The sequence below is a fragment of the Triticum dicoccoides genome, chromosome 4A (genome assembly GCF_002162155.2).
Source record: "Triticum dicoccoides isolate Atlit2015 ecotype Zavitan chromosome 4A, WEW_v2.0, whole genome shotgun sequence".
Lineage (NCBI taxonomy): Eukaryota > Viridiplantae > Streptophyta > Magnoliopsida > Poales > Poaceae > Triticum > Triticum dicoccoides.
Genome location: NC_041386.1, coordinates 189,381,473 through 189,449,858, shown reverse-complemented (window position 1 = coordinate 189,449,858; position 68,386 = coordinate 189,381,473). Strand labels below are relative to the sequence as shown.

The 68,386-nt window shown below is 47.3% G+C and overlaps 1 protein-coding gene across 1 annotated transcript; it reads left to right on the top strand.

The window, feature by feature from the left end:
• Nucleotides 1-16,574: 16,574 nt before the first annotated feature.
• On the top strand, nucleotides 16,575-19,232 carry LOC119288835 (peroxidase 56-like). The gene is made up of 4 exons (XM_037568366.1): nucleotides 16,575-16,875; nucleotides 16,952-17,140; nucleotides 17,246-17,444; nucleotides 18,635-19,232. The coding sequence occupies exons 1-4, from the start codon at nucleotides 16,642-16,644 to the stop codon at nucleotides 19,039-19,041; spliced, it is 1,029 nt and encodes a 342-aa protein (XP_037424263.1). The 5' UTR covers nucleotides 16,575-16,641; the 3' UTR covers nucleotides 19,042-19,232.
• The last annotated feature ends 49,154 nt before the right edge of the window (nucleotides 19,233-68,386 follow it).

Below are 68,386 nucleotides of genomic sequence, written 5' to 3'. Positions count from 1 at the left end.
GGGTGACGCAGGGCGCGGCGCGGGTGAGAGGCGCGGGGTGAGGCGCGGCTTGGGTGGTGAGGGGCGCGGGGTGGGGCGCGGCTTGGGGAGACGCGGGGTGGTGTGGGGGCTTGGGGTTGATGTGAGGAGAGGGTTTGATTTGATGTGTTGGAGGGGGGGTGCTTGAGTATTTATATTGGGGAGGGGTGAGGAGACTTGGGGTAGGGGACAAGAAAATAAAGTAGGAAAAAGAGTCCTAGAAGAAAAACGAAACAAAGGAAAGAAACTAGCCTAGAATCCTAAAAGGATCCGGCTAAAAGCAAGAGGCGAGGCGGCGGCCTGCGCTCCTGCGCCTGGTGCTGCGCTGCGCGCAGGGAGGCTGTGGCTTGGCTTGGGCCTTTGGCCCGGCTGAGCCTTGGTCCAGTTTTTTTTTTAAACGGTTCTGCGCGCAGAAAACAAAAGAAAAAAAATATAAATGAGCTCCAAAATTAATAAAGTAAATTTTCCCCGACTCCTAAAAATGAGCCGAACAAAATGAACTTTACTCCGGACCTAAAATGCAATTTTCGAAAACGCGCATTTTTCCCTATCCAAATAAAATGCAAATAAACTCCGGCAAACAAAATTTGATCTATTTATTAAATCTTCATTTTTCCTCAATTTTGGGAAAGTCATATTATTCCCTCTCTTATATTTTTGATATCGGAAAAATTATTGAAGATGAAATAAATAAATCAAATGATCCTCTTTTCAATTCGAGAAAACTCTCAAATATGAAAATAACGAAATCTCCAACTCTCTCCGAAGGTCCTTGAGTTGCGTGAAATTTCTAGGATCGACCAAAAGCAAGAAAATACGATATGCATGATGATCTAATGTATAACATTCCAAATTGAAAATTTGGGATGTTACACTAGGCAATACGGATATGTATATCTCCTCCCTTGTAAACAACCTTGTGTAACCCTAGCCCCCTCCGGTGTCTATATAAACCGGAGGGATTTAGTCCGTAGGACAACATACAATCATACCATAGGCTAGCTTCTAGGGTTTAGCCTCTCTGATCTCGTGGTAGATCAACTCTTGTAATACTCATATCATCAAGAACAATCAAGCAGGACGTAGGGTATTACCTCCATCAAGAGGGCCCGAACCTGGGTAAACATCGTGTCCCCTGCCTCCTGTTACCATCCGCCTTAGATGCACAGTTCGGGACCCCCTACCCGAGATCTGCCGGTTTTGACACCGACATTGGTGCTTTCATTGAGAGTTCCACTGTGTTGTCACCGTAAGGCTTGATGGCTCCTTCAACTATCGCTAGCGATGCGGTCCAATGTGAGGTTTTCCTCCCTGGGTAGATTTTTGTATTCGGTTGCTTCACACTGCGGGACAATTTGCTTGGCCATTTGGAGCAGATCGAGAGCTACGCCCCTGGCCATCAGGTCAGATTTGGAAACTTGAACTACACGGCCAACATCCGCGGAGACTTGATCTTCGACGAATTCGAGCCCATGTCAGGTGTGCCGCTCAGTCGCGACGAGCATGACGTAGCTCTACCGTCGGACAATGTTCGGGAGATCCCATCTGCAGCTACTCCGGCCATCAATCCGGAGCAAATTGCGCCATCCGAGAGCGGAGGGATAGACCCCGCCATGGAGGCCGCACTCTCAGTGGCGATAGAGCCGGATACTGACTTCACCCCTTACGAGAGTCGCGTCGCCGAACCACTGGATTCTTCTTCGGCCACGGGCTCCGAGCCGCCTGCATCCACACCCATTGAATCCGATTGGGCGCCGATCATGGAGTTCACCTCCGCGGGTATCTTTCAGCACTCACCTTTCGGCGATGTGCTAAATTCATTAAGGTCTATCTCCCTGTCAGGAGAACCTTGGCCGAACTATGTCCAGCTAGAATGGGATGCGGACAACGAAGAAAATCGCTGCCCACCCACCACCCACTTAGTAGCCACTATCGATGACTTAACCGACATGCTCGACTTTGACTCTGAAGACTTCAACGGCATGGACGACGATGCAGGAGACGAACAGGAACCACCGCCCACAGGGCGCTGGACCGCCACCTCAACATATGATATATACATGGTGGACACCCCCACAGAAGGCAATGGCGACGAGACAGCGGAGGATGACCCCTCCAAGAAGCAACCCAAGCGCCGACGTCAGCGGCGCCGCTCTAAGTCCCACCACAGCAAAAATAGTGATACCGGCACAGGAGATAATAACACTCCGGATAGTGCCGAAGACAACAATAATCCCCTCCAGCACGATGTAGAGCCGGAGGACGAACAAGCTAGCCCTCCGGAGCGGGCAGCAGATGGGGAACCGAAGGAGGACAATTACATGCCTCTCTTCGAAGACGAGTTGAGCCTCGGCGACGAAGAATTTATCATGCCTGAGGACCCCGTCGAGCAAGAGCGCTTCAAGCGCCGGCTTATGGCCACGGCAAATAGCCTGGAGAAAAAGTAGCAACAGCTTCAAGCTGATCAAGACTTGCTAGCAGACAGATGGACCGAAGTCCTTGCGGCCGAGGAGTGCGAACTCGAGCGCCCCTCCAAGAGTTACCCAAAACGTAGGTTTCTACCTCACCTCGAGGAGGAAGCATTGAAACCTCATTCACCAGTGTACGGTGCGGCTGACCGGCCACTACGCGGCTGAGCCAGAGAGGCGTTTCAGCCTGAAGTTCAGCCCGCACCCTGTCGCCACTCAATCAAAAATACTAAGGCCCGGGGCAACACAGAGGACCTGCGAGACATATTGAACAGTAAGGCAAAAATCGCAAGATCAATATACAGGACACGGGCAAGCGCGCCAACACGGGACGATGATCGTCGCGTCGAATACACCAAGAGTAAATCCGGCTGGGCCGAATACAGCAGACAAGACTCATACGAACTGCGTCGGGATATAGCCCGGCACAGAGGCACCGCACACCCCTATACTTCACTGATGAAGTTATGAATCATGAATTCCCGGAGGGTTTCAAACCCGTAAATATCGAATCATACGATGGCACAACAGATCCCACTGTATGGATTGAGGATTTCCTCCTTCACATCCACATGGCTCGCAGTGATGATCTACATGCCATCAAGTACCTCCCACTAAAACTCAAAGGACCAGCTCGGCATTGGCTGAACAACTTGCCAGCAGATTCCGTTGGCAGTTGGGAGGATCTGGAAGACACATTTCTTGACAACTTCCAGGGCACTTATGTGCGGCCACAAGATGCTGATGACTTGAGCCACATAACCAGCAGCCAGGGGAATCGGCTAGACAATTCTGGACACAGTTCCTGACTAAGAAAAATCAAATCGTAGATTGTCCGAACGCAGAGGCCCTAGCGGCATTCAAGCATAACATACGCGATGAGTGGCTCGCCCACCACCTCAGCCAGGAGAAGCTGAAATCTATGGCAGCCCTCACAACACTCATGACCCGCTTTTGCGCGGACGAGGATAACTCGCTGGCTCACAGCAACAGCACATCGAGGAATCCGTATACCTCGGATACCAAAGATGTTAACGGTAGGCAACGTCATAACAGACTAAAGCGCCGCAATAACGGCGATAACACCGAAGATACGGCAGTCAATGCCGGATTCAGAGGCTCTAGATCCGGTCAGCGGAAAATTCATTTAAAAGAAATACTCCGGCTCCGTCCAGTTTGGATCGCATACTGGATCGCTCGAGTCAAATCCATAGCACCCCCGACAAGCCAGCCAATCACACCAACAGAGAATGATGGGTGCTCAAGCAGGTCGGCAAGTTAAATGCCGAAAACAAGGGCAAGGGGCTGCATAGCGATGACGAGGAGGAACCCCAGCCACCGAACACAGGAGGACAGAAGGGGTTTCCCCCACAAGTGAAGACGGTGAACATGATATACGCAACCCACATTCCCAAGAGGGAGCGAAACGTGCACTAAGGGACGTCTATGCAATGGAGCCCGTCGCCGCAAAGTTCAACCCATGGTCTGCTTGCCCGATCACCTTCGATCGCAGGGACCACCCCACTAGCATCCGTCATGGCGGATCCGCCGCACTGGTCCTAGACCCCATCATTGACGGATTTCACCTCACTCGAGTCCTTATGGACTGCGGCAGCAGCCTGAACCTGCTCTATCAGGATACAGTGCGGAAAATGGGTATCGATCCCTCAAGGATCAAACCCATCAAAACCACCTTTAAAGGCATTATCCCAGGTGTAGAGGCCCATTGCACATGCTCAATCACACTGGAAGTGGTCTTTGGATCACCGGACAACTTCCGAAGCGAAGAGTTAACCTTTGATATCGTCCCGTTTCGCAGTGGCTATCACGCACTGCTCGGATGGACAGCATTTGCAAAATTTCATGCAGTGCCGCATTACGCATACCTCAAGATCAAGATGCCAGGACCCAGGGGAGTCATAACAGTAAATGGAAACACAGAACGCTCGCTCCGCACGGAAGAGCACACCGCGGCCCTTGCAGCAGAAGCACAAAGCAGCCTTTTAAGGCAGACCATTCATTCGGCGTCACAGCCCCCGGACACCTTCAGGCGAGTCTGGAACAAGCTGCAACAGGAACGCCTGGCACGATCAGAGCTCGCCTAGCAATTCGGCCCCCGTCCCAGTCCCAGTCAAGCGACGAAATCCGTCCCGCGCGTACATAACTACGCACTGAAAATACCATGGACATAGGCGGGGGCACAATAAGGACACGCCCCGCAATGTGGCTTAACCGCCCTAGGGGCTGTATACCTTTATCATTCCTTTTCTCTTTCAGGGTCTAACTCTCTGGAAGCCCTTTCTGGTAGTATGATTGCCGGACATATTCTGGAAGCAACAACCAAGGCGGCAAGAAGCTAAGATGAACACGGGAACCCCCAGGTGGTCTCTAATAATAATTGATATACCCGTTTTTCACTATCTATGTGCAGCTTGCCCTGGGATAGGATATTTCGAATTGTCCTACTTTCTGCTTATTGCACTACTTGTACCAGTATGCTTCGACGTATTATTTAAATAACAATGCATATCATTAATCTATCATTGCATTATTTAAGCTTTTTTTTCTTTTCTCTCTTATATGTCCATTTACGACAATCCACACACGTACGTTCGGGTATGGTCAGTACGCCAGGAGCTCTCGTTTACCCCATAATACGGCACAAGAAGTCCAAACACTTTTGACAGTGCGGAACCTCGAACTTATAGCATTATATGCATCAGCTCCGAATCATGTCTTTGGTCAAATGTTGGGTTTGCCCAGCTCCCATGCTTTGGTACCTTACGTTCCGCTATATCGGCTAAGGTAGCGGTGGGAGAACTACTGTGATTGTGTCCCGGTTCTTCTGGACGAGCACCTCAATAGAGAAAGCCGAAAACTGACTGTCATGATAAGGCGAGAGACTGGTCGCTGTTCGAGAGGTCTCAAGTCCTTAAAGACTTTTTCCGCTTCGGGCGAGGAGTCGGCCTTGTCCGGATTAGGCGTGTATAGCGCCCCAAATTCGGCCCTCCAAATACCAAGGGCTTCGCCAAAATTCAAAATTATAGACTTCTATGGCTAAGTGAGAGTGATAAAGCATTATAGTCTGATTGCCTAGTTCGTTGCGCTGAACACCTCCCTTGAAGGACCCAAAATTGGGGTAAATAGTGCTCAATTTTATCCCGAAAACCCAAGTACTAGTTACATGGGGGCAGAAGCCGATGACTGGCCAACTCTCAGATGTTATAAACGGCCGCACAGAAGGTAATATTTTAAATTAAGAAAGCGTCGCATGGCGCAACTGAACTTGTTTCATATTACAGGATCACATGAGCATGTTCATTCAAAAATTACATCCTTGGCACACTCATCCGCCACTAGGCGGGAACCCTTCAGGACACTCTCATAATAATTCTCGGGGCAGCGATGCTCCTTGCCCTCTGGCGGCCCCTCCTTCACCAGCTTCACGGCGTCCAGCTTCGCCCAGTGCACCTTTGCCCGGGAAAAAGCCCTGCATGCACCCTCGATGCAGGCGGACCTCTTTACGACTTCAAGCCAGGGGCAGGCTTCCACAAGCTACCTCACCAGACCGAAGTAGCTGCCGGACAGGGGCTCGCCAGGCCACATCCGAACTATAAGGCCCCTCATGGCCTGTTCGGCCGCCTTGTGAAGCTCGACCAACTGCTTCGGCTGGTCGCTCAAAGGCACGGGGTGTTCGGTCACAGTATACTGAGACCAGAACAACTTCTCCGTCGAGCTTCCCTCCTCAGCTCGGTAAAACTCCGCGGCATCCAGTACACTGCGGGGAAGATCTGCAAATGCTCCTGGAGAGCTCCGAACTCGGGTAAGAAAAAGGAAAGTCTCCTTCACGTGCTTGCTTTGCATAATGAATGCCTTACCCGCTGCTATCTTCCTCACCGCGTCAATCTCCTAGAGGGCCTTGTGTGCTTCGGCCTTGGCGCTCCGGACGCTTTCAAGCGCCTGCGCGAGCTTGAACTCTCGCGTCTTAGAGTCAAGCTCCAAGGACTCGTGCTTTTTTGCGAGAGCCTCGAGCTCTTGCTGCACCTCGCCTACTCGGGCTTCTTGCTTCTCCGGTTCAATGCGCTCCTTGGCCGCTTTGTCTTTGGCCTCGGACAACGCCTTCCTCAGGGTCGCCACTTCGGTCGTGGCCCCTGGCAAACCCATGATGATCCTATTACTTTACACCCGAAGTTCTTTTTAAATATATAGACAAAGGTATTGCTTACCTTTGTTCTCCTCGAGCTGCCTCTTGGTAAGGCCGAGCTTGGTCTCGGACCGCTCCAGGTCCTGCTTCAGTGCAGAGACCTCCGCAGTACGTGCGGCAGTGGCCAACAGTGAAGCCTGCACATACACATAGATACATTCTGATTAGACTCCTGAGTCATCATTTGATCCTCTATTCGGCTTTTCTTCTTGAACGTCGAACAGAGCATCAGGGGCTACTATCTATGCAGTAATATTTTCTTATATTTTGATTTCTTACCTCAAAGCCTGTTAGGAGGCTGGCGCAAGCTTCGGTCAGCTCGTTTTTGGTGGACTGAACCTTCTCGACCACCACACTCATGATAGTGCAGTGCTCTTCGTTGATGTAAGTGCTGTGAAGCGCTTCCAGCAAGTTGTCCGGTGCCTATGGATGGACAGAGGACACTGGCACGGATGGTTGGCCCCCCTTAACGGGGGACCGCTTGCCGGAGTCCGGAACCATCGAAGGTTCCGGTGCAGTATTCGGCTGGGGGCCGAACTCGGAGCCCGTAGGAGCCTCGCTCCCTTGGTACTCAGGGTCCGGGAAGTCGCCTCAAGGCGCCCCCAGGACCACCTCCCCTTGGCTCGGTGCCTTTTGATACACCACCTCGGCGTTGTCCGTAGGGCGAGGGGTAGAAGCGGTCGAGAGAGAACCACTGTTCATATCCGACGAGTCCAAAGAGCTGCTCGACGAGGATACGTCGAGATGAGCTCGGGACGGACAGCATAATCATGTTCGGCATGAGGAGAGGCAATGCAATAAAACATACCATGAAGTACTATGGTGTCTGGACACTTATGACTTCGCCAGGGGCTTGACCCTGGGTAGCCACTCATCGCCGCCATCGGCGGCAGTCATGGCGCAGTTCAGAGGGAGGGTCCTTCCCTTCTTGGACCCTTCGGCCTCCCCGGATGGGTCGGCCTTCCTTTTCTTGTCTCCCCCGGCTGGGGGGGAGAACTTTTCTCCTCCTCCTCATTTACGTGGGAGGAGTGCGCGTTGGAGTCATCGGATGATGAGTCCAATACAACCTTGCGTCGGAGACCCTTTCGGGTCCCCGCGGCCTTCTTCTTGGCCTTCTTTGCCAACACCTCATAAGGTTCCGGAGTCAGCATCTTCGTTAGAAGAGCGTCTGCAGGATCTTCGGGCAGAGGGGCTGGGCAATCAATTTGCTCCGCCGTCTTTATCCAGTCCTGTTAATGACATGGAAGCTTAGATCCTGCACATAACTAAACCAGGGCAAATAAATGCCCTGAGAGATATAAAAGCCTACCGGATTGGCGCGGCGCTTTGCGCTGAGCCCGCGGTCCTCGGTGAGGGAGGGAAGAATCTCGGCGCTCTTGAACAGCACCCTCCAGACGTCCTCGTGTGTCATGTCATAGAGCTCTCGCGGCATCTGGTCTTGGCCGAGTCGAACTCCCACAATTCAAATGCCCGTCGTTGACACGGAAGGATCCGGCGGAAGAGCATAACCTGGACCATGTTGACAAGCTTGATTTTCTTGTTCGTCATGTTCTGGATGCAGGTCTGGAGTCCGGTCAGCTCTACCGAAGAACCCCAGGATAGGCCCTTCTCTTTCCAGGAGGTGAGCCACGTGGGGACTCCGGATCGAAATTTGGGGGCTGCCACCCAGTTGGAGTCGCGCGGCTCGGTGATGTAGAACCACCCCGATTGCCACCCCTTTATGGTCTCCACATAGGAGCCTTCGAGCCAGGTGACGTTAGGCATCTTGCCCACCATGGCGCCTCCGCACTCTGCCTGCTGGCCGACCACCACCTTTGGTTTGACATTGAAGGTCTTCAACCACAGGCCGAAATGGGGCTTGATGCAGAGGAAGGCCTCGCACACGATGATAAACACCGAGATGTTGAGGATGAAATTGGGGGCCAGATCATGAAAATCCAGCCCGTAGTAGAACATGAGCCCGCGGATGAACGGGTGGAGGGGAAATCCCAGTCCGCGGATGGGTAAGAAAAACTACCCTCTCATGGGGTTCGGGCGTAGGGATGATCTGCCCCGCATCTGGTAGCTGGTGCACGATATCCGCGGCCGGATATACGGCTTCCCGTAACTTTTTGATGTTCTCCTCCGTGACAGAGGAGACCATCCACTTGCCTCCTACTCCGGACATGCTTGGAGTGGTTTGAGAAGAAGAACGCGAGCTTGGGCGCTAGAGCTCGAGTGTGCGGGAATGTGTAAGCAAGGAGGAAGAAGGTGTGGGTGAAAAGAGTAAATCCTTGTCCCTTTATAAGGGCGGAAGAGGCGATGTGTCTCCCCACTTGCCTGGTAAAACCGCTTATTCCCTGGGCGCCGTAATTGATGGCGTGGTTGGGTTACCCACGTCCGTATTGATGAGAATCCCGTGATAAGGGGAACACGATCTCTGCTTTGACAAGACGTGTCAAGAAAACCGCCTCGCAATATGTGCGGTGCTGGTTGATAAAAACGGTTCGAATAATGACCGGGCCGTGGAGTGATGTCATGTTGTCAAAACGTGTTAGTAGATTAGATTGGTGGAAATATTATTCTCTCTACGGTGGTATGTGGAACTTGTTTTGCAGGGCCGGACACTATCCTTGTGTTCAAACTCTTCCATGGAGTATTCGGAGGAGGAACCCACCTTGCAATGCCGAAGACAATACTGCGCGCCGGACTCATCGTCATTGAAGCCTGGTTTAGGGGCTACTGAGGGAGTCCTGGATTAGGAGGTCTCCGGACAGCCGGACTATATCCTTTGGCCGGACTGTTGGACTATGAAGATACAAGATTGAAGACTTCGTCTCGTGTCCGGATGGGACTCTACTTGGCGTGGAAGGCAAGCTAGGCAATACGGATATGTATATCTCCTCCCTTGTAACCGACCTTGTGTAACCCTAGCCCCCTCCGGTGTCTTTATAAACCGGAGGGTTTTAGTTCGTAGGACAACATACAATCATACCATAGGCTAGCTTCTAGGGTTTAGCCTCTCTGATCTCGTGGTAGATCAACTCTTGTAATACTCATATCATCAAGAACAATCAAGCAGGATGTAGGGTATTACCTCCATCAAGAGGACCCGAACCTGGGTAAAAATCGTGTCCCTTGCCTCCTGTTACCATCCGCCTTAGACGCACAGTTCGGGACCCCCTACCCGAGATCCGCCGGTTTTGACACCGACAATGGACATCTTGAACTTCGAGGTCATGAGTGTGGCAAACTCCTCATTGAAAGCTTTGTTAGGAGAACCAATGATAATATCATCAACATATAGTTGGCATACAAACAACTCCCCTTTGACCTTCTTAGTAAAAAGAGTGGGGTCGATTTTCCCAATTTCAAACCCACGATTTTGCAACAACTCGGTAAGTTGCTCATACCACACACGTGGGGCTTGTTTAAGGCCATAAAGTTCCGAGTTGGTACACATGATTGGGAACTCGGGATCCTCAAACCTCGGGGGTTGTTTGACAGACACTAACTCATTAATAGGACCATTAAGAAAAGCACTCTTCACATCCATTTGTTGCAACTTGAAGTTATGATGAGAAGCATAAGCAATCAACAAACGAATAGATTCAAGGCGAGCAACGGGAGCAAAGGTTTCACCATAGTCGATACCCTCAACTTGGGAGTAGCCTTGTGCTACCAAACGAGCATTGTTGCGAACGATAATCCCATGAGCATCTTGCTTGTTCTTGAATATCCACTTGGTTCCAATAACATTATGGTTCTCCTTTGGCCTTGGCACCAATCTCCACACCTTGTTGTGCTCAAAGTTGTTGAGTTCTTCATGCATGGCATTAAGCAAATCCGGATCCTCGAGCGCCTCATAGACCTTTTGGGGTTCAACACAAGAAACAAACGTGTGATGTTCACAACAGTTTGCTAATTGTCTACGAGTGCTTACCCCTTCCTGAAGCTTCCAAGCACATTCTTCATGAGATGATCTTTGGTTGTGAGCTTGGACGCAATCTTGGCGGCACGACGCTCCAATTCCTCCTCAAGAGAGAGTTTAGGAGCGGTAACTTGATCATCTTGAGCGTCGTCTTGAGATTGTTCTTGATCTTGAGCTTGCTCTTAATCTTGAACTTGCTCGGTGGTGAGAACTTGACCTTGGGCATCACTTGGTGGTTCACCATAATCTTGAGGTTGATCTTGCCCTTGATCATGTTCATTTGGTTGAGGGCCTTCACTTTGTTCTTCGGAAGAGTGTGGGTCTTGGGTTGGTGATGGTTCCACTTGAGTGGAACATTGTCCTTCTTCTTCGGCCACAAGGGGTCCCTCAATGGGTAGGATATGACCAACACCCATTCTTCTTATGGCTTGGGGAGGAATTTCATCACCTACATTACAAGTACCACTTTGCTCCACTTGGGGCCGTTATTCTCATCAAACTCTACATTAAACGTCTCCTCAATGAGTCCCGTGGACTTGTTGAGGACATGGTAAGCATGAGAGTTTGTAGCATAACCCAACAAATATGCCCTCATGAGCTCTAGCGTCAAATTTAGACAAACGAACACCTTTCTTGAGAATGAAACACTTACAAACGAACACCCGGAAGTACTTGAGGTTGGGCTTGTTGCCGGTAAGTATCTCATATGGAGTCTTGTTCAAGCCTTTGCGGAGATAGAGTCGATTGGATGCATGACAAGCAGTGTTGATGGCTTCGGCCCAAAATTTGTACGGAGACTTGAACTCCGCCATCATGGTCCTTGCCGTGTCCATCAACGTCCGGTTCTTCCTCTCCACTACACCATTTTGTTGGGGGTGTAAGGTGTGGAATATTGATGCTTGATCCCCTCATCACTAAGAAACTCATCCAAGGTGTAGTTCTTGAACTCGGTGTCGTTGTCACTTCTTATTGTCAAGATCTTTGCATGGTGTTGACGTTGAGCTTCATTTGCAAAGTCGATGATGGTTTGTTGGGTCTCACTCTTCCTCTTGAAGAAGTATACCCAAGTGTATCTTGAATAATCATCCACAATCACCAAGCAATACTTTCTACCCCCAAGACTATCAAAGGATGGAGGCCCAAATAGATCCAAGTGAAGGAGCTCCAATGGCCTCTTCGAGTAGATAATAGTCATGGGAGGGTGAGGCTTCTCATTTAGCTTTCCTTCAGTACAAGCACTGCAAGCACAATCTTTGGCAAAACTAACATTTGTTAGTCCACGGACATGGTCCCCCTTGAGAAGACTTTGCAAAGATATCATATTGATGTGGGCTAAACAGTGATGCCAAAGCCATTCCATGTTAACTTTAGCCATTAGGCATGTCGCGGTCTTAGTGGGTCGCTCCGAAAAGTTAATCACATAAAGACCGTTCTCGACATAGCCAACAAAGGCTACTTTAAGAGTCTTGCTCCACAAGAGGGCCACGGTATCAATATCAAAGAAAGTGGCAAAGTCCATGAGTGCAAGTTGACGAACAGAAAGTAAATTGTATGCAAGGGACTCAACAAGAATGACTTTCTCGATCGTGAGATCATGAGAAATGACAACCTTGCCAAGACCCAATACCTTAGAAGATGAAGCATCATCCCATTCTACATTGATGGGCATAGATGAAACTTTGTGCACGTCCACCACCAAGTCCTTGCTTCCGGTCATATGATTTGTAGCTCCACTATCGAGCAACCATGATCCCCCACCAGAACCAAACACCTTGTTGGTGGCTTTGGACATGAGGCACTTGGCGGTGATGTTCTCGTTGGGTGAATCAAAGAGGGACACCCGTGGAGTTGTTGCAATGGCAACAGTGGCCATGGCAGCCATCTCACCGTCTTCATCATCCTCATCCTCATTGTACTCTTCTTGTGCCACCAACCCCTTGGGAGGAGTCTTCTTGGTGAAGTTGTTCTTGTTGGGGAAGGACTTGGCCTTGTATTTTCGGATAAGCTTGCCCCCATTGTCTTCCCTCTTCTCGTACGGGCAATCCGCAACAAAGTGGCTCACATTGCCACAATTATAGCATGTCATTACATGTTGCTTGCCCTTGGTGCCACTTGAGTTGTTCTTGTTGAAGTTGGGCCTTGAGTTCTTCTTACTCCAAAATTGTCGTGAAGCGAGAGCCATGTGCTCATGATAGGCATATTTGGTATCTTCGGGGCAACACTCCTCTTCTTCCTCTTCACCCTCTTCCTCCACACTAGCCTTGGCCTTCAAAGCAAGGTTGGGCTTCTTTGCTCGTTGAGAACGCAACATCGCATTGTCGGTGGTCTTGTCCAAGATCCTCATTGCAACAAACTCATCCAACAAGGCGTGAAAGTCTGACCTTTGACAGATGACGGAGGACATGGCCTTATGGTACGGCATCATGGCCTTGAGAAACTTGCGCTTGATCCAATTGTCATCTGTATCCTTTCTCCCATGATCTCGAAGTGAGACCGCGAGAGTGGTTAATCTTCGGTAAAACTCTCGAGGTTCTTCATTTTCAATCATTGCAAACTCGTCGGCTTCATCTTTCACCACTTCAAAGTTTGAGCGTTGAATGCTTGCACTTCCCTTGTAAATGGAAACAACATGTTGTCATGCTTCCTTGGCCACGGTGAAGAGTCGGAGGTGCGCAATATCATCGGGTGGTGGAATTGCTTCTTGGAAAATGAAGAGAGCAGACTCATTGAATTGATGATCCGCGGCTTCTCTAGGAGTGAAGTTGCTTGGGTCGTGCGGGTAGAAACCTTGCTCAATAATTCTCCAAAGATTAGTAGAACTATGATTTAAATGACGTTTAAAGCGATACACCCAAGGGGCAAAATCCTCATTTTTCACAAGCTTAGGAGGAGGACCAACATGATCCATATGAGTGGACGGAACCGGTCCTCCATAAGTAAGAGGAGGTTCAACATGGCCAAAGATGCCATTCCCACTTCTACCACTAGTCAAAGGAACTTGATCACTAGTAGCTTCCCCATTGTTGGAGTTAGCATCCGTCACCTTGTTAGTGGGATCGACCACTTCCAACGATGTCGTGGACAATTTAAGACCATCAAGAAAATTCTTAAGCATGCCTTTGACCTCGGTCATCATGGAGGTTTTCAATGTGTCCAAGGCCAGATTGAACTCCTCGTGAGAGATCGAGGATCCCCCATCGGCCACAGACAAAGTGGGACTCGCACCGGGGTGCTCCTCCACCTCGTCTGTGGTGTCAACCATACTCTTCGAACGGCAAAGTCCTTAATAAAGAGATGAGTCTCTAATACCAATTGAAGGGATCGATATGGTTGACTAGAGGGGGGTGAATAGGCAACTAACAATTTTTAGCTTTCTCTACAAATTAAACTTAGCATCAAAATAGGTTGTCTAGATATGCAACTAGGTGAGCAACCTATATGATGCAACAACAACAAGAACACAAGCAAGCAAGGTTTACAACACAATGTAATTAAGCTTTCACAAGTAAAGGTAAGAGATAACCAAAAGTGGAGCCGGTGGAGACGAGGATGTGTTACCGAAGTTCCTTCCCTTTGAGAGGAAGTATGTCTTCGTTGGAGTGGTGTGGAGGCACAATGCTCCCCAAGAAGCCACTAGGGCCACTGTATTCTCCTCACGCCCTCACACAATGCGAGATGTCGTGATTCCACTATTGGTGCCCTTGGAGGCGGCGACCGAACCTTTACAAACAAGGTTCGGGCTATCTCCACAACTTAATTGGAGGCTCCCAGCAACACCACGAAGCTTCACCACAATGGAATATGGCTCCGCAGTGACCTCAATCATCTAGGGTGCTCAAACACCCAAGAGTAACAAGATCAGCAAGGGATTAGTGGGGGGAATCAAATTTCTCTTGGTGGAAATGTAGATCGGGCCCTTCTCAACCAATCCCTAGAAAATCAACAAATTTGATTGGCTAGGGAGAGAGATCGGGTGAAAATGGAGCTTTGAGCAACAATGGAGTTTGGGGAGGGAAGAGGTGAATCTCATTGGAGAAGAAGACCTCCTTTTATAGGGGGGAACTTATCCAACCGTTACCCCCCTTTCAGCCCGCACGGAGCGGTACTACTGCTTAGTGGAGTAGTACTACTGCTGGTGGCAGTGGTACTACCGCGACCCCCACCGGTACTACCACGGAGACTGAGAGCAGAGGCAACCGAGGGGGAACAGAAGAGGGAGAGAGGGCTGGGCGGCACTAGTAGTGGTGGTAGCAGCGGTAGCCGTGGTACTACCGCTCTACTACCACTGCTACTACTGTCGCACAACCCGACACGAGAGAGACGCCCTCGAATCGAGGCGGTAGCGGTGCCAAACCAGGACGGTACTGTCGCCGATGCACCCGAGCGGTACTACCGCTGTTGGACAGCGGTACTGCCGCTTGAGGACCATAGGCGGCACTACCGCTAGGGCGGCGGTACTACCGCTAGCACCTCACAATTCCCACTTCTGTCGAAACGGTAAACTCCAAGGAGAGGAAAGGAGCTAGGGGTGCAAAAATAAAGTGTACGTGTTGATTCCACCCTAGCCTTTCCAATGCGGAGCCCCTCTTGATAGTACGGTGTCTCCTACGACTCAAGTCCACCAAAACCGAAACGAAGGAGACTACACCGTCTTCACTTAAAGCTCCAAGAGGAAAGAATCGTCTCGTGCCAGTGAATGAATCTCTGAAAAACTCAACGCACACGATTAGTCCGCAAAAGCATTGTTATCAATCACCAAAACTACTTAGAGAGAGACATGCCCTAACAACGGGGAGTCTATAAAATACTTGTATTTTAAGTAACTTTGCCTGACGGTGTGGTACATGGTTAAGGTAGCTTCAAACATTTACCCCTGCATGTTCGACAGATGGTTTAGGGGTATTAATAACAAGGTTTCTTCACATATTCTCGTGGTGGCCACAACCTTATGTCAGGTATTTGGCTTTCCATGAATGATGTGGTTTTAAACAAAAAGTGTGTATCATCTCCTGTCCAGTTTATTCATGCACATACGCCGCGGCTTCGTACTTGGTATATCATGCAGAGGCCGAAGGATAGGACCTCATTAAGATGGCGACTACCTGACGGAAGCATGCAACTAGGAGTTTTTTCCCCATCATTGATGTATAATCTTCGGATGAGACCTCCTTCATCTTATGCTCAACTCTTCTAATTTTCTGTAAAACGATTTTTTTGGTGTGTTTTTTTTGCGATGAAAAAGGAGTTTTATTCCAAATTGATAGAGTTACAGTCAAGAGGCAAAAGATCCTCGATACATGGTGGTCCTAGATGCATCCACACAGCCGTGATACACTCTACGTGTCTTATGCTCGACTCTTCTAATTTTCTGTAAAATGATTTTTTGGCGTATTGATTGTGTGCGTCGTGTTATGAAGAGACGGGAGCACAATTGCACGATACGGTTGTATCATCCGGATATGTGGATTGAATTGAATGGAAATGTCATTTATCTAAAATTAATTCATTTTTTAGGGTAAAAAATTAATTACGTATTACCTTAAGCATAGGTAAGCACATACGTAAACAAAGCAGGATATATATCACTGGGGTGTGCATGCATCCTCGGTACAGGTCATTGGCGGCAACTAACCGGCGCGCGCGATTATGATATTGTACATGTTGAGTTAATTACTTCAATTCATGTGTAACAGTGCTGTCACTAGCGAAGTTATTCGATAACCGAAGTAGCAGTGGAGTAACATATATACGTATATATATATGCACCACAATGTGCTGACCGAGGCCGGTAAGATCCCGGAAACCCATGGCTAATCACATGGCATCATGCCCATGACGGCCGGAAAAACGACGCTCTTAATAATTAGTCAATGCTCCTTTTAGATCTCGGAGACGGCATCCACACTCCGCCTTTATCGCCGGCAACTCATGAAAACGAGGACTTTTCACATGTGGTTGCCTTGGCAAATGGCAATGCAGCTCTGCAAGCTTTAGCTAGCTAGAGGGCAGACTTGCACTAGTTCTAGTGTTGGTGTTGTACCATGACAAAGTGGGTGCCTCCTCTCGGTCTCAGGTTCTCACTTCCTCCTCTGCTGCTGCTGGCGGCAGTGATTGCTCCCGTCCATGCCTATGGCAAGCTTAAGGTCGGGTTCTACAGGCAATCATGCCCCGACGCCGAGGCCATTGTTCGCAGGATCGTCACCATGGCTGTGGAAGATGACCTAACGGTCACCGCGCCGCTGCTAAGGCTCCACTTCCATGATTGCTTCGTCAGGGTAAAATGCTTTGCCTTAGCTTGGGTCTTTAACTGCTAAGTGGCAGTCCCTCACTTTGTGACATGATGAGGTGCAGGGTTGCGATGGATCGGTGCTGCTCAACTCAACCAAGACCAACATCGCGGAGAGGGACGCCAAGCCGAACCTCACCCTGGACGCCTTCAACGTGATCGACGCCATCAAGGAGAAGCTGGAGAAGAAGTGCCCGGGCACCGTCTCCTGCGCAGACATCCTCGCCGTCGCCGCCAGAGACGCGGTCTCGCTGGTATACAATTAAGCCTCTTTTCCTCCATTCAGATTGCATCAAATCTGCAAGTCCAAAAAAAGGAATGCGTCAATCAAAGCTAGCGTTGACTTGGGGATTAACCAGGCAACCAAGGTGGTGACCAAGGGAGAATGGCGCGAGGGCGGCAACTTGTACGAGGTGGAGACCGGCCGGCGAGACGGCCGCGTGTCGAGCGCCAAGGAGGCGGCGGAGGAGTTGCCTGATTCCTTTGATGAAATCCAGAAGCTCATCAAGAGGTTTAAGTCCAAGGGCCTTGGAATCAAGGATCTTGTTGTTCTGTCAGGTAGTAATTCTTGACCACTAGGCAGTTTCTATTTTCGAATCTTGCGAGTATTCTATTCTAGGACGAGTTGCATTACCCGTGTACTCAAAAGTTCTTTACGGTTGCCCCAATTGTATGTAGTACTACTCACGGCCCCACTACATTGTTAACTTGAGTGAATTAGACAATGCCCGCGTTGCTGCGAAAACATTTTCTGGTACAATATATTTCGATGAGCTTTGGTTATATAGAATGAATATTTAGATTAATAATATGAGAATTGGAACTGAAAATACATATGATTCATTGTTTTGTTAGCGAGTAGTTGCATGGTCGCCTTGCCGATTATGGATGGGCCACCTCTTCACGTGTGTGCCCATACACTTGTAACAATTGTATGAACCGATTCTTCTCTCTTAATGAAAAGACACGGAAACCTCATGAGTGTTCTTGCAAAAAAAAAACTTTAAAATATATCTATGTAATAGAAGTAGCATAACAGAATGTCAATGGATGAGCCTTTTCCATGCATGATAGACTTTTGAGATGGTTTGATCTTTGATGTTGAGGGGACATGCTAGATGATATCTTGTGTTTTACTGCGGGAAGTGGTTGCACCGTATTCTATGAGATTTGTTTGTATGGAGCATGATAATTTAGAAATAATATGAAAACTGAAAATGAAAATACATACTACATCTGTACCAAAATATATGATGTTTTTGCAGTTCAATTTGAACTACAAAAGCGACTTATATTTTGATTCAGAGGGAGTATGATTTATGGAATTTCATCATGGTGAATATAAGTGGCATGATAACTTGGAAATAATACGAAAAATAAAAATAAAAAATACATATGATTTATGGAATTTGGTCATGATGAATATAGGTAGCATGATAATTTGGAAATAATATGGAACATAGAAATGAAAACACATATGATTTATGGAATTTGATCATGGTGAATATAAGTACCGTGATTATTTGGAAATAATATGAAAACCGAAAATGAAAATATATATGATTTATAGAGTTTGATCATGGTGAGTATAAGTAGCATAATACAATCGAAATTCTTTCTCATGCATGGTTGCATATTGATGCGATATGGTTCAATAGTGAGAGACTTAATTTAGTGGAAACCATCAGTTTAGTTATATACTCCTAGTATATTATTTGTTTCAGTTAATTAAACTCGTGTATGATCAGGTGCCCACGCGCTAGGGAATTCACACTGCCCATCTTTAGAGAAGAGGCTACGTAATTTCACGGCTGAAGATGACATGGACCCTACCCTGGACAAGACGTACGCGGCAACACTAAAGCAACAGTGCACGAGTCCCGATGACAACGTGACCGAGGTGCAAATGGTGCCCGGTCGCTCGTCGACTTTCGACTCGACTTACTACCGCCTCGTCAAAGAGAACAAGGGCCTTTTCCACTCTGACGAGGCCTTGCTGAGTAATGGTGCTACAAAAATGCTCGTGTACGGTTACATGAGCTCAGAGAAGAGATTCCTTAAGGACTTTGGGGTATCTATGGTGAACATGGGGAGGGCTGACGTGCTCGCCGGTAGCGAGGGGGAGATCAGGAGGACATGTGCCGTTCTCAACTAATATAATCTACCTAGTGGTTCTACTGTGTATGTGGTGTTCAATGTTGCCAATTTGCTTTTCTTCAATAGATGTGTAGGAACTAAAGTTTTGACTTCAGAATTGCCAGCTTTACTTTTTGTTGGCATTTATAGTTCTAATGTTTATGGAATATCATAACATCTCCCATAATTTTTTATCATCTTCGTTACGGATCTATCGTGAATAATATTATTATTCTTGAAATTGATTGAGTACCTAGTATTTGCATCGAGTGATACATATAACCATCCTTATTGCATGCCATCAATCCTTCTAAGAAATGTAAAAAAGAAGTATCAAGGAACTAAAAAACGCAATAGAAATTACATGTTGTAAATTTATGCATCACAAACCCTATTGCTAGACAACAATACAAACTACCTAAACATATCACATGTACCATCTCTAAGTGCCTGGACCTAGATACCAGAATATCCCGTATCTCCATAGTACACTGCAGTAAGCACCACTTACAAATCAAGTGATTAGTATTGACAATCTGCTGAAAATTGGAAACTTTATTTTACAAAAAAGATATCCCTCTCATAATCCCACTTGATCCTCTACTTATGCCTGAGAGCAATTTTTTATTTTTTTAAACGAGGCAAAGACTTGCCATTTATATTGACTAAGAATACAAAAGTTGCCCAATAAAACCGAGCAAAACTCATCACGACCCTCTGATGATACACAAAAAAAGTATAAATCACTCACACCACTACGATAAAACATCGTCGAGGTTGCATGTTGGCGTCATCACCGCCACTTCTCCACGAGCAAGTGACTCTGCTTCACCTTGTGACCGCCGACATAGCTCGAACCGCAAAGGCCACGAGAAGTCACATGCAGATCAATCAGCCACACGTCAGTAACAGGGCCTCTCTGGATCCGGGATTGATCTACGAGGGAGAACTATGAAAGACTAGAGCCGCCAAGGATCACCTAGGTGTTGGGAAACATAGTAGGAAAAAAATCACGATCACAATTGTTACCGTCACCGAGTTGCAGCGGAAGAAGAACGTCTTGGTGTAGATCATACTTGAAGTCCCTCGAACCGTCGATGAATGATCCCTCGTACCGCACATGAACAGTCCTTCAAACCGAAGACTGGAAGCACATCTCTCTACTTGGTTGCAAGCGTGCAACCTTCACTATCTGGCAGCGCTTCGCCGTACAGAGCTAATCGTCACCGCGGAATTAAACAAAGGAGATTAGAACCACACAGAGTTTCTAATTATGAGGACAAGAGAATTAGCCTAACTCTAATTAGTCAACTAGGACCGACTAAAACTAGAACTATAGCTAGAAGAACTACAGGGGGCTCCAAAACTTGTATGTCAATAAAGCACAAATCCCCAAAGATATACAGGTTAGAGAGGAGAGGGAGGGCTGCCACCAAGGAGGGAAAGCCTCCTTGGGGCGCCGGCCAAGGGGGAGGACGAGTTGGACTCCTCCCCCACTCCTATTCGGTCTCCTTCCTTAGGGAAGGGAAGCGCCTTCCCACTTGGACTTGTGTGGCCCAAGTTGCCTTCCACCTCTTGGCCTATTTAGGCCCATTGATATTAATTTCAATATAAAATTCTTCTAAATACTTTCAAACCATTATATATAATTTAACATCCCGGGAACATTTTTCACCTATATATATTTATCGGTAATACCTGATATTCATCGAAACCCTTCTGGTGACCCTGAAACGCTTCCAGGTTCTCTTAAAACTGTTCTGAATATTAATGTAACAATTCACAAATATATTCTCATCACTCCCATCCTACTAACACTCAGCAGATCGTGATTGCCCTAAGCTTATGACCTTGTAGGTTCGGCAACTCATAGACATGAACGAAACCGTTCGTTCAATGACCGACAGCGGGACCGTGGACGTCCATATTGGTCCATGTGAGCACACGAATGATATTCAAGTGAACCTATGGTTATCATGTGATGTTCCCTTTGCTTCACGATACTTCACAAAACCCGGGATGCATCGGTATCCTCCTAAGTCGTCACTATGCTCACTATACCGAAATCCATGTTACCGGTTTTGTTCTTCTTTCTCATCATTGTATTCTGGCATCCTAGTGACGTAATCACCTATATCTGGCCAGATGATGATGGATTCCGTCATATCGAGAGGGCCCTAAGAATATCTCTCCATCGTCGAAGGAGCAAATCCCACTCTTGAGCTATTGAGCCACTTGTCAAACTTTCTGATGAGCCTGTAAGTTGTAGTTATGATCATCGTGACATTTGAGCAACCCCAAAATCCACTTTTAACACTCTGTGTTGTTAGAATTTATTACAGACGATATTATCTCAATTCATAACAATCAAGTTTGGGTCAATTCAATATGATCATTCTTCCAATGTCATAATCTCAGTGTTGTTTTAGGACTATCGTTATACCGATATCCTAAGATCCCGAAAATGTGATCGCCAACAACACTTGAGCTTGTTTTAGAAGTGAGACTAGGAACCTTTATTTTATCCATTTATCATTTCACACGTGCATATGAGTTTTCCACTAAATCGAATATTCCAGGTTCATAACAGTTATAGCATGAAATAGAAACACTTAATTATGAATATGGAAATATAATAATACAATATTATTGTCTCTAGGGCATTCTTCTGAGTCAATAATCAAGTTAGCACTTTTGTTTTTTACACCAATAGCAATCCAGTGTCGGTCCATGCTTTGCTTGTGGTATAGGCTTCGTCCTATCGAATCTGACAATCTTCAGATCCATGTGTATCTTTTGCATTTCAATGCATATGTCATGTTTTCATGAGAATTCATAATTTATGTGAAACAAGCTTTGTATGTATTGAATCACTAGTAGAACCTTTAGTTCCTTAGATTGAGCTACATAACCACTATTGAGAATAGTGTTCCATTTGCACGATCATCTAGAAACCATACCAAGTTCATAAAAGAACCTTTTATTCATCACCCTTTATTGTTACTTCTAAAGTGACAATCTACTCAACCTTCTGTTGAATTCAACACAATAAATTTCTTGGACCAATTCCACCTTACTATGCCACCATTAGTCATTTAATTGAAACCGAGAATCGCTTGGAGCACTGATGAAGATTTTATCTATGTACTACTTACAACGAGCATGTATTGATGTAACTCCTTACAACAATCTCTTCATATTTTCCGTATGCAAGAAACATGTCGTTAGTACTTAACGACATTTTCACTGTTGTCCTATGATCAACAATTTGGTCATTCTAATAATTTTACTCGCAGCTTACTAGAGTACTAGACATATCTGGTTGTTTACATACCAAGGAACATATTTAATACAAGTGTGTATTAGTATTTCAGGGATATCGATTCTTGCTTAAAACTCCTTTCATGTGACTTTGTAAAAACTCTTTTTGCATATTTCATACTATACTATTTTAGTATTATGTCAATATGTATTTTGGTTAAGCCTGCTTAGACACTGCTATCTCCATAGATCATTATGCCTAATAGCAGGATTATATATTGTTTTTTTCTCGAATGCGCACGAGCATGCACACTATATATTAAAGAAGGGAAAGGGGAAGAGCCCCTCCACGTTGGGTGTTACACAATGTTACATTACAAGAGACCGAACTCCAACACAAAGACACTACACTTCTACTCTCACATACTCTCCCACCTAGCCACAGCCCTAAAAAGAGCTTCCACGTCTCCCTTGATAAGTCTCGCTGCCTTCCAAGCCCGACCTTCCCTCTCAATGGTTTGAAACAAGACTCGCAAGGATGGTGTGGCAACATAAAAAATGATGGCATTCTGGTGCTTCCGTAACTCCCATAAGACAAGGAGGAGGATCGCCCTCATTGTCTTCATGCTCTTGCTAGTGTCGTTCTTCTCCGTACACCACTCCACCAATGTTGTTTTGCTTGTTGGCACCCATCCCGGCTTGTTCAGAGCCGCACAGAAAACAGTCCAAACCTCCCTTGCCATGACACAGTTCAGAAGAATATGCCCAATGGTCTCCTCGTGCTGGGCGTAGAAAGGGCAAGCGTCATGGTGATCGAGGCCATGGTGGGCTAGCCGGTCCGCCATCTGGTATCTACCTTGGACCGCAAGCCAGGTGAAGAATCGATAGTGTAGCGGAGCCCTGGATGACTGATGTCTACTACACAACCTTCTTCTTGTAGACGTTGTTGGGCCTCCAAGTACAGAGGTTTGTAGGACAGTAGCAAATTTCCCTCAAGTGGATGACCTAAGGTTTATCAATCCGTAGGAGGCGTAGGATGAAGATGGTCTCTCTCAAGCAACCCTGCAACCAAATAACAAAGAGTCTCTTGTGTCCCCAACACACCCAATACAATGGTAAATTGTATAGGTGCACTAGTTCAGCGAAGAGATGGTGATACAAGTGGTATATGGATAGTAGATAATAGTTTTTGTAATCTGAAAATATAAAAACAGCAAGGTAACTAATGATAAAAGAGAGCGTAAATGGTATGGCAATGTGTTGAAACAAGGCCTAGGGTTCATACTTTCACTAGTGCAAGTTCCCTCAACAATGATAACATAATTGGATCACATAACTATCCCTCAACATGCAACAAAGAGTCACTCCAAAGTCACTAAAAGTGGAGAACAAACAAAGAGATTATGGTAGGGTACGAAACCACCTCAAAGTTATTCTTTCCAATCAATCCGTTGGGCTATTCCTATAAGTGTCACAAACAGCCCTAGAGTTCATACTAGAATAACACCTTAAGATACAAATCAACCAAAACCCTAATGTCACCTAGATACTCCAATGTCACCTCAAGTATCCGTGGGTATGATTATACGATGTGCATCACACAATCTCAGATTCGTCTATTCAACTAACACATAGGACCTCAAAGAGTGCCCCAAAGTTTCTACCGGAGAATCACGACGAAAACGTGTGCCAACCCCTATGCATAGGTTCATGGGCAAAACCCGCAAGTTGATCACCAAAACATACATCAAGTGAATCACTGATATCCCATTGTCACCACAAATACACACGGCAAGACATACATCAAGTGTTCTCAAATCTTTAAAGACTCAATCCAATAAGACAACTTCAAAGGGAAAACTCAATTCATTACAAGAGAGAGAGAGAGAGGAGAAACATCATAGGATCCAAATATAATAGCAAAGCTCGCGATACATCAAGATCGTATCACCTCAAGAACACGAAAGAGAGAGAGAGAAAGAGATCAAACACATAGCTACCGGTACATACCCTCAGCCCCGAGGGAGAACTACTCCCTCCTCGTCATGGAGAGCACCGGGATGATGAAGAAGGCCACCGGAGATGGATTCCCCCTCCGGCAGGGTGCCGGAACGGGTCTAGATTGGCTTTTGGTGGCTACGGAGGCTTCTGGTAGTGGAACTCCCGATCTATTGTGCTCCCTGATCGTTTTAGGGTATATGGAGATATATAGGCGGAAGAAGTACGTCAGGGGGGCCACGAGGGTGGAGGGCGTGCCCCCCTACCTCGTGACCTCCTCGAAGCTTCCTTGACGTGGACTCCAAGTCTCTCGGGTTGCTTTCCTTCCAAAAAAATAGGTTCCGTGAAGTTTCAGGTCAATTGGACTCTGTTTGATTTTCCATTTCTGTGATATTCTAAAACAAGGTAAAAACAGAAACTGGCACTGGGCTCTAGATTAATAGGTTAGTCCCAAAAATGATATAAAAGTGTATAATAAAGCCCATAAACATCCAAAACAGTAGATAATATAGCATGGAGCAATCAAAAAATATAGATAAGTTGAAGACGTATCGGCATCCCCAAGCTTAATTCTTGCTCGTCCTCGAGTAGGTAAATGATAAAAACAGAATTTTTGATGCGGAGTGCTACTTGGCATAATTTCAATGTAATTCTTCTTAATTGTGGCATGAATATTCAGATCCAAAAGATTCAAGATAAAAGTTCATATTGACATAAAAATAATAATACTTCAAGCATACTAACTAAGCAATTATGTCCTCTCAAAATAACATGGCCAAAAAAGTTCATCCCTACAAAATCATATAGTTTGGTCATGCTCCATTTTCGTCACACAAGAATGCTCTCATCATGGACAACCCCGATGACAAGCCAAGCAATTGTTTCATACTTTAGTAATCTCAAACTCATAAACCTTCACGCAATACATGAGCGCGAGCCATGGACATAGCACTATGGGTGGAATAGAATATGATGATGGGGGTTATGTAAGAAGACAAAAAGGAGAAAGTCTCACATCAACGAGGTTAATCAATGGGCTATGGAGATGCCCATCAATTGATGTTAATGCAAGGAGTAGGGATTGCCATGCAACAGATGCACTAGAGCTATAAATGTATGAAAGCTCAACAAAAGAAACTAAGTGGGTGTGCATCCAACTTGCTTGCTCACGAAGACCTAGGGCACTTGAGGAGGCCCATTGTTGGAATATACAAGACAAGTTCTATAATGAAAATTTCCCACTAGTATATGAAAGTGACAAAACAAGAGACTCTCTATCATGAGGATTATGGTGTTACTTTGAAGCACAAGTGTGGCAAAGGATAGTAGCATTGTCCCTTCTCTCTTTTTCTCTCTTTTTTGGGCCTTCTCTTTTTTTATGGCCTTTCTCTTTTTTTAGGGGGGGGCTTCTTTTTTATGGCCTTTCTCTTTTTTTATTCTTTTTTTATTCCTCACTTGGGACAATCCTCTAGAAAATGATGATCATCACACTTCTATTTATTTACAACTCAATGATTACAACTCGATACTAGAACAAAGTATGACTCTATATGAATGCCTCCGGCGGTGTACCGGGATGTGCAATGACTCATGAGTGACATGTATGAAAGAATTATGAACGGTGGCTTTGCCACAAATACAATGTCAACTACATGATCATGCAAAGCAATATGATAATGATGAAACGTGTCATGATAAACGGAATGGTAGAAAAGTTGAATGGCAATATATCTCGGAATGGCTATGGAAATGCCATAATAGTAGGTATGGTGGCTGTTTTGAGGAAGATATAAGGAGGTTTATGTGTGATAGAGCGTATCATATCACGGGGTTTGGATGCACCGGCGAAGTTTGCACCAACTCTCAGTGTGAGAAAGGGCAATGCACGGTACCGAAGAGGCTAGCAAGGATGGAAGGGTGAGAGTGCGTATAATCCATGGACTCAACATTAGTCATAAAGAACTCACATACTTATTGCAAAAATGTACAAGTCATCAAAAATCTACGCGCATGCTCCTAGGGGGATAGATTGATAGGAAAAGACCATCGCTCGTCCCCGGCCGCCACTCATAAGGAGGACAATCAAATAACACCTCATGTTTCAAATTTGTTACACAACGTTTACCATACGTGCATGCTACGGGACTTGCAAACTTCAACACAAGCATTTCTCAAATTCACAACTACTCAACTAGCACGACTTTGATATTATTACCTCCATATCTCAAAACAATAATCAAGCATCAAACTTCTCTTAGTATTCAATACTCTATATGGAAGTTTTTACTATTCTTGGGTGCCTAGCATTTTAGGATTATTTAAGAAAATTACCATGCTATTTAAGACTCTCAAAATAATATGAGTGAAGCATGGGATTTCATCTATTTCTTCAAAATAAAACCACCATTGTGCTCTAAAAGATATAAGTGAAGCACTAGAGCAAACGACAAACTACTCCGAAAGATATAAGTGAAGATCAATGAGTAGTCGAATAATTATGCAACTATGTGAAGACTCTCTAACATTTAAGAATTTCAGATCTTGGATTTTATTCAAGCACCAAGCAAAGAAAAATAAAATGACATTCTAAGAATGGCAGACATCATGTGAAGAAGCAAAAACTTAGGATCGACCGAAACTAACCGATAGTTGTTGAAAAAGAAAGGTGGGATGCCAACCGGGGCATCCCCAAGCTTAGATGCTTGAGACTTCTTGAAATATTATCTTGGGGTGCCTTGGGCATCCCCAAGATTGAGCTTTTGTGTCTCCTTAATTCCTCTCATATCACGGTCTCCCTAAATCTCAAAAGCTTCATCCACACAAAACTCAAAAAGGACTCGTGAGGTAAGTTAGTATAAATCAATTGAAAAACCTTATCATTCTCTACTGTAGAAAATCACAAAAAATATTATTCAACATTGCATACTAAATGCCTCTTAATATTTAATAGTCATATCCTCAAATAGAATTATTAAAGAAACAAACATATGCAAACAATGCAAGCATAACAGCAATCTGCCTAAACAGGACAGTCTTTAAAGAATGCAGCTAGATCCATACTTCCCCAACTCCAAAAATTATGAAAGAAAATTCCCACTGTAGTAAATTTATCATATCTTAATATGCAAAAGGTTTCAACATTTTATCATATTCTGACTTTTCTAGGGAATTATTGCAACATCGGTAAACTTTCTGTTTTCAAACAGCAACATGAAGACTTGTAAAATAGGCATAGTAAAGGCTATCAATGCCACTTTTATTGAAATAAAAGATACAAAACATTGTTCTAAATAACATAAAGCAAATCCTAACAAAATAAATTGACGCTCCAAGCAAAACACATATCATGTGGCGAATAAAATATAGCTCCAAGTAAAGTTACCGATGAACGAGGACGAAAGAGGGGATGCCTTCCGAGGCATCCCCAAGCTTAGGCTCTTGGCTATCCTTGAATATTATCTTGGGGTGCATTGGGCATCCCCAAGCTTAGGCTCTTGCCACTCCTTATTCCAAAGTCCATCGAATCCTTACGCAAAACTTGAAAACTTCACAACACAAAACTTAACAGAAAACTCGTAAGCTCCGTTAGTATGAGAAAATAAATCACCACTTCAAGGTACAGTAATGAACTCATTATTTATTTATATTGGTGTTGAACCTACTGTATTCCAACTTCTCTATGGTTTATAAACTCTTTTACTAGCCATAGATTCATAAAAATAAGTAAGCAACACATAGAAAACAGAATCTGTCAAAAACAGAACAGTCTGTAGTAATCTGGATCAAACGTATACTTATGTAACTCATAAAATTCTAAAATAAATTGCTGGACGTGAGGATTTTATCTATTAATCATCTGAAAAAAGAATTAACTAAATATCACTCTCCAAATAAAAATGGCAGCAATTCTCGTGAGCGCTAAAGTTTCTGTTTTTGACAGCATGATCAACAAGACTTTTCCCATGTCTTCCCAAAGGTTCTACTTGGCACAAACACTAATTAAATGCATAAAACCACATATAAACAGAGACAAATGAATTATTTATTACTAAACAAGAACAAAAGTAAATAACAATAATAGGATTGGTTTGTCTCCCAACAAGCGCTATCGTTTAACGCCCCTAGCTAGGCATGATGAATTCAATGATGCTCACATAAAGGATAAGAATTGAAACATAAAGAGAGCATCATGAAGAATATGACTAGCACATTTAAGTCTAACTCACTTCCTATGCATAGGGATTTTGTGAGCAAACAACTTGTGGGAACAAGAATCAACTTGCATAGAAAGGTAAAACAAGCATAACTTCAAGACTTTAAGCACATAGAGAGGAAACATGATATTATTGCAATTCCTACAAGCATAAGTTCCTCCCTCATAATAATTTTCAGTAGCATCATGAATGAATTCAACAATATAACCAACATCTAAATCATTCTTTTCATGATCTGCAAGCATAGAAAATTTACTACTCTCCACACAAGCAAAATTCTTGTCATGAATAATAGTGGGAGCAAACTCAACAAAATAACTATCATGTGATTGAAAATTAAGATCAAGATGACAAGTTTCATGGTTATCATTATTCTTTAAAGCATACATGTCATCACAATAATCATCATACATAGGAGGCATGCTTTCATCATAATAAATTTGCTCATCAAAACTTGGGGGACAAAAAATATCGTCTTCATCAAACATAGCTTCCCCAAGCTTGTGGCTTTGCATATCATTAGCATCATGGATATTCAAGGAATTCATACTAACAACATTGAAATCATGCTCATCATTCAAATATTTAGTGCCAAACATTTTATAGATTTCTTCTTCTAGCACTTGAGCACAATTATCCTTTCCATCATACTCACGAAAGATATTAAAAAGGTGAAGCGTATGAGACAAACTCAATTCCATTTTTTATAGTTTTATTTTATAAACTAAACTAGTGATAAAACAAGAAACTAAAAGACTCGATTGCAAGATCTAAAGATATACCTTCAAGCGCTAACCCCCTGCCCCGGCAACGGCGCCAAAAAAGAGCTTGATGTCTACTACACAACCTTCTTCTTGTAGACGTTGTTGGGCCTCCAAGTGCAGAGGTTTGTAGGACAGTAGCAAATTTCCCTCAAGTGGATGACCTAAGGTTTATCAATCCGTAGGAGGCGTAGGATGAAGATGGTCTCTCTCAAGCAACCCTGCAAACAAATAACAAAGAGTCTCTTGTGTCTCCAACACACCCAATACAATGGTAAATTGTATAGGTGCACTAGTTCGGCGAAGAGATGGTGATACAAGTGGTATATGGATAGTAGATAATAGTTTTTGTAATCTGAAAATATAAAAACAGCAAGGTAACTAATGATAAAAGAGAGCGTAAACGGTATGGCAATGTGTTGAAACAAGGCCTAGGGTTCATACTTTCACTAGTGCAAGTTCCCTCAACAATGATAACATAATTGGATCACATAACTATCCCTCAACATGCAACAAAGAGTCACTCCAAAGTCACTAAAAGAGGAGAACAAACGAAGAGATTATGGTAGGGTACGAAACCACCTCAAAGTTATTCTTTCCAATCAATCCGTTGGGATATTCCTATAAGTGTCACAAACAGCCCTAGAGTTCGTACTAGAATAACACCTTAAGATACAAATCAACCAAAACCCTAATGTCACCTAGATACTCCAATGTCACCTCAAGTATCCGTGGGTATGATTATACGATATGCATCACACAATCTCAGATTCATCTATTCAACCAACACATAGGACCTCAAAGAGTGCCCCAAAGTTTCTACCGGAGAATCAGAACGAAAACGTGTGCCAACCCCTATGCATAGGTTCATGGGCGGAACCCGCAAGTTGATCACCAAAACATACATCAAGTGAATCACGTGGTATCCCATTGTCACCACAGATATGCACGGCAAGACATACATCAAGTGTTCTCAAATCTTTAAAGACTCAATCCGATAAGATAACTTCAAAGGGAAAACTCAATTCATTACAAGAGAGAGAGGGGGAGGAGAAACATCATAGGATCCAAATATAATAGCAAAGCTCGCGATACATCAAGATCGTATCACCTCAAGAACACGAGAGAGAGAGAGAGAGAGAGAGAGATCAAACACATAGCTACTGGTACATACCCTCAGCCCCGAGGGAGAACTACTCCCTCCTCGTCATGGAGAGCACCGGGATGATGAAGATGGCCACCGAAGATGGATTCCCCCTCCGACAGGGTGCCGGAACGGGTCTAGATTGGCTTTCGGTGGCTACGGAGGCTTCTCGCGGCGGAACTCCCGATCTATTGTGATCCCCGATCGTTTTAGGGTATATGGAGATATATAGGCAGAAGAAGTACGTAAGGGGGGCCACGAGGGGCCCACGAGGGTGGAGGGCGCGCCCCCCTACCTCGTGGCCTCCTCGAAGCTTCCTTGACGTGGACTCCAAGTCTCCCGGGTTGCTTTCCTTCCAAAAATAGGTTCCGTGAAGTTTCAGGTCAATTGGAATCCTTTTGATTTTCCTTTTCTGCGATATTCTAAAACAAGGTAAAAAACAGAAATTGGCACTGGGCTCTAGGTTAATAGGTTAGTCCCAAAAATGATATAAAAGTGTATAATAAATCCCATAAACATCCAAAACAATAGATAATATAGCATGGAGCAATCAAAAATAATAGATACGTTGAAGACGTATCAATGACCACGTGAAGACAGTAGTCGGCGAGATTTCACGTCCCCTATAATTAGCCTGATAGGCAAATCTGCATGAGTATGCACCATCCGGCTCCCAGGCCTAGTTGATCTCATCGTTGGCCTTCGGAATCAGAGTCCCCCGAGTGACATGTGCCCATAGCTGTAGGTATTCCTGCAATGACTCTGTAGAAAGTTCAGGACCGACATCCCTAGCCCATCCCGTGGTCGTTGGTGTCGGCGTTCTGGGAATGGGGGTCCCCAGACTTGCCTGCCTGTGGCCCGCGGCGTGGCTAAGCTAGCAAGCCGTATGACCCATCTTCATCAACAAGGCATCCAAGACCGTCGCGAGGGGCCAAGCCTCGCGAGGCGAACGGCACAAGACCTCCTCTGGAGCGGCCTAGTCGGGCAGGCTCACGAGGAGCGGAGATATCAAGGCGAGGCGAACCTCGCGGGGCTCTCGTGACGTGAGTCATGACGATCAACACCAGGCAGACGCCAGGCGGGCGCCAGCGCGCGCAGCGTCCTTATTTCCTCTTTGGTGCTAAGGAAACCAACGCAGGCGAGGAGTACCGAGGCATCAGGCAAAGGTTGCCATTTTCGTGCAAAAAGACCAAGACCAGAAGGACGGCAAGACGGAGGTCATCGTGGAGCCCAAGACGACATCACCACCAAAGCCTTTCGCAGGCGTAGACCACCTTTTGTCAGGATAGCTTGTACTAGTTGTCCCCCTTCAAATTTGCCCGCCATTGTTGGCTCCCTTCTCGCTCAGTATTTGGGAAGAGGACCAGGGCCTCTATAAGTAGGACTAGCCACCACCATAGGCAGGGAGAGGACATCTTAGATCACTCTCACCCACACAAGTTAGCCTAGCACAAGAGCACCTCAACCTCAGGAGGCTGTTCTTTCCATTGTATTGTTCATCATCAGCCCAAGAGGCAATCCACCATCACCACACTAGAGTAGGTTATTACACCACAACGGTGGCCCGAACTAGTATAAATCTTTTGTCTTTCTGTGTTGCGAGTGCATCGAGTTCACCCGCGAGATCTTAGCGAGTTAGGGCATAGATCGGTGGGAGAAAAAGACTTCGCGCGCACCCCAGTATTCGAACCTTAAGGGTTTGCCAGAACCCCGCATCCGACATTTTGCGCTCCAGGTAGGGGTGCGCCGTAGCTTTCCCTCCATCAGGTCGTCGCTCCATCTCTCCATCGTCTCCATGGCGGACGCTCGCCGCGCTCGAGCTGAGCGTCGGGCTGCCCTCACCGCCCGCGCTGCTCAGACGGCTCCCATCAGCGGGCCACCATGTCGTTCTCCGTCTCCCGTCACCAACGCTCCCACCGGCCCGGTGGGGAACGAGCAGCAAGCGTCTTCACGGCATCCTTCGGTGCGGCAGGACGGCTGCACCGCCACTCCATTGCTGGCCCCATCCGATTCTTCGTCTCATGCACACCGCGCTCCCATGGAGGCGTGGGCCGCACTCCTCGCCGCAAACGAGCTCCTGCTCTACCGCCCAATCGACGACCTCTATGAGGAGTGGCTTGACCGCGTCGCCAAGATCATCCGTGCCGCAGGGGGCTCCCTGGCGCCGTCCCTCTCTCGGCCTCACCCTCAGCCAGCCACGGGCGACGAGGCCCGAGGCGCGCCTCCACCACCCCAGCCCAAAGACGGCGCCTTGGCACCAAGGCGTGCGGCCCCGCGGTGAGATCCACCACGCCCGGTGCCCGCGCGCGAAGAGAGAAGCTGCCAAGAAATCCCACGGTCGCGAGAAGCTGCACCCGTACTTCCCGCGCCGCCTCGTCAAGACCGTGCGCCGCTTGCGGCGGCGCCGCGCGGACCTCGACAAGACCAAGCTCCACCTCCAAGGCGGGCCCCAGTAACCATGGCCGGCTGCCGCGCCTTCACCCCCGAGCTGCGCAGTGTCGCCTGGCCAGGCAAGTTCAAGCCGGATCTGCCTCCTCGCTACGACGGCACCGCCGACCCCGCGGAGTTCCTGCAGCTCTACGAGCTGAGCATCGAAGTAGCCAACGGCGACGAGAAAGTCATGGCGAACTGGTTTCCAATGGCTCTCAAGGATGGGGCCCGCACCTGGCTCCTAAACCTGCAGCACAGCTCGATCTCCTCCTAGGGCGAGATGCGCGACCGCTTCGTCACCAACTTCCAGGACACTCGCGACTGCCCGCCGGCCGCGACCGACCCATGCCACATCAAGAAACAACCAGGGGAGACCCTCCAGAAGTACATCCAGCGCTTCAACAGCACCTGCCTCAAGATCCCCAAGGTCGCGGATGAGGCCATCATCTCCGCGTTCTCCGACGGCGTCCGTGACGTTAAGATGAAGGAAGAGCTCGCTATCCACGAGGAGCTCTGCACGTCTCAGGAGCTGTTCAACCTGGTGACTAAGTGCACAAGAGCTGAGGAGGGGCGCCTTTGTCTCCTGGAGCTGCCAGCAGCAGGCACAGAGGAGAAGAAAGCCAAGGCCAAGGACATGAAGCGCAAGGAAGCGGTAGTGCTAGGCGCGGAGCCCGACACCAAACAGGGCAGAGATCAGCCCAAGTCGTCCAAGAACAGCCGACCGTTCTGCACCTTCCACAATCTGAACACCCACAACACCAACGACTGCCAAGAGCTCCGAGCCCTACGCGAGGGACGCTATGGTCAATGCCCCGAGCGCAACGACCGAGGCTACGACCGTGGAGGAGGACGAGGAGGCAGACGCTGGGACGACAGTGGCCCGCGCCAGGAATGGCGCGAAAGGCCTCATGAGGACCGCTGGCAGGACCATCCTCGCAAGGGGCCCTGGAGGGACCAGCCTCATGAGGATCGCCCCCAAGGCAACACCGGTCTTCCTCCACTGCCGCCACCAAGAAGGAACGACGACCATCATCAGGACGAGGGGGCTGGGGGCTTCCAGGAGCCGCGTGCAATCGCCTGCATCTTGGGCAGCGCCCAGACCCCAGCCTCTCAGCGCATCTTCAAACGGTTCGCTCGCGAGGTGAACGCGGCGCTCCCCAAGCTTGAGGCCGCGTGCCCGCTCAAGTGGTCTCAATGCGCCATCACTTTCGACTCGGTAGATCAGCTCAAGTGCGTGGCCATCGCCGGCGTCCTCTCGATGTTGTGTTCCCCAGTCATCAGCAATGTGCAGGTTACCAAGACCCTCATCGACGGCGGCGCAGGGATCAACGTCATGTCTATCGACACCTTCGACAACCTCCAAGTGCCATATGAGCAGCTCCAGCCTACCAAACCTTTCTCAGGAGTGACCGACGGCTCCACCACACCGATGGGGCAGGTCCGCCTGCGTGTCACCTTCAGCACGCGCGACAACTACCGCACCGAGCTCATCGACTTCGACATCGCGCACATCCGCCTGCCGTACAACACCATCCTCAGGTATCTGGCCCTGGCAAAGTTCATGGCAGTCACCCACCACGGCTACAACGTCCTCAAGATGCCTGGAAGTGGTGGGGTCATCACGGTCCCGTGTGAAGAAAGGGATGCGATGTGCTCCCTCGAGCGCGCCTTCCAAGCTGCAGCAATCAATGACCCCGACAGCAGAAGTGAGGACCCTCCGGGGGCCATCCCCAAGAAGAAGCAACTGTGTCGCATGATACGTCTCCAACATATATATATTTTTTGATTGCTCCATGCTATATTATCTACTGTTTTGGATGTTTATGGGCTTTATTATACACTTTTATATCATTTTTTGGGACTAACCTATTAATCTAGAGCCCAGTGCTAGTTTATGTTTTTACCTTGTTTGGGAATATCGTAGAAAAGGAAAATCAAACGGAGTCCAATTGACCTGAAACTTCACGGAACCTATTTTTGGAAGGAAAGCAACCCGGGAGACTTGGAGTCCACGTCAAGGAAGCTTCGAGGAGGCCACGAGGTAGGGGGCGCCCACCCCCCTAGGGCGCGCCCTCCACCCTTGTGGGCCCCTCGTGGCCCCCCTGACGTACTTCTTCCGCCTATATATCTCCATATACCCTAAAACGACCGGGGAGCACAATAGATCGGGAGTTCCGCCGCCAGAAGCCTCCATAGCCACCGAAAGCCAATCTAGACTCGTTCTGGCACCCTACCGGAGGGGGAATCCATCTCCGGTGGCCATCTTCATCATCCCGGTGCTCTCCATGACGAGGAGGGAGTAGTTCTCCCTCGAGGCTGAGGGTATGTACCAGTAGCTATGTGTTTGATCTCTCTCTCTCGTTTTCTTGGTTTGGCACGATCTTGATGTATCGCGAGCTTTGCTATTATAGTTGGGTCTTATGTTTCTCCTCCCCCTCTACTCTCTTGTCATGGATTGAGTTTTCCCTTTGAAGTTATCTTATCGGATTGAGTCTTTAAAGATTTGAGAACACTTGATGTATGTCTTGCCGTGCGTATCTGTGGTGACAATGGGATATCACGTGATTCACTTGATGTATGTTTTGGTGATCAACTTGCGGGTTCCGCCCATGAACTTATGCATAGGGGTTGGCACACATTTTCGTCGTGATTCTCCGGTAGAAACTTTGGGGCACTCTTTGAGGTCCTATGTGTTGAATAGATGAATCTGAGGTTGTGTGATGCATATCGTATAATCATACCCATGGATACTTGAGGTGACATTGGAGTATCTAGGTGACATTAGGGTTTTGGTTGATTTGTGTCTTAAGGTGTTACTCTAGTACGAACTCTAGGGATGTTTGTGACACTTATAGGAATAGCCCAACGGATTGATTGGAAAGAATAACTTTGAGGTGGTTTCATACCCTACCATAATCTCTTCGTTTGTTCTCCGCTATTAGTGACTTTGGGGTGACTCTTTGTTGCATGTTGAGGGATAGTTATGTGATCCAATTATGTTATTATTGTTGAGAGAACTTGCACTAATGAAAGTATGAACCCTAGGCCTTGTTTCAACGCATTGCAATACCGTTTACGCTCACTTTTATCATTAGTTACCTTGCTGTTTTTATATTTTCATATTACAAAAACATTTATCTACTATCCATATACCACTTGTATCACCATCTCTTCGCCAAACTAGTGCACCTATACAATTTACCATTGTATTGGGTGTGTTGGTGACACAAGAGACTCTTTGTTATTTGGTTGCAGGGTTGCTTGAGAGACCATCTTCATCCTATGCCTCCTACGGATTGATAAACCTTAGGTCATCCACTTGAGGGAAATTTGCTACTGTCCTACAAACCTCTACACTTGGAGGTCCAACAATGTCTATAAGAAGAAGGTTGTGTAGTATATATCACCGCGTAGGACCTCAGGAGGATGGCGTCATGGCAGGAGCATCGTCAGGATCAGCGTCCGTCCCAGGGGCGCCTCCCTCCACTGCATAGGAAGGCGCGCCCAGCGCCCTTCTCGGGCAGGGCTCGGGGGCTCTCTTCTGGAGGGCCTCAGGCCTTGCCAACCTCATGAGGGAGGCACTTGGGCGCCACTTGGAGGCATGCCACGCGGCACATTTTCCTCAGGAGAACGCAGGGCAAGGGGTGCCCACCACTCAGGAGTTCATCGCCAAGACCACACATGAACAGCAAGACGCAAGAGCCATGCGCGGCGACAGCCGCTCACAGGGTGTGGCTCACCACCCAGGCAAGGGTGCTGAGCTGCGTGTCTGCATCGACGTCTCAGGGCTCAACAGGGCCGCGTCTCAGGAGCGCTTCTGGCCTTCGCGTGTGGGCCGTTGCGAGGGCCCACCACACAGCTTCGTTCGCATGCCCCTTGGTTTGCCGAGCGTGGCGTCGGCCTATCAGCGCGCCGTTCAGCATGACCTGGCGTCTCAAGAGGACAGGTACTGCATCATCTTGGAGGGAATGGAGACGGTCTTCAGGAAGCCTCCTGAGCCCCCAGAGCCTCCCGAGGCTCAGGGCTCCGGTGGCTCATGAGGAATCCTTTCTTCGACGCATGCCTTCAGCTGCACTAACTCTGCTTCGTCTACAGAACCAGGTGACATCGTCCAAGCTCGTTAAGCTGGGAGCGCCCCTTGGGCTGCATTATTCCCAGGCCGTGTGGGTCCGTCCCTACGGCATGTATCTCATTTTCTTATGTCTTTAGCTTACCTTGCTGGGGCGCCCCTCGGGCTGCATCATCCCCAAGCTGCTCGGGCCGGACCCAGTGGCATGTATCTTCCTGCATTTACCCAAGCTGATTTGCCTTCCCTGCTTAACCTGCCTACGGTTATCGCCTGCTCGGTTGCCACCCGCCGCAGATACATTCACCCCGTGCAACTCGCTTGCACGTTAAAAGGGGGGCTCCTAAGCATCGCGACTCAGGAGCTCTTACTGGTTCTCCATCCCTCACCCCCTAGCCTTGACCACGGCATCACGACCTGGCATACCAGCGGCGGCTGAGCTCGCTCGAGGGCCGGGACCTGAGGACGTAGAGTGCTTGCACCTGACCGCCTTGCAGGAACACACAGTCACCAAGACTCAAGACCAGGCGCAACCCGCCTTGAGGTAGGGCCTCGTGAGTCCCGCGCTGGCTCATGAGTGCCCAGATACACCTCGCAACCCTGCTGTGCAAGCCACGTGTCAGGGCGGGGTTGTACACGCCCCGGGGGCTCCTCCCGGAGGGGGCCCCATCCCACGTACAAGTGGAAGCACCATGCTCCGTGCTGGCCGTCGGCACTGCCGAGGAGCGGCTATGCCCGTGCACAAGCGGAAGCACTATGCTCCGCGCTGGTGATAAACAACTAAGGGCAGCCCCACAGCCATACCAACCTCAGGGAGCCTAGAGCTCAGTGTCCGGCCTCACCGCAACGCCTCCCTTTGAGAGAGCCGCGCGAGGGGGTTGGGCACGGAGGCTGCGCTCGGGCCACACCCAAGCGCACGCCACCCAACCAGGTCTCCCGGACCTGGGCGTCGCACGCCCCTCCCAAGGCCTCGGCGAGGGCGGGTATGGAAATTGTTTGCACGTCAAGGGGGACTCCTGAGCATCGCGACTCAGGAGCCTAACTGGTCACGTAGCCCCTCACTCCTTGGTTCGTCCTGGTCTCCGGTCGGCCTAATGGCGGTTGAGGTATGCGCGGGGCCGGGCCCTGCCGACGTAGAACATCAGTCTATCCTCGCGAACTCTCCCTATAAGCTGTTTGCGCATCAAGGGGGACTCCTGAGCATCGCGACTCAGGAGCCTAACTAGTTACGTAGCCCCTCACTCCTTGGTCCATCCTGATTTTCGGTCGGCCCAATGGCGGTTGAGGTATGCGCGGGGCTGGGCTCTGCCAATGCAGAACGCAAAGCAAATAGGAAGGAAACGACAAAATCTCAAAGCAAATATTACAAACATATTGTCCTCACACGTTGTCTTCATGATACCAAATGAAAAGTCTAAATGCCTCCCCAAGGCCTAATGCATGTTGCAGGAACAAAACAGGAGAGTAGCCGCAGGTCACCCCTGGACGCCGCCATCACCTGCGGAAGGCGCCACTTCATGAGCAACGTTGTCTTCGCCTTCACCACCAGCTGCAGGATCAGCGACATCGCCGGACAGAGGAGCGGAGACAAAGCCACAAAACTTCTCCAACAAGGCCTCCACCTGACCTTGCACAGCTACGCGCGGCAGCCTCGTATTGGTCTTCAGCCACAGGCTCTAGCAACTCGTCAAGGCAAGCGTCGGGGTCGCGAAGGTGCAGGTGGCTGAAGACGCGAGTCAATGCAGGTGAAGACAGGACGCGAGCCTCCGCCTCCGCCATAGGACCAACACCATCGACGACTTCCTCGAGTGCCTGCACCAAGAGAGGAAGCAGCTGGGCGGGGCCGTCCTTGTCGGTGGCCAGCGACCTCTCCAGGCCGTGCTTGTAAAGCATCTTCAGCGCCTTGCGGGACCTCTTCTCGAGATCGGCAAAGGTGAAAGTGCAACTATCCCTAGGTGGTTTTGGTAATTCCTAACAACATATAGCTCATTGAGCTAATGCTATTCCAAGATTAATATTTCACGAAAAGCTCAATGAATGGCATGGCATGGATGAGGAAAGTGGACCCCTCAAAATATTAAGGACAAAAAGATTAGCTCAAGCTCAAAGCTCAAGACTCTACATTTTATATTTTAGTGATCCAAGATCACATTGAGTCTATAGGAAAAGCCAATACTATCAAGGAGGGATGAGGTGTTGCTTGATGAGGTTCTTGCTTCATAGTGCTTAGTGATATGCTCCAAAACCCTCAACTACCTTCCCACATCCACATATGACCTAAACCAAAAGTCAAACTCGGCCCCACCGATTCTTTCTATCCGGCGCCACCGAGTTCAGATGTCATAGCCACTGCCACAAACCCTAGGCAAATCGGTCTCACCGATAGGGATCTCGGTCACACCGAGATGGGGTTGTAATCTCTCTGTTTACCTTCGTAACATTTCGGTCCTACCGAGATGAGTGATCGGTCCCACCGAGATTGCAATGTAAATTCTCTGTTTCCCTTTAGTAACATTTTGGTCCCATCGAAATGAGCGATCGGGCCCACCGAGTTTACCTGACCAACTCTCTGGTTAGCTTATTACCAAAATCGGTCCCACCGAGTTTGTGTAATCGGTCACACCGAGATTACGTTATGCCCTAACCCTAACCATATCGGTCCTATCGAGTTGCATCTCAGTCCCATCGAAAATCCTAACGGTCACTAAGTTTGCTAAATCGGTCTGACCGAGTTTCTTATTTCGGTCTCACCGAGATTGGTAAATTGTGTGTAACGGTTAGTTTTTGTGTGGAGGCTATATATACCCCTCCACCCACTTTTCATTCGTGGAGAGAACCATCAGAACGTACCTACACTTCCAATACAGATTTTCTGAGAGAGAACCACCTACTCATGTGTTGAGGCCAGGATATTCCATTCCCACCATATGAATCTTGATCTCTAGCTTTCCCCAAGTTGCTTTCCACTCAAATCTTCTTTCCACCAAATCCATATCCTGTGAGAGAGAGTTGAGTGTTGGGGAGACTAGCATTTGAAGCACAAGAGCAAGGAGTTCATCATCAACACACCATTTGTTACTTCTTGGAGAGTGGTGTCTCCTAGATTGGCTAGGTGTCACTTGGGAGCCTCCGACAAGATTGTGGAGTTAAACCAAGGAGTTTGTAAGGGCAAGGAGATCGCCTACTTCGTGAAGATCTACTGCTAGTGAGGCAAGTCCTTCGTGGGCGATGGCCATGATGGGATAGACAAGGTTGCTTCTTCGTGGACCCTTCGTGGGTGGAGCCCTCCGTGGACTCGCGCAACTGTTACCCTTCGTGGGTTGAAGTCTCCATCAACGTGGATGTACGATAGCACCATCTATCGGAACCACGACAAAAACATCCGTGTCTCCAATTGCGTTTGAATTCTCCAAACCTTTCCCTTTACATTCTTGCAAGTTGCATGCTTTACTTTCCGCTGCTCATAGACTCTTTGCATGCTTGCTTGAATTGTGTTAAGATTGCTTGACTTGTGGTAAGATAGCTAAAATCTTCCAAACACTAAAATTGGAAAAGGATAGATTTTTAATTGGTCAAGTAGTCTAATCACCCCCTCTAGACATACTTTCGATCCTACAAGTGGTATCAGAGCTTTGGTCTCCATTTGCTTTGATTTCCATAGCTTTTGGTGGTCATAGCCTTGGTTTCACAACCTAGGAGAGTATGGCGTCTAGCAACAGAAATTAGCACCGTAGAGGTCCTTACTTTGATTGTACTAATTTTGCTAGTTGGAAGCATAAGATGAAAATGCATATTCTTGGACATAACCCCGCTATTTGGGCTATTGTGTGTGTTGGCTTGCAAGGTGAATTCTTTGATGGGAGAGAACCGAATCGTGAAGCTACCGCGGAAGAGTTGAAAATGCTGCAATACAACGCTTAAGCTTGTGATATCCTCTTCAATAGATTGTGCCCCGAAAAATTCAACAAAAATCAGCCGTCTTGAGAATGCAAAGGAAATTTGGGATACTTGATTGACATGCATGAAGGTACCGACTCCGTTAAGAAATCCAAGTTGGATGTGCTTCAAAGTCAACTTGACAAGTTCAAAATGAAGGATGGTGAAGGTGTCGCTGAAATGTACTCTAGGCTTGCTCTTATCACAAATGAGATTGCCGACTTAGGAAGTGAAGAGATGACCGACAAATTCATCATCAAGAAGATCCTAAGAGCCTTGGATGGAAAATATGATACCGTATGCACATTGATCCAAATGATGCCAAATTACAAAGATCTCAAGCCAACAGAAGTCATTGGAAGAATTGTTGCTCATGAGATGTCATTCAAGGATAAGTAGGAGCTCCATAACAAGTCAAGTGGTGCTTACAAAGCCTCATGTGAAGCTCCCACATCATCAAGTGAGAAACAAACCTTCAATGAAGAATTGAGCCTAATGGTGAAGAACTTCAACAAGTACTACAAGAATAGAAGCAAAGAGAGAAGTTCCAAATCAAGGTTCTACAATGACAAAAGATCTTCTAGTCGAGAGCGAAACTGCTACAATTGTGGAAGACCCGGACACTACTCCAATGAGTGTACAACTCCCCATAAGAGAAGAGAATATTCTCCCAAAAGAAGAAGTAGAAGAGAAGAATCACCATCAAGGGAGAGAAGGAGTAGGGATGATCAATATGAACGAAGACCCTCTCGAGAAGCAAGGATTCGGAAAGGAAGGACAAGTCATCAAGGAGCTACACAAAACGAAGACATCAAGCTCATGTTGGTTAATGGGTATCCAGCTCCGACTCCGACAATGACTCCGAGAGAAGCTATCACTCCAACTCCGAATATACTCAAGATGAAGGTGTTGCCGGTCTAGCACTTGTGTCAACCAACTCCTACGACATATTTGATTCACCAAATGAAGGAATTGGAAGATGCTTCATGGCCAAAGGTCCAAAGGTATCACACCCCGAGTATGTTGATTTCAGTAGTGATGAAGATGACTTGTTAGGTGATGATGATTTACTTGTTGACAACTATAGTGATGAATACTATGATGAAAGGTCAATTAATCATGCTAATCAAGATGAAACGAATGACAATGATAAGGAGAGGATTGAGTCTCTAGCTAAAGAACTAAACACTCTTAAGTTAGCTCATGAAACTATCTTAGGAGATCATCGAGAACTTTTAAGGACTCATGAGAAATTACGTTTTGAAAAGCTCAACCTTGAGAAAGAGCATGAGTTCTTAAAGGAAATCAATGATGATCTTTGCAAGAAAAGTTCTTCTTACATTGCCAAGCGTTTACTCTTATCCACTTACATGCCTCAAGTCAAGTCTAGTAATAAGAACAAGAAAGATTCTTCCTCTAGTAGTAACAATAATCATGCTAAATCCAATGTTGTTGCTTCTAGTAGTTCTCTTGATTCCACTAATGATTCTCTTAGCCAAGTTACACTTGAGCAAGAAAATAGCTTATTGAAGGGAATTATAGAGAAAGGTGTTTACAAGAGCCTTGCCGGGAGTAAGCAATTCGAGGAAATTGTACGCAAGCAAGGAAGGCACCGGAAGAATCAAGGTATTGGTTTTAAACGAAAGTTCAATGCCAATGGAGTTGAGTGGGAAGAAGATCAATACCCCAAGATGAAGTTTGTTCCTCAACAAGAGAAGTATGATCCTACTTCTTTCAAAGGGACACAAGCTCAAGATGATCTTCCACCACAAGACCACAAGCAAAAAGGCAAGGACAAGCTTCAAGAGGAAATTGATGCATTTTAAGAAGCTCCTAAGGCCTTGGTCAAGTGGGTTCCCAAGACTACATCAAGTTCCACTTCATCAAGTACAACTACAACTCCGAGGATTCCCATCAAGATGGTGTGGATCCCAAAGAAGAAGAACTAGAGAGTTCTTGAGGGTGACTCCGCCAACATATTTCACTCTTATCATTTTGGCAAGAACAAGTGCAATCAACTTCCACATCTTTCACTAGTTCAAGGAGTCACAAACCCTCTTGTTGGTAAGACAAGGGACAAGGTAACCTAAAGCTTTCATAGACATCATCTTGTGTGTGCATCACTCTATGCCTATGGATATCCTTGTTTGTTCCTTGTGGGACTAACCCATGTAGGTATTGAAAGTGCAACTCACTCCAAAGGATAGCTCCAAATGATCTACATCAACATTGAGCATCCACATCTTCAACATCTACATGAAGTCATCATCGACAAAACCCAAGGTTAGTTCATCCCTCTTAGGGGGGATCTCACATCTAGGGGGAGCTTTACTCTAACAATTGAGTTAAAGCAACTCTAATGGTGTGAACACAACAACGCTTTATGTAAAAGTGGTAACCCCACTTGTGCTTAAACGATGAGTATGACCTATGATCAAATGTTCTCATTTGACTCCTAAGTCAATATACTCATATATAGATGACCTAGTCATCGCCAATTGCTTGATAGATGCTAGAATTGTTTGTGCATGTTTTGCCACATATTTCATTTGTCATTTTATTGCGTGAGCGTGTTGGTTGCATAATTTCCTCATTCGAGGACATCCACTTGTTGTTTTGATTGATTGGTTTCCTTTTCTTTTGGCCAAGTGGATGGACAAGAATGCCTAAGAACCTTCTCTAGCTATCTATGCTTTTCTCGTCTCAAACTCTATTCATGCTGCATCACAAAGTTTGATCAAGTCAGATTCGAACCACTCTATGTGAGGAGCACTCGGAGTCCCCGATTCGTCATAGACTTAAACTTCCAAAACTTCTTTGTGTGTTTCGGTCTGACCGATTCATCCATTTCGGTCATACCGAGATCACTAAGTCAATCTAGGTTTTCAATCTCGGTGCAACCGATTCAAACTTTTTGGTCAGACCGAGTTTCAGTAACTGCTTGCAGTTATGAATCTCGGTGCCACCGAGTTGTTCCACTCGGTCACACCGACAGGGTCAGGCTATATATATCCACGGGTCAAATTTTGGAAAACTTTCCGAACCTCCTCGCTCGCGCTTAGCATGCTCTGCCTCCCTGGGTCTCCGGATCATCCTCCTCGTCGCCAGCCGCCTCCTGTCGCCGGTCTCCGCCGCCGTCAACGGGATCATCTTCGCCGTTGCCGCCGTAGCAAGTTCATCGCCGAACTAGGGTATGGACTTGAACTTTGTGCTATTCTAACTCCGATTCCCCAGCACATTGCTTTGCCATGTATCTTGCCACGATTGAGATCATTCTATCCATCGAAAACACTCCGTAGTTTAGTCGTGAATTGAAAATTTAGGGTTAGGTTTCCGCCGAAACCATCTCGGACCGACCGAGTTGATGAAATCGGTTCCACCGATTTGGCTCAGGCCATTGCACATGTGATTCTCGGTCTGACCGAGAATTGCAAATCGGTGTGACCGAGTTCAGCACTTTGTGAAACCCTAGCAGTCTCGGTGCCACCGAACTGTGACTCGGTCTGGCCGAGTTCACTAGTTTAGGTTCCAAAAGCTGCTTCGGTATCACCGAGTTTACAAATCGGTTTATCCGAAATGCTTTCTGAGGAAAACTAAAACTAAGTTTTTGATTCATTCTTTTGCAAAAACCTCTGTACTTTGTGATGCTCATCCACTCTACCTCATCTATAATCTATTCACGGGGCCAGCTGTCAGAGATTGCATTATGTCTGATCAAAGTGACAGTCAGAACAAGTCAAAGGAGCAGGTTCACTTGAGTGAGGGCACTAGTCCCTCTAGCAGCTCAGATGATGGCAGCAGGAGCACACCAAGCAATCTGCCAAAGGCTGCCACCAGGGCCAGCAAGAAAAGAACCTCAGAGTCAAAGGATGAGGACTATGTGGCCGAGGAAGAAGAAACCACCTCAAAGAGGAAAGTCCTCAAGAAGGAATATGGCACAGCTGCTGCCACCAGGCCAGGAATGAAGCAAAAGGTTCCTGCCAAGAGAGCTCCAATGTCTAAAGCCAGAGCATCTACTCAAGAGACTTTGGGATCTGCACCCAAAGAGCAGGTTGTGGCAGAAAAGAAAAGGAAGGAAAGGGTCAAAAAGACCACTGCCAGAGTGCTTGGAAGATCTTCAATCATGAAAGACTCTGAAGAAGAGGAAGAGGAAGAGGATGCAACACCAGCACCCAAAGCTCAGAAGCTTATGGGAGATGCCATAATATCCGGGGCTGCTCAATCTAAGCCCAAAGGAACTTCCAAGCCAGCTGCTCCAAAACCCAAAATTGCACCAAAGAGGAGTACCAGGAACATTCCAGCTGCTGAGAAAAACAAGGCCCCAGTGCCTGAAACTGTTGCTGAAGAAGAAGATGATGAGACACATGTTTTGAGGAAGTTAAAGCCAAAAATTCTAGATCATAGTGATGCTCATCCTGTAGCAGAAAACATGAAGATCAGGAAGGACTCAAGATTGAGGCTATGGAGAGAGTCAAATCCATATGCCACCAGAAGGAGAACTGCTGTGGACTACAGATTCCATACCAAAGAACAGCAGGATTTTTATGAGACAGTGTTGCTTGACAAGAAACCAATAGTATGTGACATGAGATGGGTCAACTGGGAGTACATCAAGGAGAATGAAGAACATTATCCAGGAGTATATGACAGTTTCAAGGCTTGTGGAGTTGATGAGTTTGTGGCTCAGAAGCTCACAAAGTGGAATGATGAGCTTATCATGTAGTTCTACTCCACAGCTCACTTCTATCCAGATGGCAAGATAGTCTGGATGTCTGAAGGCACTAGATACCAGACAATAGTAGCAGAATGGGCTCAATTGATCAATTCTCCTAAGGACCAACGCCATCAACGACTTCCTCGAGTGCCTGCACCAAGAGAGGAAGCAGCTGGGCGGGGCCGTCCTCGTCAGTGGCCAGCGACCTCTCCAGGCTGTGCTCGTAAAGCATCTTCAGCGCCTTGCGGGACCTCTTCTCGGGATCGGCAAAGGTGAAAGTGCAACTATCCCTAGGTGGTTTTGGTAATTCCTAACAACATATAGCTCATTGAGCTAATGCTATTCCAAGATTAATATTTCAGGAAAAGCTCAATGAATGGCATGGCATGGGTGAGGAAAGTGGACCCCTCAAAATACTAAGGACAAAAAGATTGGCTCAAGCTCAAAGCTCAAGACTCTACATTTTATATTTTAGTGATCCAAGATCACATTGAGTCTATAGGAAAAGCCAATACTATCAAGGAGGGATGAGGTGTTGCTTGATGAGGTTCTTGCTTCATAGTGCTTAGTGATATGCTCCAAAACCCTCAACTACCTTCCCACATCCACATATGACCTAAACCAAAAGTCAAACTCGGCCCCACCAATTCTTTCTATTCGGCACCACCGAGTTCAGATGTCATAGCCACTGCCACAAACCCTAGGCAAATCGGTCTCACCGATAGGGATCTCCGTCACACCGAGATGGGGTTGTAATCTCTTTGTTTCCCTTCGTAACGTTTCGGTCCTACCGAGATGAGCGATCAGTCCCACCGAGATTCCAATGTAAACTCTCGGTTCCCCTTTTGTAACATTTCGGTCCATCGAAATGAGCGATCGGTCCCACCGAGTTTACCTGACCAACTCTCTGGTTAGCTTATTACCAAAATCGGTCCCACTGAGTTTGTGTAATCGGTCACATCGAGATTACGTTATGCCCTAACCCTAACCATATCGGTCCTACCGAGTTGCATCTCAGTCCCATAAAAAATCCTAACGGTCACTAAGTTTGCTAAATCGGTCCGACTGAGTTTCTTAATTCGGTCTCACCGAGATTGGTAAATTGTGTGTAACAGTTAGTTTTTGTGTGGAGGCTATATATACCCCTCCACCCACTCTTCATTCGTGGATAGAGCCATCAGAACATACCTACACTTCCAATACACATTTTCTGAGAGATACTCATGTGTTGAGACCAAGATATTCCATTCCCACCATATGAATCTTGATCTATAGCCTTCCCCAAGTTGCTTTCCACTCAAATCTTCTTTCCACCAAATCCATATCCTGTGAGAGAGAGTTGAGTGCTGGGGAGACTATCATTTGAAGCACAAGAGCAAGGAGTTCATCATCAACACACCATTTGTTACTTCTTGGAGAGTGGTGTCTCCTAGATTGGCTAGGTGTCACTTGGGAGCCTCCGACAAGATTGTGGAGTTGAACCAAGGAGTTTGTAAGGGCAAGGAGATCGCCTACTTCATGAAGATCTACCGCTAGTGAGGCAAGTCCTTCGTGGGCGATGGCCATGATGGGATAGACAAGGTTGCTTCTTCGTGGACCCTTCGTGGGTGGAGCCCTCCGTGGACTCGCGCAACCATTACCCTTCGTGGGTTGAAGTCTACATCAACGTGGATGTATGATAGCACCACCTACCGGAACCACGACAAAAACATCCGTGTCTCCAATTGCGTTTAAATTCTCCAAACCTTTCCCTTTACATTCTTGCAAGTTGCATGCTTTACTTTCCGCTGCTCATAGACTCTTTGCATGCTTGCTTGAATTGTGTTAAGATTGCTTGACTTGTGCTAAGATAGCTAAAATCTGCCAAAGACTGAAATTGGAAAAGGATAGATTTTTAATTGGTCAAGTAGTCTAATCACCCCCCTCTAGACATACTTACGATCCTACAAAAGGCCGCACGGTCTTCCGTCAGGACTCGTGCCTTGGCGTCGAGCTCAGCCTCCCTTGCCTTCGCCTCCTGCTCCAGCTCTTCCAACCGGTTGCGCTCGGCGGCCTGCGTCTACCCCAACTCCGCCAGCTCGGCATCACGGTTCTTGACGGCGTCCTCCCGGGCCTTCATTTCCCCCTCCTTCGCTTGGTGGCAGTGTGATTCTTCGGCGAGCTTGGTGCGTAGGCCATGCAATTCGTCCTCCAGCGCCTGGCAGCGGTCACGGGTGACCTCGGCGTCTTTCAATGCCATCTCATGACCGGCTGCGGCGTTGGCGGCACTCTGCTTCTCCTTCGCAGAAGCCGCGGCGGCCTGGCCCAGCGCTGCGCGAACCGCCAAGTCGGAATGGAGCCAGCCTAAAGCCAGCTCCAGGCGCCCGGCCACAAGGCATGGGTCCGCGCCCAGGAGATCCGCCTGCAGCTGGGTCATCCCCGAGAGAGCATGTTCCAGAGTAGCACCCGGAGCAGAAGAACCTGGAAGTGGAGGTGCAGCAGTGGGAGGAGGCGACATCATCACCAGGGCCTGGGAGACCGCGACCTCCAGAGCAAATGGGACCTCGTCAGCCGCACCAGGCACCGGCACTTCTAGAGCTAGCAGGGCCATGGGGGCTGGTTCCACGTGGCGATGCTCTTCTTGGCCCTGCGAGGACGACCGGGCCGGGGAGATGCGGGCGCTGCTCCCACCTTTCCCCGAGGAAGGAGGCACGGACGCCGCATCCTCCTTCATCTTCTTCCTAGAAGACGTCGACCTGACCAACCAAGGGCCAACATCAAGAAATGAAGAGTACAAACAGGGACAAGGCAAAGCTTGAAACACTTACTGATCCACCGCGACATACTTCCACTTAGGAAGCCTGAAGCCTGACAGCATCGGGGCGGAGGCGGCATCGGGAGGCACCAACGACGACCTACCCCTCGTCGGGATGGGGGCTGCTCCCTCTCCCTTTGGCGGGCGTCGGCCTCGGCATCGTCAGGAAGGGCACGGAGGATCTTGGCCTTGCTCAGAGGGGAAGTCTCCCCCACCTCTTCCAGAGTCTTCTCTGGGTCCACCTCCTCTCCCCCCTCCCCGCGGGGCTCGCTAGAAGACACCTCCACCGGTTTCGGTGTCGCGGGGGCTCCCAGGTGTTGGGGAACGTTGCAAAAAACAAAAAAAATTCTCTACGTTTCACCAAGATCTATCTATGGAGTCATCTAGCAACGAGAGGGGAGTGCATCTACATACCCTTGTAGATTGCGCGCGGAAGCGTTCAAGAGAACGGGGATGAGGGAGTCATACTCGACGTGATCCAACTCACCGGAGATCCTAGCGCCGAACGGACGGCACCTCCGCGTTCAACACACGTACGGTCAGCGTGACGTCTCCTCCTTCTTGATCCAGCAAGGGGGAAGGAGAGGTTGATGAAGATCCAGCAGCACGACGGCGTGGTGGTGGATGCAGCAGTCACCGCAGCAGGGCTTCGCCGTTCTTCTGCGAGAGGGGGAGGTGTAGCAGGGGAGAGGGAGGCGCCAAGACTTCAGGGTGCGGCTGCCCTCCCTCCCCCCCATTTATATAGGCCCCCTAGGGGTGCGCCGTCCCTAGGAGATGGGATCTCCTAGGGGGGCGGCGGCCAAGGCGGTGGAGTGCCCCCCAAGGCAACTGGAGGCGCCCCCTCCCCTAGGGTTCCCAACCCTAGGCGCATGGGGGGGCCAAAGGGGGGGCGCACCAGCCCACTATGGGCTGGTTCCCTCCCCACTTCATCCCATGGGGCCCTTCGGGATGGGTGGCCCCACCTGGTGGACCCCCGGGACCCTTCCGGTGGTCCCGGTACAATACCGTTGACCCCTGAAACTCCCCCGATGGCCGAAACTGCACTTCCTATATATAATTCTTCACCTCCGGACCATTCCGGAACTCCTCGTGACATCCTGGATCTCATCCAGGACTCCGAACAACTTTCGGGTTACTGCATACTCATATCTCTACAACCCTAGCGTCACCGAACCTTAAGTGTGTAGACCCTACGGGTTCGGGAGACATGTAGACATGACCGAGACGGCTCTCCGGTCAATAACCAACAGCGGGATATGGATACCCATGTTGGATCCCACATGCTCCTCGATGATCTCATCGGATGAACCACGATGTCGAGGATTCAAGCAACCCCGTATACAATTCCCTTTCTCAATCGGTACGTTACTTGCCCGAGAGTCGATCGTCGGTATCCCAATACCTTGTTCAGTCTCGTTACTGGCAAGTCACTTTACTCGTACCGTAATGCATGATCATGTGACCAGACACTTGGTCACTTTGAGCTCATTATGATGATGCATTACCGAGTGGGCCCAGAGATACCTCTCTGTCATACGGAGTGACAAATCCTAGTCTTGATCCGTGTCAACCCAACAGATACTTTCGGAGATACCCGTAGTATACCTTTATAGTCACCCAGTTACGTTGTGACGTTTGGTACACCCAAAGCACTCCTACGGTATCCGGGAGTTGCACGATCTCATGGTCTAAGGAAAAGATACTTGACATTGGAAAAACTCTAGCAAACGAACTATACGATCTTGTGCTATGTTTAGGATTGGGTCTTGTCCATCACATCATTCTCCTAATGATGTGATCCCGTTATCAATGACATCCAATGTCCATAGTCAGGAAACCATGACTATCTGTTGATCAACGAGCTAGTCAACTAGAGGCTTACTAGGGACATGTTTGGTGTCTATGTATTCACACATGTATTACGATTTCCGGATAACACAATTAAAGCATGAATAAAAGACAATTATCATGAACAAGGAAATATAATAATAATCTTTTATTATTGCCTCTAGGGCATATTTCCAATAGTCTCCCACTTGCACTAGAGTCAATAATCTAGTTACATTGTGATGAATCGAACACCCATGGAATTCTGGTGTTGATCATGTTTTTCTCTAGGGAGAGGTTTAGTCAACGGATCTGCTACATTCAGGTCCGTATGTACTTTACAAATATCTATGTCTCCATCTTGAACATTTTCATGAATGGAGTTGAAGCGACGCTTGATGTGCCTGGTCTTCTTGTGAAACCTGGGCTCCTTGGCAAGTGCAATAGCTCCAGTGTTGTCACAGAAGAGTTTGATCGGCCCCGACGCATTGGGTATGACTCCTAGGTCAGTGATGAACTCCTTCACCCAAATTGCTTCATGTGCTGCCTCCGAGGCTGCCATGTACTCCGCTTCACATGTAGATCCCGCCACGACGCTCTGCTTGCAACTGCACCAACTTACTGCCCCACCATTCAAAATATACGCGTATCCAGTTTGTGACTTAGAGTCATCCAGATCTGTGTCAAAGCTAGCATCGATGTAACCCTTTACGACGAGCTCTTAGTCACCTCCATAAACGAGAAACATTTCCTTAGTCCTTTTCAGGTACTTCAGGATATTCTTGACCGATGTCCAGTGTTCCTTGTCGGGATTACTTTGGTACCTACCTACCAAACTTGTGCCAAGGTTTACATCAGGTCTGGTACACAGCATGGCATACATAATAGACCCTATGGCTGAGGCAAAGGGGATGACACTCATCTCTTCTATATCTTCTGCCGTGGTCGGACATTGAGCTGAGCTCAATTTCACACCTTGCAACACAGGCAAGAACCCCTTCTTAGACTGATCCATATTGAACTTCTTCAATATCTTATCAAGGTATGTGCTTTTTGAAAGACCTATGAGGCGTCTTGATCTATCTCTATAGATCTTGATGCCTAATATATAAGCAGCTTCTCCAAGGTCCTTCATTAAAAAACTCTTATTCAAGTAGGCCTTAATGCTGTCCAAAAGCTCTATATCATTTCCCATCAAAAGTATGTCATCTACATATAATATGAGAAATGCTACAGAGCTCCCACTCACTTTCTTGTAAACGCAGGCTTCTCCATAAGTCTGCATAAACCCAAATGCTTTGATCATCTCATCAAAGCGAATATTCCAACTCCGAGATGCTTGCACTAGCCCATAAATCGAGCGTTGGAGCTTGCACACCTTGTCAGCATTCTTAGGATCGGCAAAACCTTCCGGCTGCATCATATACAATTCTTCCTTAAGGAAACCATTAAGGAATGCCGTTTTGACGTCCATTTGCCATATCTCATAATCATAGAATGCGGCAATTGCTAACATGATTCGGACGGACTTCAGCTTCGCTACAGGTGAGAAGGTCTCATCGTAGTCAACCCCTTGAACTTGTCGATAACCCTTAGCGACAAGCCGAGCTTTATAGATGGTCACATTACCATCCGCGTCTGTCTTCTTCTTAAAGATCCATTTATTTTCTATGGCTCGCCGATCATCGAGCAAGTCAGTCAAAGTCCATACTTCGTTTTCATACATGGATCCTATCTCGGATTTCATGGCTTCCAGCCATTTGTCGGAATCCGGGCCCGCCATCGCTTCTTCATAGTTCGAAGGTTCACCGTTGTCTAACAACATGATTTCCAAGACAGGGTTGCCGTACCACTCTGGTGAGGAACGTGTCCTTGTGGACCTACGAAGTTCAGTAGCAACTTGATCTGAAGTTTCATGATCATCATCATTAACTTCCTCTCTAGTCGGTACAGGCACCTCAGGAACATTTTCTTGAGTTGTGCCACTTTCCGGTTCAAGAGGTAATACTTCATCAAGTTCTACTTTCCTCCCACTTACTTCTTTCGAGAGAAACTCTTTCTCTAGAAAGGATCCATTCTTGGCAACAAAGATCTTGCCTTCGGATCTGAGGTAGAAGGTATACCCAATAGTTTCTTTAGGGTACCCTATGAAGACACATTTTTCCGACTTGGGTTCGAGCTTTTCAGGTTGAAGTTTCTTGACATAAGCATCGCATCCCCAAACTTTTAGAAACGACAGCTTAGGTTTCTTCCCAAACCATAATTCATACGGTGTCGTCTCAACGGATTTCGACGGAGCCCTATTTAAAGTGAATGCGACAGTCTCTAAAGCATAGCCCCAAAATGATAGCGGTAAATCATTAAGAGACATCATAGATCGCACCATATCTAACAGAGTGCGATTACGACGTTCGGACACACCATTACGCTGAGGTGTTCCAGGCGGCGTGAGTTGTGAAACTATTCCACATTTTCTTAAGTGTGTGCCAAATTCGTGACTCAAGTATTCTCCCCCATGATCTAATCGCAAGAACTTGATTTTCCTGTCACGTTGATTCTCAACCTCACTCTGAAATTCCTTGAACTTTTCAAAGGTCTCAGACTTGTGTTTCATTAAATAGACATACCCATATCTACTCAAGTCATCAGTGAGGGTGAGAACATAACGATAGCCACCGCGAGCCTCAACACTCATTGGACCGCACACATCAGTATGTATGATTTCCAATAAGTTGGTTGCTCGCTCCATTGTTCCTGAGAATGGAGTCTTGGTCATTTTACCCATGAGGCATGGTTCGCACGTGTCAAATGATTCGTAATCAAGAGACTCTAAAAGTCCATCTACATGGAGCTTCTTCATGCGTTTGACACCTATGTGACCAAGGCGGCAGTGCCACAAGTATGTGGGACTATCATTATCAACCTTACATCTTTTGGTATTCACACTATGAATATGTGTAGCATTACGCTCGAGATTCATTAAGAATAAACCATTCACCATCGCAGCATGACCATAAAACATATCTCTCATATAAATAGAACAACCATTATTCTCGGATTTAAATGAGTAGCCATCTCGAATTAAACGAGATCCTGATACAATGTTCATGCTCAAAGCTGGCACTAAATAACAATTATTGAGGTTTAAAACTAATCCCGTAGGTAAATGTAGAGGTAGTGTGCCGACGGCGATCACATCGACCTTGGAACCATTCCCGACGCGCATCGTCACCTCGTCCTTCGCCAGTCTCCGCTTATTCTGCAGCTCCTGCTTTGAGTTACAAATGTGAGCAACTGCACCGATATCAAATACCCATGAGCTACTACGAGTACTGGTAAGGTACACATCAATTACATGTATATCACATATACCTTTCGTGATGCCGGCCTTCTTGTCCGCTAAGTATTTGGGGCAGTTCCGCTTCCAGTGACCACTTCCCTTGCAATAAAAGCACTCAGTCTCAGGCTTGGGTCCATTCTTTGGCTTCTTCCCGGCAGCTTGCTTGCCGGGCGCGGCAACTCCCTTGCCGTCCTTCTTGAAGTTCTTCTTACCCTTGCCTTTCTTGAACTTAGTGGTTTTATTCACCATCAACACTTGATGTTCCTTTTTGACTTCTACCTCTGCTGATTTCAGCATTGCAAATACTTCAGGAATGGTCTTTTCCATCCCTTGCATATTGAAGTTCATCACAAAGCTCTTGTAGCTCGGTGGAAGCGACTAAAGGATTTTGTCAATGACCGCGTCATCCGGGAGATTAACTCCCAGCTGAGTCAAGCAGTTATGTAACCCAGACATAGTGAGTATGTGCTCACTGACAGAACTGTTTTCCTCCATCTTAGAACTGAAGAACTTGTCGGAGACTTCATATCTTTCGACCCGGGCATGAGCTTGAAAAACCATTTTCAGCTCTTCGAACATCTCATATGCTCTGTGTCTCTCAAAACGCTTTTGGAGCCCCGGCTCTAAGCTGTAAAGCATGCCGCACTGAACGAGGGAGTAATCATCGGTACGTGTCGGCCAAGCGTTCATAACGTCTTGTTCTGCAGGGAGAGCAGGTGCTTCACCTAGCGGTGCTTGTAGGACATAATCTTTCTTGGCAGCTATGAGGATGATCCTCAGGTTCCGAACCCAGTCCGTATAGTTGCTGCCATCGTCTTTCAGCTTGGTTTTCTCTAGGAACGCGTTGAAGTTTTCTCTAGGAACGCGTTGAAGTTGAGTAAAGATTTCAGACTAAGTTCATGATAATTAAGTTCATCTAATCAAATTATTCAATGAACTCCCACTTAGATAGACATCCCTCCAGTAATCTAAGTATAACATGATCCGAGTTAACTAGGCCATGTCCGATCATCACGTGAGACGGACTAGTCAGCATCGGTGAACATCTTCATGTTGATTTTATCTTCTATACGACTCATGCTCGACCTTTCGGTCTTCTGTGTTCTGAGGCCATGTCTGTACATGCTAGGCTCGTCAAGTCAACCTAAGTGTTTGCATGTGTAAATCTGTCTTACACCCGTTGTATGTGAACGTTAGAATCTATCACACCCGATCATCACGTGGTGCTTCAAAACAACAAACTGTCGCAACGGTGCACAGTTAGGGGGAACACTTTCTTGAAATTATTATGAGGGATCATCTTATTTACTACCGTCATTCTAAGTAAACAAGATGCAAAAACATGATAAACATCTCATGCAATCAAATAATAGTGACATGATATGGCCAATATCATATAGCTCCTGTGATCTCCATCTTGGGGCTCCATGATCATCTTGTCACCGGCATGACACCATGATCTCCATCATCATGATCTCCATCATCGTGTCTCCATGAAGTTGCTCGCCAACTATTACTTCTACTACTATGGCTAACACGTTTAGCAATAAAGTAAAGTAATTTACATGGCGTTTCTCAATGACACGCAGGTCATACAAAAAATAAAGACAACTCCTATGGCTCCTGCCGGTTGTCATACTCATCGACATGCAAGTCGTGATTCCTATTACAAGAACACGATCTCATACATCACATATATATTCATCATTCATCACAACTTTGGCCATATCACATCACAAAACACTTGCTGCAAAAACAAGTTAGACGTCCTCTAATTGTTGTTGCAAGTTTTACGTGGCTGCAAGAGGGTTCTAGCAAGAACGTTTTCTTACGTACGTTAAAGCCACAACGTGATTTGTCAACTTCTATTTACCCTTCATAAGGACCCTTTTCATCAAATCCGCTCCAACTAAAGTGGGAGAGACAGACACCCGCCAGCCACCTTATGCAACTAGTGCATGTCAGTCGGTGGAACCGGTCTCACGTAAGCGTACGTGTAAGGTTGGTCCGGGCCGCTTCATCCCACAATACCGCTGAAGCAAAATAAGACTAGTAGCGGCAAGAAAGTTGACAACATCTACGGCCACAACAAATTGTGTTCTACTCGTGCAAAGAGAACTACGCATAAACCTAGCTCTGATACCACTGTTGGGGAACGTTGCAGAAAACAAAAAAAATTCTCTACGTTTCACCAAGATCTATCTATAGAGTCATCTAGCAACAAGAGGGGAGTGCATCTACATACCCTTGTAGATTGCGCGTGGAAGCGTTCAAGAGAACGGGAATGAGGGAGTCGTACTCGACGTGATCCAAATCACCGGAGATCCTAGCGCCGAACGGACGGCACCTCCGCGTTCAACACATGTACGATCAGTGTGACGTCTCCTCCTTCTTGATCCAGCAAGGGGGAAGGAGAGGTTGATGAAGATCCAGCAGCACGATGGCGTGGTGGTGGATGCAGCAGTCACCGCAGCAGGGCTTCGCCGTTCTTCTGCGAGAGGGAGAGGTGTAGCAGGGGAGAGGGAGGCGCCAAGACTTCAGGGTGCGGCTGCCCTCCCTCCCCCCCCCTTTATATAGGCCCCCTAGGGGTGCGCCGGCCCTAGGAGATGGGATCTCCTAGGGGGCGGCGGCCAAGGGGGTGGAGTGCCCCCCAAGGCAAGTGGAGGCGCCCCCTTCCCTAGGGTTCCCAACCCTAGGCGCATGGGGGGCCCAAAGGGGGGGTGCACCAGCCCACTATGGGCTGGTTCCCTCCCCACTTCAGCCCATGGGGCCCTCCGGGATGGGTGGCCCCACCCGGTGGACCCCCGGGACCCTTCCGGTGGTCCCGGTACAATACCGTTGACCCCTGAAACTCCCCCGATGGCCGAAACTGCACTTCCTATATATAATTCTTCACCTCCGGACCATTCCGGAACTCCTCGTGACGTTTGGGATCTCATCCGGGACTCCGAACAACTTTCGGGTTACTGCATACTCATATCTCTACAACCCTAGCGTCACCGAACCTTAAGTGTGTAGACCCTACGGGTTCGGGAGACATGTAGACATGACCGAGACGGCTCTCCGGTCAATAACCAACAGCGGGATCTGGATACCCATGTTGGCTCCCACATGCTCCTCGATGATCTCATCGGATGAACCACGATGTCAAGGATTCAAGCAACCCCGTATACAATTCCCTTTCTCAATTGGTACGTTACTTGCCCGAGACTCGATCGTCGGTATCCCAATACCTTGTTCAGTCTCGTTACCGGCAAGTCACTTTACTCGTACCATAATGCATGATCCCGTGACCAGAAACTTGGTCACTTTGAGCTCATTATGATGATGCATTACCGAGTGGGCCCAGAGATACCTCTCTGTCATACGGAGTGACAAATCCCAGTCTTGATCCGTGTCAACCCAACAGATACTTTCGGAGATACCCGTAGTATACCTTTATAGTCACCCAGTTACGTTGTGACGTTTGATACACCCAAAGCACTCCTACGGTATCCGGGAGTTGCACGATCTCATGGTCTAAGGAAAAGATACTTGACATTGGAAAAACTCTAGCAAACGAACTATACGATCTTGTGCTATGTTTAGGATTAGGTCTTGTCCATCACATCATTCTCCTAATGATGTGGTTCCGTTATCAATGACATCCAATGTCCATAGTCAGGAAACCATGACTATCTGTTGATCAACGAGCTAGTCAACTAGAGGCTTACTAGGGACATGTTTGGTGTCTATGTATTCACACATGTATTATGATTTTCGGATAACACAATTAAAGCATGAATAAAAGACAATTATCATGAACAAGGAAATATAATAATAATCCTTTTATTATTGCCTCTAGGGCATATTTCCAACACCAGGAGCATCGGCGGCACCAACCCACGCGCATCAAAGGTCGGCCTGGAGGCGACGAATTCCTCCCGATCCTTGCGCTGGAACAGGGGGGACGAAGGCGCGTGGTGGGTACTCCTGGTTGTCCCCAACTATGAGGCGCAGGACAGCGGCCAATTCATCGTCAGGCAGGGCCCCCGGCCTCAGGCGGGTCATGTTCCCCTCTTCTTCAAGCTCCCACAGGGGGGGTGCACGCGCCTGGAGTGGAGCTACTCGCAGGGTCAAGAACTCCCTCAGAAGCATGACCCCCATCACCTTTGCCGCCCTCGCGTTGCCCGGTTTCAGGTTGGTCACCATCTGCCCCAACACTGACGAGGCCCGCTCATCAGCAAGCTCTGCCCTGGGCCATCCCCCGTGGAAAGAGGGCGCCGCCGCGGGCAACGCCTGACGCGGATCGGCGCACTTGACGTCCATCATGACCCATTTGGACCGAATGTTGTCGGACCTCTTCCCGGTGCTCGAGATCGAGTTGGCCTTGCCGGATGCAACGAAGTTAGCGCATCCAGAGATGTTACCCTCGCTGACGCGGAGGAAGAAGAAATGGCGCAGGAGCGCCACGGACGGCATCACGCCCATGTACGCCTCACAGTAGTAGGCGAAGATGGAAAGGAGGAGGACATAGTTGGGATGGAGATGCAACGCCTGCAGCCCATAGTGGTCGAGGACTTCGTAAAAGAAATCGGAGAAGGGAGGAACCAACCCGACGACGACGCTGCTCGAGAAGAAGGGGAAGAAGGTGCTTTCCTCGGGCTCCGGCGCATCAGAGGCAAGCCGGAGCTCGGTCTTCCCCCACTCATTGCTCTCGCCTGCCGTCAACAGTCGCACGGAGGCGAGGCTCTTCTCCGTGACGGTGGGCGCCTCAAGGGCCGGCTCATACCAAGCCGGTGCTGAGGAAGCCTTGGCCTTGCACGACACCATGGATCGCAGCTACGGGATGAGATTGGAGCAGATCTGGAGATAGTGGTGGCAGAGAGCAAGGAAGGGGATCTGGAGCAAGGCAAGGAAGAAGCAATGAAGGCAAGTGCTGCCTGCGCCAGCCTTTCGTTAGGTCGAGCAGTTGTCGAGGCAGCGTGGGGAAGCGGAGACGCCCACGTCCAATCAACCGCCATGCGTCAATCGAGGTCGCAGGCTTTTGGGCCCTGCGGTGCTCCGTACTTGGCCCTTGGCTTCGCCGCGAAGCTAAGCCCGAGCGCACCTTGGGCCCGGGGGCTACTGTCGGTGTTCTGGGAACGGGGGTCCCCAGACTTGCCTGCCTGCGGCCCGTGGCGTGGCTAAGCTAGCAGGTCGTACGACCCATCTTCATCAATAAGGCATCCAAGACCCTCGCGTGGGGCCAAGCCTCGCAAGGCGGACGACACAAGACCTCCTCTGGAGTGGCCCAGTCGGGCAGGCTCACAAGGAGCGGAGATACCAAGGCAAGGTGAACCTCACGAGGCTCTCATGACGTGAGCCATGACGATCGACACCAGGCGGGCGCCAGCGCGCGCAGCGTCCTTGTTTCCTCTTTGGTGCTAAGGAAACTAGCGTAGGCGAGGAGTACCGAGGATCAGGCAAAGGTTGCCATTTTGGTGCAACAAGACCAAGACCAGAAGGATGGCAAGGCGGAGGTCATTGTGGAGCCCAAGACGGTGTCACCACCAGAGCCTTTCGCAGGCGCAGACCACCTTTTGTCAGGATAGCTTGTACTAACTGTCCCCCTTCAAATTTGCCCACCATTGTTGGCTCCCTTCCCGATCAGTATTTGGGAAGAGAACCAGGGCCTCTATAAGTAGGACTAGCCACCACCATAGGCAGGGAGAGGACATCTTAGATCACTCTCACCCACACAAGTTAGCCTAGCACAAGAACACATCAACCTCAGGAGGATGTTCTTCCCATTGTATTGTTCATCATCAGCCCAAGAGGCAATCCACCACCACCATACTGGAGTAGGGTTTTACACCACAACGGTGGCCCAAACCAGTATAAATCTTGTGTCTTTCTGTGTTGCGAGTGCGTCGAGTTCGTCCGCGAGATCTTAGCGAGCTAGGGCATAGATCGGTGAGAGGAAAAGACTTCGCACGCCCCCCAGTGTTCGAACCTTAAGGGTTTGCCAGAACCCCACATCCGACAGTCGGGGCTTGCTGCACCGTCCTAGAACACCTGACAGTTCGGCTTACTGACGCGTAGACGTGTGGCGCGATCTCCTGCAGCCGGAAGCCACCGAGCCACCGGTCTTACCATAATAGGGTGTGCATTCCGTTCCCGACGATGGAGCACATGGCCGCCGCACAGAGCGCCCTTGCTTTCTTCGGGACTTGGATGTCGAATTCTGCCCATGGCCTGGTGGCATCAATTCGCTGCAGTCATGGCCATTGTGCTTGCATAGCGACGTTGAGCCAACTCAGGTTCGGAACACCTAAGCCCCCTGCCCACTTTGGTGTGCATAGCTTGTCCCACGTGACCATGCACTGTCCCCCATTGGCTATGTCCTTGGCGCACCACAAGAAGCTGAAGGAAATATGCCCTAGAGGCAATAATAAAGCTATTATTTATTTCCTTATATCATGATAAATGTTTATTATTCATGCTAGAATTGTATTAACCGGAAACATAATACATGTGTGAATACATAGACAAACAGAGTGTCACTAGTATGCCTCTACTTGACTAGCTCGTTGATCAAAGATGGTTATGTTTCCTAACCATAGACATGAGTTGTCATTTGATTAACGGGATCACATCATTAGGAGAATGATGTGATTGACTTGACAATTCCTTTAGTATAGCACTTGATCGTTTAGTTTGTTGCTATTGTTTTGTTCATGACTTATACATGTTCCTATGACTATGAGATTATGCAACTCTCGTTTACCGGAGGAACACTTTGTGTGCCACCAAACGTCACAACGTAACTGGGTGATTATAAAGGTGCTCTACAGGTGTCTCTAAAGGTACTTGTTGGGTTGGCGTATTTCGAGATTAGGATTTGTCACTCCGATTGTCGGAGAGGTATCTCTGGGCCCTCTCGGTAATGCACATCACTTAAGCCTTGCAAGCATTGCAACTAATGAGTTAGTTGCAGTATGATGTATTACGGAACGAGTAAAGAGACTTGCCGGTAACGAGATTGAACTAGGTATTGAGATACCGACGATCGAATCTCGGGCAAGTAACATACCGATGACAAAGGGAACAACGTATGTTGTTATGCGGTCTGACCGATAAAGATCTTCGTAGAATATGTGGGAGCCAATATGAGCATCCAGGTTCCGCTATTGGTTATTCACCAGAGACGTGTCTCGGTCATGTCTACATTGTTCTCGAACCCGTAGGGTCCGCACACTTAAGGTTTCGATGACAGTTATATTATGAGTTTATGAGTTTTAATGTACCGAAGGAGTTCGGAGGAGTCCCAGATGAGATCCGGGACATGACGAGGAGTCTCGAAATGGTCGAGACGTAAAGATCGATATATTGGGCAACTATATTCGGACATCGGAAAGGTTCCGAGTGATTCGGGTATTTTTCAAAGTACCGCAGAGTTACGGGAATATGTATTGGGCCTTATTGGGCCATACGGGAAAGAAGGAAAAGGGCCTCAAGGGTGGCCGCACCCCTCCCCTTGGTCTGGTCCGAATTGGACTAGGGAAGGGGGGCGCACCCTTCCTTCCTTCTCCTTTTCCCTTCCTATTTTCCTATTTCATATGGGAGGTGGAATCCTACTAGGACTAGGGAGTCCTAGTAGGACTCCACACTTGGCGCGCCCCCTCCTAGGGCCGGCCTCCTCCTCCCTTGCTCCTTTATATACGGGTACAGGGGGCACCCCAAAGACACAACAAGATGATCTTCGTGATCGTTCTCTTAGCCGTGTGCGGTGCCCCCTCCACCATAATCCTCGATAATATTGTAGCGGTGCTTAGGCGAAGCCCTGCGACGGTAGAACATCAAGATCGTCACCACGCCGTCGTGCTGACGGAACTCTTCCCTGACACTTTGCTGGATCAGAGTCCGGGGATCGTCATCGAGCTGAACGTGTGCTAGAACTCAGAGGTGCCGTAGTTTCGGTGCTTGATCGGTCGGGCTATGAAGATGTACGACTACATCAACCGCGTTGTGCTAACGCTTCCGCTTTTGGTCTACGAGGGTACATAGACGACACTCTCCCCTCTCGTTGCTATGAATCACCATGATCTTGCATGTGCGTAGGAAAATTTTGAAATTACTACATTCCCCATCAGTGGCATCCGAGCCTAGGTTTTATGCATTGATGTTGTGCACGAGTAGAACACAAGTGAGTTGTGGGTGATATAAGTCATACTGCTTACCAGCATGTCATACTTTGGTTCGGCGGTATTGTTGGATGAAGCGGCCCGGACCGACATTACGCGTACGCTTACGCGAGACTGGTTTTACCGCCGTGCTATGCACACAGGTGACTAGCGGGTGTCGGTTTCTCCAACTTTAGTTGAACCGAGTGTGGCTACGCCCGGTCCTTGTGAAGGTTAAAACAGCACCAACTTGACAAACTATCATTGTGGTTTTGATGCGTAGGTAAGAACGGTTCTTGCTCAGCCCGTAGCAGCCACGTAAAACTTGCAACAACAAAGTAGAGGATGTCTAACTTGTTTTTGCAGGGCATGTGGTGATGTGATATGGTCAAGACGTGATGAGATATAAGTTGTTGTATAAGATGATCATGTTTTGTTGAAGTTATCGGCAACTGGCAGAAGCCTTATGGTTGTCTCTTTATTGCATAAGATGCAAGCGCCAAATAATTGCTTTACAATTATCGCTATGCGATAGCAATAGTTGCAAGAGCAATAGTTGGCGAGACGACCATGTGACGACACATTGATATAGATCAAGATGATGGAGATCATGGTGTCATGCCGGTGACGATGGAAATCATGACGATGTTTTGGAGATGGAGATCAAAGGCACAAGATGATGATGGCCATATCATGTCACATATTTTGATTGCATGTGATGTTTATCTTTTATGCATCTTGTCTTGCTTTAATTGAGGTAGCATTATAAGATGATCTCTCACTAAATTTCAAGATAAAAGTGTTCTCCCTGAGTATGCACTGTTGCCAAAGTTCGTCGTGCCCAGACACCACGTGATGATCGGGTGTGATAAGCTCTATGTCCATCTACAACGGGTGCAAGCCAGTTTTGCACACGCAGAATACTCAGGTTAAACTTGACGAGCCTAGAATATGCAGATATGGCCTCGGAACACTGAGACTGAAAGGTTGATCGTGAATCATATAGTAGATATGATCAACATAGTGATGTTCACCATTGAAAACTACTCCATTTCACGTGATGATCGGTTATGGTTTAGTTGATTTGGATCATGTGATCACTTAGAAGATTAGAGGGATGTTTTTCTAAGTGGGAGTTCTTAAGTAATATGATTAATTGAACTTAAATTTATCATGAACTTAGTCCTAGTAGTATTAGCATATCTATGTTGTAGATCAATAGCTCGCGTTTAGCTCCCCTATTTTATTTTTGATATGTTCCTAGAGAAAACTAAGTTGAAAGATGTTAGTAGCAATGATGCGGATTGGATCCGTGATCTGAGGTTTATCCTCATTGCTGCACAGAAGAATTATGTCCTTAATGCACCACTAGGTGACAGACCTATTGCAGCAGATGCAGACGTCATGAACGTTTGGCTAGCTCAATATGATGACTACTTGATAGTTTAGTGCACAATGCTTAACAACTTAGAATCGGGACTTCAAAGACATTTTGAACGTCATGGATCATATGGATGTTCCAGGAGTTGAAGTTAATATTTCAAGCAAATACCCGAGTTGAGAGATATGAAGTCTCCAACAAGTTCTATAGCTAAAAGATGGAGGAGAATAGCTCAAGCAGTGAGCATGTGTTCAAATTGTCTGGGTACTACAATTGCTTGAATCAAGTGGGAGTTAATCTTCCAAATAAAATAGTGATTGACAGAATTATCTAGTCACCATCACCAAGTTAGTAGAACTTCGTGATGAACTATAATATGCAAGGGATAACGGAAACTTTTCCAAGCTCTTCGTGATGCCGAAATCAACTAAGGTAGAAATCAATAAAAGCATCAAGTGTTGATGGTAAACAAAACCACTAGTTTCAAGTAAAGGGACAAAGGGAAGAAAGGGGAACTTCAAGAAGAACGGCAAGCAAGTTGCTGCTCAAGTGAAAAAACCAAGTCTGGACCTAAGCCTGAAACTGAGTGCTTCTACTGCAAAGGGACTGGTCACTGGAAGCAGAACTACCACAAGTAATTGGCGGATAAGAAGGATGGCAAAGTGAACATAGGTATATTTGATATACATGTTATTGATGTGTACTTTACTAGTGTTTATAGCAACCCCTCCGTATTTGATACTAGTTCAGTTGCTAAGAGTAGTAACTCAAAACGGGAGTTGCAGAATGAACAGAGACTAGTTAAGGGTGAAGTGACGATGTGTGTTGGAAGTGGTTCCAAGATTGATATGATCATCATCGCACACTCCCTATACTTTCGGGATTAGTGTTGAACCTAAATAAGTGTTATTTGGTGTTTGCGTTGAGCATAAATATGATTGGATCATGTTTATTGCAATACGGTTATTCATGTAAGTTAGAGAATAATTGTTGTTCTGTTTACATGAATAAAACCTTCTATGGTCATACACCCAATGAAAATGGTTTGTTGGATCTCGATCGTGGTGATACACATATTCATAATATTGAAGCCAAAAGATGCAAAGTTAATAATGATAGTGCAAATTATTTGTGGCACTACCATTTAGGTCATATTGGTGTAAAGCGCATGAAGAAAATCCATGCTGATGGGTTTTTGGAATCACTTGATTATGAATCAGTTGATGCTTGCGAACCATGCCTCATGGGCAAGATGACTAAGACTCCGTTCTCCGGAACAATGGAGCGAGCAACAGATTTGTTGGAAATCATACATACTGATGTATGTGGTCCGATGAATATTGAGGCTCGTGGCAGGTATCATTATTTTCTGATCTTCACAAATGATTTGAGCAGATAGAAAAGAGTATATCTACTTGATGAAACACAAGTCTGTAATATTTGAAAAGTTCAAAGAATTTCAGAGTGATGTGGAGAATCATCGTAACAAAAATAAAAGTTTCTACGATATGATCGCAGAAGTAAAATATTTGAGTTACGAGTTTGGCCTTCAGTTAAAACAATGTGAAATAGTTTCACTGCTCACGCCACCTGGAACACCACAATGTAATGGTGTGTCCGAATGTCATAACCATACTTTATTAGATATATATAGTGCGATCTATGATGTCTCTTACCGATCTACCACTGTCGTTTTGGGGTTATGCATTAGAGACAGCTACATTCACGTTAAAAAGGTGATGTAGGGTAGAACCCTAGTGGTCCGATCTTTCACGAAAGGAGCGGATCCCGCGAAGAACGCGAAGAACGCGAGGAGGGAAACAAGGGGAAAATCACGAGGGGGACACAAGAGAACACTCAAACCAACAAGTATGATCACACATGTGCTAGATCCTCGAAACACAAAGAGAGATACAAGATCCAAAGTCAACAACGGACGATACAAGAGGTAACCGGTTCTTCTCCGTGAGGAGGTCTTGAATCCACAAGGGGATCTTCTCCACAAGGAGGTCTTGAATCCAAGGTGGATCTTCTCCAAAGAGGGGCCGCGGTCTCTCTCAAGGAGTAGATCCGATATGGATGAGCGTAGCTCTATCTCTCAAATGAGCTATCACAACGCTAACCCTAACTAGGAGGAGGGAGAGATCTATTTATAGTCTTAGTGCAAATGGGGGTGAAGTGAAGGGGTACATGGGGCTCAGCCCGCAACTGGACATAGCCAGGTACCGGACGTCCGTTGGGGATCGGTCGTCCGGTGGCTCGTGGGCGGCCGGACGTCCGGTAGGGGCCGGTCGTCCGCTCGTTCTGGCTCGGATGCTGGTGTAGCGGATTTCCGGTCTAGACCGGTCGTCCGGTCGCCGGTCGTCTGGTGGCGTCGGATGTCCGCTCGTTTAGCTCGGGTGCTGGGACACCGGTCGTCCGGTGGATCTTCAGGCGCCGGACGTCCGGACCCGACCGGTCGTCCGGTGGCTGGAGCTTCTTCGACAGCTCTTCTTATTGCGTCTTCGTTTCCACGCTTCCCTCGCGGATGGTGTAGGTGTTCCTTGGCGCTTTCACTCCTCCACGTCGTCCGCAGCGTTCCGACAATACCTATGCATGCACACGGGAGAAGTGTCAAGTAGTATACCATCCTCGAAGGGGTCAAGTGAGCACGTGTAAAGGAGATGATTCACCTTTGTGTATGTGAAGTAGATGTCGCACGTGTCACTTGCCAAATGGACTCTTGACATGGTGGTGCCCGTAGGATGCTCCGCATCATCTCCCCTCCCTTGGGAAAGATCCGACCTCAGATCGAAATCCAAATCACCATGGGAAAGAGATGGTGTCACCGTGTAGGAGTGGTCGATCACCAAGTTCTCGTGATCTTGAAGCTCGAAATGGGCACTCTCCAATGTCGCACCGTCTCGTGATTCCTTCAAAAGGAGCAAGGAGAACAAACACTTGGAAAAACAAATGCGGTTAGCATTAGTGCAAAACCAAGCATTCGAGAGGTGATTCACCCAACAAGTGTTGTCATCAAGCATATCATATGGTGTGACAAAGGATTGTGACATGGCATGTAAGCACATAAATTGAGCATAATCAAGGATATCATGAGGACAAGCATGTAAATGTGAGGTATTGATGCAAATATGTTGGACAAGTGAAGAAGCATCTACCTCAAGTTCATAACAAGCATTCACAAATTGCTCAATGAAAGGTCTATGGTAGGCATAGGAATCATTCACAACACCAAATAAAATGAAGTGTCTAAACCATGTGTCAAGTGCAAGACAATCCAAGCATAATGTGAATTGGGTGTAGTGAATATCATGTGGCACTCAACACAATAGAAAGAGCAATTGTTCATCATGTGTGAGGCAATCAAGTCAAGCATAGTAATCGAGTCGTGCAAGCTAGTAGTGCGAAGATGCAACATACTAGAGGAAATCATGGCAATCATGTCATGTGAGCAAATAATAGATATAGACAATGCACATGACATATCGCAAGCACAAACACAAAGCAAGATCATAGTATAATCATAGGCATGGGGCACAAAGCAAATATGGCAATGAACAAGTGATATCTCCACCAAGCTTGCAAATACACATACAAGTATGAGAATCAATCATCTTGTGTAATGCAAAGCATGGGTCACAAATGCATGGCAAAGTCATGGGAATGAGCATATCATGCAAAGTGAACATGGCAAGATGGGCATAGAATATGTAATGGACAATAATCCATAACCATGTGAGGGACATGTAGAATAAATGCACGAAGACTTCGCGTGAAGAGAGCGGCGGGAAATGCAATCCATGGGATCCCAAGTCATCATTGCTCTCTAGAGCTCGTTTTGTCAACTCATGGGATTGCGAGGTTGACAAGAATTCATGGGTACCTACACAAAAGAGACACAAACCAAAGAAATTGTGCGCGTGGTAAATGTACACATCATCCATCATGATGTGTATGTGCACGTGTGAGTTAGCACAAGATAAGCATCGGTCAAAGAAATTTGATGCATGGTATAAGAACATGTCATCCATCATGAAAGAATAGTTATTGTGTATAACATGATGGGGATGCAAATTGAGCATACAAGTATATGGCACATCAATAGCATGTTTATTCATGGGAAGCATATTGTGCACATAAGTATTGGGATCATGCAATGGATGGGAGTGATCAAAATCTCCAAAAATGTATGAGGAAACTATGGGGGTCTCCTCATGAGCAATGTTGGAAACATCATATGGAGAAAATGGACAACATCCAAAACAATGCATATCCTAAGCTAGGTGGTCATGGCATGGCATATGAGATAAATGATGCAAAGATAGCATGTCAATATCATCACAAGAGAAACAAATGCCAATAACCATAGGCTTGTCATCTATGCCATAAGTGCAAATTGGGTTAATCTTAATGGCATATGCATAGTCACTATGAAGATATTGCAAATATGACATGTGGTCGATCCCATGCATAGCATATGACAAGTCAAGCGGATTGGCAAACATGATGTGACCGAGAGAATTAGCACAAGAAATTTGTAACCTGGCATCACAACTAATAGATTCCACATGGCAATCATCATACTCATCATAAATGGGTAAATCATCGCATGGGGAAGTCACACTAGCATGAAGCATGGAAATAGGTTGATCAACATCATGCAAGCAATCAATGTCATGATAGTCCACTAGTGGGACAAGAGCATCACCTTCACCTATGTTACCTTTGTCATTCCACTCACGTGGTGTAGGTGAGGTGGGTAAGACCGAATGGTGGTCAAGATCATCATTGTGATGGAACCATGTGGGGGTGCATCATATTCCACCATGGCCATCGTCTTGTCCAAAGGTAGGGCGAAGTCGTCGAGAATCGGCGCGTCATCATATAAGGGACCTAGCACCAAATGAGAAGACACAATAGAGGTAGAGGTCAAGTCGTTAGTGTTAAAAGTGGCCTCACATGACCTATCAACTATCTCACTCTCTCTATGTGGTGGTTCACTCACTCCCACAAAATAGGTGCACTCAATCTCACGTATGGTGGAGTCACTCATCTCACTCAAGTGGTGGGGGTTGTGCCTCTCCTCACATGGGAATTGGGGTAACACATCTATGGGGCTAGTGGTGAAGTCACTCTCACTCTCAATATGGTGGCACAAGTCACTCAAGTCATCATACATCGCCGTGGTCGAAGGGAAAATCCCATGCTCAACCATCTCGTTGTCGTCACCGTGTATGAAGGCCGAAGATGGCACATCATCACTCTCGCCTCTAAGATGGAAGCATCATCCTTGCTCGCCACCTTGTCGCTCGCCTCCAAAGCTTGGTCCTTGAGGGTCTCCGCAGTCGTACTCG

Bases quoted from the DNA above. Each gene is read 5' to 3' on its own strand.
- LOC119288835 (XM_037568366.1), top strand. From the start codon at position 16,642: ATGACAAAGTGGGTGCCTCCTCTCGGTCTCAGGTTCTCACTTCCTCCT. The intron at 17,141-17,245 runs GTATACAATTAA...GGGATTAACCAG, and splicing joins CCAGAGACGCGGTCTCGCTG to GCAACCAAGGTGGTGACCAA. The intron at 17,445-18,634 runs GTAGTAATTCTT...GTGTATGATCAG, and splicing joins GGATCTTGTTGTTCTGTCAG to GTGCCCACGCGCTAGGGAAT.